General features: G+C 42.0%; 2 protein-coding genes across 2 annotated transcripts; one reads left to right on the forward strand and one right to left on the reverse strand.

Moving 5' to 3' along the window:
* Positions 1-4546: 4546 nt before the first annotated feature.
* Positions 4547-6783, reverse strand: dnajc28 (DnaJ (Hsp40) homolog, subfamily C, member 28). Its single transcript, XM_080203631.1, has one exon. It carries the CDS (start codon positions 6476-6478, stop codon positions 5402-5404), a length of 1077 nt encoding a protein of 358 aa, XP_080059757.1. The 5' UTR covers positions 6479-6783; the 3' UTR covers positions 4547-5401.
* A 4082-nt stretch (positions 6784-10865) lies between these two features.
* On the forward strand, positions 10866-50843 carry gart (phosphoribosylglycinamide formyltransferase). Its single transcript, XM_080203630.1, has 22 exons — positions 10866-10949; positions 15618-15766; positions 18139-18234; positions 20612-20786; positions 23948-24059; positions 27408-27476; positions 28549-28674; positions 31393-31480; positions 32529-32614; positions 32772-32940; positions 34800-35031; positions 35814-35908; positions 36838-36947; positions 37076-37274; positions 38824-39075; positions 40293-40445; positions 41842-42045; positions 44008-44151; positions 44689-44819; positions 47334-47475; positions 49043-49158; positions 50291-50843. The coding sequence occupies exons 2-22, from the start codon at positions 15622-15624 to the stop codon at positions 50486-50488; spliced, it is 3042 nt and encodes a 1013-aa protein (XP_080059756.1). The 5' UTR covers positions 10866-10949; positions 15618-15621; the 3' UTR covers positions 50489-50843.
* Positions 50844-51097: the final 254 nt, after the last annotated feature.

Genomic DNA, 51097 nt, shown 5'->3' on the forward strand with positions numbered 1-51097 from the left:
TCCTGTCTGGAGACAATATACATCTCTTTAACCTGTAATTAATGCTCTCTCCACTCACATTGTCTGCACCTTTAAGACTTGATTACCTTAAAGACTTGCATTCCAATCATTATTTTGTAAATTGACTTTGTGTCTTTATATGGCCTGTTTGTGAATAGAACTCCCACTCATCTGACGAAGGGGCAGCAAGCACTCTGAAAACTAGTGGCTTTTGCTACCAAATAAGCCTGTTAGACTTTAACCTGGTGTTGTGAGACTTCTTATTGTTTACCCCAGTCCAACGACGGCATCTCCACATCATGACTGCCTCATAGTGCCAGGGACCAGGTTCAATTCCCAACTTGGGTCATTGTATGGTGTCTGCACATTCTCCCCGTGTCTGCGTGGATTTCCTCCCATAGTCCGAAAGACGTGCTGGTTAGACACATTGGCCATACTAAAATCTCCCTTAGTGTACCAGAACAAGCGTAGGAGTGTGGCAACTAGGGGATTTTCACAATAATTTCATTGCAGTGTTAATGTAAGCCTACTTGTGACACTAATAAATAAACTTTTAAAAAACTGGCCACTCAAGTAGAATGAGTTTCAGTTTATTTATTATTATCAGAAATAGGCTTATATTAACACTGCAATGAAGATACTGTGAAAATCCTTTAATCCTGGTGAAGGGATACTGGCCTCTGAGAAGTTGTCTCATTACTTACCCATTTTTGTATTCTATAACTTGGCTAATAAATGAAAGGATTCCACATGCAGTTTTGTAATCATTTAAGATGTTGTAAAAATCACAAATTGCTTCACAGGAACAGTATTAGAAGTTGACGCCATGCCAAAGAATTTGGACAAGTGATCAAAAACATTGTTTAAAAAGTAGAAGGAATATCTAAAGAAAGTAGAGAAATTTAGGGACAAAATTCCAGTGCCTCAGGCTTTGGTGGTGGAAAGCACAGTCAATGAGAGCAAAATAAGTGGTCAAAGTTACATAGATCGGTGGGACAAAGCCATAGAAGGGTCTGAACAGAAAAGCTCTAAAAATTGATATCCTGATAAACAGTGAACCTATGTTAAAGAGGCTGTAGATGACTGCCTTATACATAAGCTGGATCCAGTTGGAAATAGCATAAGAAGTTTGACTATTGCTCTAAAAAGTATCATTAGATTTTAATATTATCTGTCTATCTGAAAAATAAGGAGTTTTCAAGGAATTTTATTGATGTAGATCCTTGATTTAATAATTGAGGACAAAACATTTCAAACATAAGAAACAAATAGGCTCAGTAAACATGGGTAGATTTTGACTGCATGTTGCAAGCTGGAGCAGTGGGGTGGCACGGGTTGATGCACATCACTCGACATAGTAGAAGCTAAAAGTCCTTAAAGTCAACAGACATTCAATTGTCGGCATGACAGAAGCCCAGAGTTAAACTGATACAATATTACAGGCAGAAGTTAACCATTTAGACATCACATTGTCTTACTGTTTTATTCTCAGCAAGCTAGATTGTCTGTCCAGTCTTACTCTCCTGTTCATTCCCTTATTCTTTCACGCTCCTCTCTTTCAAACAACTGTCTAGCCTCCCATTTAAATTTATGGACTCTGCTTCAACAGCTGCTTGTAGCAAAAAATTCCACATTCTAACCGCCTCAAAGGAATTTTTCCTAAGTTCTTCAATTCCTTGTGATTACAATAAGTTTATTCCCTCTGATTACTATTTCACTGATCACACATCAGTAATATGAAAAAAAAGGCCTGAACGTTTTTAGAAGCAAAAGGCTTGGCAAATCCTGAAACAGAATTGTGACATAAACCTTAGATAACCCTGATGTATGTGAAGGTTTTAATGTAGATGGGACTTTGCTAGTTCTAGGCAGAAGTCGTGAGAAGGCCAACTTCATGCCAAAGACGACATTCGGGATAGGAATGAGAGCAATGCAGTCAGGGTGTCCCTGTAGAAGGTAAATTTAAAAACAGAAGAGTCTTTGCAGGGAAGCAAAACAAGGCAGCAAAATATTTAGAGAGATATGTAGCATTACTGTAATTAATAATTTTGTAATAGAAGAAAAATTGCCTGATAAGAGAAAAAAGAGACAAATAATCTAGGTTTGTGGCAGTTCTGGGAGTGGTCTGATTGGTGGGTTTTATAAAATCTGGTGGCATGACAGAGGGCACCATGCCGTGCCTCCGCTGGAATTATCAATGTGATTCACTCCATTTTCACACCAGAACTGATACGCTGCCACACTTTGGTAAGATTGCCCCCATATATTTCCTCATTAGCTATGGGCAATCACCCGACACAAGGTGTTATAAATGCTGAATTTCCAAAAAATCTCGGATTACGCCAATGTCAGCATGCAATTTATAATCGCAGAAACCCCGAGTTATCTTGCCTGAAACGCACTGTAAAATAAACCCTAGTCCATGTTGAACAACTTATTTGTAGTTTGTACATTTCCCCAATGGAGCGTGGTCTCAATAGCTCATTGTACAACACCACCTTGAATTTGAATCATATATTAACTTTCCCACAGATGCAATATAAAAATCTGAATAAATTGACTCAGAGCAATCTCTATCTCCTCAAGCCAGAATTAGAGGAGCGCAGATATCTTGGCGGATTGTAGTGCTGCAGGAAATGTCAGAGACAGGAGAAGTAAGTCAGTTGGAAAACAAGGATGGGAATTTTAAATCAAATCAATCAAAATGTTGTTTAAACGGAAGCCAACACAGTTCAACAAGCCCAGGTGTGATAGTTTCTCATGAAAGCTCATCCACTTGAAAAGTTAATTCTGTTTCTCTCCACAGATGCTGCCCGAACTGCTGAGTTTACTTTCCAACATTTTATTCTTAGTTCTGATTTCTGACATCCTCAGTATTTTTATTTTGTATTAATGGTGGGAACTGGACTTGCTGCATGTTGTCATGGGCAGCAGAGCTTTTGATACCCTCAATTTTATAGAGGATAGAATGTGGGAGACTGCCAGGAGTGAAATGGTCTAGAATAACAAATGTATAAATGAGCGTTTTAGCAGATGAGCTGATTCAGAGGCAGAGTGGGGCAATGTTACAGAGGGTGAAATAGGTAGTCTGAGGGATAGCACAATTATGAGGTCGCCTCAACAAATATAAAGCACTTAGGGGGAGTGGGGAGAGGGTAACAAAATGGGAGGGGGAAGATGAGGATGGCATGGAGTGAGTAATAAGGATCATGGAATTATAGAGCCTCTATAGTGCAGAAGGAGGCCATTCAGTCCATTGGGTCTGCACCAACATCTTAACCAGGCACACCTCACACTTTATCCCTGCACTTTACCCCATTAATGCCTTAATCTACACACTAAGGTGATTCACTTTGGAAGTATTGGGCTAATGGAAAGACTCTTGGTAGTGTGGATGAGCAGAGAGATCTCGGTGCATAGATTCCTGAAAGTTGGCATCCAGGTTGATAGGGTTGTTAAAAAGGCGTACAATGTGTTAGCTTTTATTGGTGCAGGGACTGAGTTTCGGAGCCATGAGATCATGTTGCAGCTGTACTAAACTCTGGTGCGGCTGCACTTGGAGTATTGCGTACAGTTCTGGTTGCCTTTTTCCTCGGATGGTGATGACTAACACGAGGGGACATAGCTTTAAATTGATAAATATAGGACGGATGTCAAGAGGTAGGTTCTTTACTCAGAGGGTAGTAAGGGCGTGGAATGCCCTGCCTGCAGCAGTAGTGGACTTGCCAACTTTAAGGGCATTCAAATGGTCATTGGATAGGCATATGGATAATATTGGAATAGTTTAGGTTAGAGGGTCATTAGATTAGTTCCACTGGTCGGCGCAACTCGAGGGCCGAAGGGCCTGTACTGCACTGTAATATTCTATGTTCTAATGGGAAATTTAGCATGGCCAATCCACCTAACCTACACATCTTTAGACTGTGGAAGGAAACCAGAACACTAGGACGAAACACATATACGTGGCATGGAGAGATGAATGACAGAGATGCCACAGAGAGGTGAGTGATGGGGATGACACAGAATACGAATACACAGGAGATGGAGTGAACGATAGAATGGCATAGAAAGAGTGGGGTGCAACATGGAATGAATTGATATGAGATGGATGAAAGGTATGTGATGGGAATGGCACGAGATAGATGAAATGTAGGGGATGGGGATTTAAAAAACTCCTGTTGCAATATATTAATTGCACCTCAAATGCTTTACTGGTCTCTCTTAGTATTTCTATATTTTACTTGCAGGTAAAGTCTCCAAAGTCCCACATGACCATTGGCTGGTGGTGACTTAACCTGAGGATCACCACACCTCAGGGGGAGAGCAAGGTGGAGAAGGCAGGGCCTTCATTAATAACTTCAGCCGGTATGGGTAATGAACCCACACTATTGGCATCGTTCAGCATCATGAACCAGATATCCAGCCAACTGAGACAAACTGACCCCCAACCTTCCTTATAATTAGTTGGAGGACAGCAACAGCACAGTCCTGCCAAGGCAGCAACATTAATACATTTTTTGCAGAAAAAAAAGCCTTAGAGATGCATTCAACTTTATTAGATGACAATTTAAATAACCTGACAACAAGGGATAATGTAAAGAGATTGAATAAATGCATTTCCTGAAAACAATTTGAACCTGGGAATCTACATAAAGTACTATTTATGCAAAGACAGTATATTTAACAATGACATTCCTAGTATTCCATTTTGTGAGTTTCACAGTGTATTTTATACCACCCAATTAAGGCTTATTAAAACCATTGCTTTTAAAGAAAGTCAATGCAGACTGAAATAGGTTCCCACTTAGTAGCAGCTTGAACACTTCAACTTCCATCCACCAGTCAAAAAAAAGTGCAACAATAATTAACAACAACCTACAGCAGTTGTTTTGGCAATAGTAGATTTTACAGGCAAATTAAACAATGCCGTGAAAATCACTAAGTCATGAATAGATGGTAACCTGTTTGTCCAATAAAGTAGCTACAGAGAAACTACTTTGGTAGATTAAACAAGAACGAGCATGCATAAAATTTGAAGCTGGCTATTTATGGAGGGAATTCCAGAAGCATTTTTTCACACACAAAGGTAAAAATCTGAACTCTTTTTCCCTCCTAAAAGGCAATGGGTGCTGTGACAATTAGAGCTTCCAAAGATTCAGACTGATAGATCTCTTATTAAGTAAAAAAAGTGATACAGAGCTAGTGAAAGTAAATGGAGTTGGACTACGGTTAAGTCGTGATCCAACGACAGAGCTAATGGCAGGAATGAAGAAGCCAGCTGAGGAAGCTGAACCACCTCCTCTTGTTGCAACTTCTCTGTTTACAATGCAGTTACAATTAAAGATGTGAATAAACCTTCTGATCACAGAAGATTACCAATCTTTCACATGTTACTCGGTCCTTATTTCAGGAAGAGTTTGAGCCAAGAGAACAGACTGTTTTTTGCATGCATAGATGTGTCTTTTCCCTCGGCTGATTTTTCCACAACCTCTGAAGTGGCCCTACTTGCTTCCAAGGACACCTCATATTTCTTCAGTACGATAGCAAGTTCTTTATCTGGATTGAAATGCAGCATCTGCCTGTTCAGCAGAGGGACAATTAAATTGAAACGATCGACCGTTTTATTGAGCTGCTTAATCTCATCCTTGAACTGCTCACACTTGAGGTTCCACTGTTTCTGGTTGTAGAGGGTCAGCGATTCTCCAAGCTTCTTCCTATAGGCCACCATGTCATTTTGGAGCTTCTCTTTGGTCTGTTTTATTTCTTTCTGCCGGACAATCCATTCTGGTTGATATCCATTTTCTATGAGTATCCTGTTCAGATTGTGAGTCATGGGATCAATGTATGGATACTGGGAAAATTTTTGCAATGGTTTACCTTTGCCACTTAGGTTATCAAATTCACCTTTGGCCATCGATTCTTGGATGAGATCTTCCACCAACCGTTCCACTGCTTGGGTTATCTTAATTTTCTTGCTCTGCTGGACATCTTGCACCACCATAGTATTCTCCAGCTCCTCCTGTTGCAGTTTCTGTTTTCTGTAGTCCAGCACTTGCTCAGTGGCACGGTTCATTCTGAATTTTCTGTACTGTTTCTCGCGTTGACTTGGCGTTCCAGCGCCAATGCCCTCGAAGCTAAGGTACTGTCTGTGTTGAGGTGCCATGTGCTTCAATTGGTCTTCCTCGTCGTCCTCCGTTTCAGACTCTGCCGCCCTTTTCTCAGCTAAGTGTTTGACCACAGCCTTGTAAGCTTCTTTCACCTGCATGAACTTCACAGGGTCTGCCCCAGAACCAGTATCTGGATGGTGCAACTTGACCAGTCTGAGATAGGCTTCCTTCACCTCTTCGGCGTTGCAGCCCTCCTGCACATTGAGCAAGCGGTAACAGTCTCGGAGGCTTTTGCTCATTGCTCTGTAACCCAAAAACATTCTGGCACTTCGACTGCAGGTGCCAGCACAGCTCCTCTTAGCTATCAGCATGTTCTCGCCGTTCTATACAGCAAACATAACTACACAAGGGGACCGCTAAACTGTATGCCACCTTGCATCTTAATAACGCACACAAGCTTTAGTATTAAAAGTCCTTTTCCGGATTTACACAACAGAATTGGGCCAGCAATTAATACAATTTGTCTGTCCGATTAAATCAAAGAAAACTGTTGCTCAAACGGAAAAGCTCTAAAAATATTCAGCAGAGAGACATAATTGTGTCTGGAAAGTCGGTGACTGTAAAAGCGAACCCAGAAATCACCTTGAATCCTTCCCCCTGCAGGTAGGAGACATGTCTGTTGTGTACAGTGGATCCTGGGAACTGTAGTTTGTTCTTCAAAACGCTCAGGAAAACTCCAGGGCAGAGCGCTCTCAACTGGGTGAAACAGGCAAGTGGTGCAGTGAAGTCCAGCTGCGAGCTTTAGAATTTAAACTGTTCCAGAACATATGTTTGAAAGACAACGTCTAAGAAGGAAAATCCCATTTGACAAACGTTGGATTGCAAGGTTAGGGTTTTGTCTCGAACGGGGAGAGTGGGTTACAAAGGCGAAACAGTGTGGACTTCGGAAATTTGAAATAAAAACAGGAATTGTTAAATTATTCAGCAAGTTAGGCAGCATTCAACAGAGCTGAGAGGGGTGGAGCTGGGCAATATTGCCCAGTTTGAAATTGGAGATCTAACTTCATTGCAGTGTTAAAGAAAGCTTACTTGTGGCAATAAATAAACTTAGTAAACTAAATTAATTAAATTGGTTAGGTGCAGTGGCCATGCTAAATTTTCTCCTCAGTGTACCCAAACAGGTGCCCGAGTGTGGGGATTTTCACAGAACCTTCACTGCAGTGTTAATGTAAGTCTACTTGTAACACTAATAAATAAACTAAATTAAACTCTTGATCAAAGCAAATGACTGCGGATGTTGGAATCTGAAACCAAAGAGAAAATGCTGGAAAATCTCAGCAGGCCTGGCAGCATCTGTAAGGAGAGAAAAGAGCTGATGTTTCGAGTCCAAATTACCCTTTGTCAAAGCTTTTTTTCCTCCTCACAGGTGCTGCCAGACTTGCTGAGATTTTCCAGCATTTTCACTTTTGGTACTAAATTAAACTAAATGGCACGGAGAAGTGGTTGGAAGTTCATCGCAGGTGGCACAATGGTTAGCACTGCTGCCTCATACCACCAGGAACCCGTGTTCAATTCCGACCTTGAGCAACTGTGTTAAGTTTGTACATTCTTCACATGTGTTTCCTCCAGGTGCTCTGGTTTCCTCCCACTATCTAAAGATGCTAAGTTTTCCGTGAGTGTCCCACAATGTGTAGGTAGATGGATTAGGCATGGGAAATACGTGGGGTTAGGGAGAAGGGGAAAGAGCCTCGGTAAGACACTCTGTCAGAGAGTCAGTGCAAACTCGATGGGCTGAATGGCCTCTCCTGAACTGTACAGTTTCTGTGAAATATGACTCCAAGGTTGAGAACAGTCTGGTGACAGAGGGAGATGGAATCAGTGGTTAGGGAATTAGTTTGTTGTAAGACCACAATATCTAGTTGGAGGAAAGTTCTGCCCATCCAGAATTGAATATCAGACAGAGAAAGCAGGAAGTGGGAATGTAGAGATGGTACATGTGATACCTAATGCTGTGTTTTTGGATGCAGCTGCAAGGAGGCAGCACATCAATGAGAAATGGAGGCGGGGAGTGCCAAGGATAGATCCTTGAAGGGGACACCAGAAGTAATGGTGTAGAGGGAGAAAAATCATTACAGGTGATGCACTGACTATTGTTAAGTGAGAATGGACTGGGAGAGTACAGTCCCATCCAACTAGACAATGGTAAATAGGCATTAAAGGAAGATGGTGCAGTCAGCTGTTTCAAAGGCTGACAGATAGGTCAAGAAGCACTGGGAGGGAGATTTTGCTTTTCCACAAACACAGAAGATGTATTTGTATCTTTAGCTTGAGTTGTTAGACACTGTGGCACTGGGAGAAACCTGATTGGAGGGATTCAAACATGAAACTCTGCAAGAGATGGGCTCAGATTTGATAAATGACAACATGTTCAGGGACTAAGGAGAGAATAAATAGATTAGAGATGAAGTGTTGGCTTGCAGGAACTCTGGAGTCAAGAGTTGAGTTTTGAGAGGGGTGATGATGGATGAGATGTGTACTGTACCTCTGGAGAGAGAAGTGTTAACAGTAGTTAAGGTAGGAACAAGGAGGGAAATTGGGTGGTCAGCAGTCGAGTGGATCTCAAGGACAAGATAAACTTGGAGAGGGCATGAAGGGAGGGAGATAGGAGAAAAACTATAGAAAGAAGCAAGCTCAGAGCTAAGGTGGGAAAAATTTAGAAGGACTAGGTGAAGAATAAGATATGGTAATGGCAGCTGATTGACTAATTCCAGGTAGGGTTCTCCAAAAGTTGTTGATTTGGGCAAGATTCCTCGATTTGTCACCTTCTGGGTGGGATAACCCCTAAATGTCACAAGCCAGGGTGAGGAGGGATGATTGGCTTCATGTCTTTATTCAACTCACTCTCTGCTGGTAGCAACAAAGGTTTAATCTAACAAGGTTCCCTTGGATACCTTTTCCAGACCCAATAGTTATGTTTGAATAAGGAGCCAATGTTATCAGCCTTTCTTGATTTACAATAGAGTAACCTTATTATCTGCTAAAACGGAGTTGAGGAGAAACTTCTTCACTCAAAGGGTGGTGAATCTCTGGAATTCTCTGCCCGTTGAGGTGGTGGAGGCTGCCTCGCTAAATATTTTTAAGACGCGGGTTGATGGGTTTTTGATAAGCGAGGGGATTAAGGGTTATGGGGAGAGGGCGGGAATGTGGAACTGAGACACGACAGATCAGCCATGATCTTATTGAATGGCGGGGCAGGCTCGAAGGGCTGGATGGCCTACTCCTGCTCCTATTTCTTATGTTCTTATGAAAATGATAAAATACATGCATCCAGCATGATACAGATTAGAGATAAGAATTGAGCCTAATAGAATCACTAAGTGCAGAAGGTGGCCCTTTGGCCCATCAAGCCTGCACCAACAACAATCCTACTCAGGCCCCATCCCTGTAACCGCATGTATTTACCCTGCTAATCCTGCTGACATTAAGGGACAATTTAGTATGGCATTGATACAAATATCCACAATAGGTTGATAGTTGGCAAGTGCATTGTTTATAGACATTTTGGAGGGGGGTGGATAGAAGGGTGGAGAGGACTGATGCATTGGTAGAGTGCACAGGACCAGCAGCAAGAAAGGTGTGTTATTTGGGAAGGAGATTGGTAAGATTAGCCCCCAGTGGATGTACTGGAAGGAAAGATTTGATTTGATTTATTATCACATGCATTGGCATAGAGTGAAGAATATTGTTTCTTAAGAGATCATGAGAGTGTGGGATGGAGCAGCTGTTCACAAGGTGACACTGATGAGTGCTCTTTTGGGCACATTGGAGGAGACCAATAGGGACACAATGGAGCAACCGTAGGCATATTTAAGAAGGAATCAAGCCAGGCTTGGCAGCACAAGCGTAGCAAATTTGAGAAGGTACATGAAAAATTAATACAAAAGGGGTACCACCAGATTAATAGTCCGTACAAATTATGGTAAAATAATCATTGACAGTGATATTTTTTCCACTGCACTCAGGTACAATTAATTCCTATTCAGAAGCTGAGGTCTGATTAGACAATTGAGGCTGGTTGTCATTTCCAAGCTGCTGAAAAGCAAAAGAAAAAGTAAGTTTATTTATTACTCAGAAGTAGGTTTACATTCACACTGCAATGAAGTTACTGTGAAAATCCCCTAGTAGCCACACTCGGGCACCTGTCTGGGTACACTGAGGGAGAATTTAGCATAGCCAATATTGTCTAAACCATCCTGTGCAGGACCAGAGATGGTAAGCCGTCGGGGAATCATACAGCACTGAAAAGAGGGCCATTCGGTCCATTGCGTCTGCTCTCCCTCCTTTAGATTTGCACATTTCTCATTTTCACGCAAACATCTCAGCTACTCATCCGCCTAAACAAAAATCTGCAATTAAACTTTTCACCCCCCGCCCCCACAGGCTAAAACTCCATCACTCTCAGCTAAGCACTTTGTGGTATTACAAAGCAACATTGCCCCAGCGACATACTAGTTAAATGACTGTAGCTGAGTCTCCAGCTCTGCACTGTGGTCAGATAGGGAGCAAGCTGGAAACTACAGAACCCACAATCCCTTATGTTCATAATTGACTTTTGTTAATTAAATAGTAACTTTTTTCAGAACAACAATAACAGAACTGGTTGTGCAAACGTTACTTTTATTTCCCCAATCTTGGGTAATTCGGGTTACGATGCGAACGCGGCAACTTTAAAAAGTATCTTGGAGGCGTGTGTGGGGCGAAGCCTCGCCCCTTTTCAATTGTATTTCACTGTGCCACTGCTTGCAGTTCAGGATTTCTCCGCTCTTTTAGGCAACCATTTGTGTGAGTACTGTCTGTACATGTGCATTTTTACTTGCGTTCATTTTGCTGTCGTAGCACGTGTTTGTTTCTAAGTTTCAAAGATCAGTAGGTGAGCTTGCAAACATCCAGCCATCACTTGATTTTAGTGTATTTTAATCCTAATGCCCTGTATTGACTCGCGTATGTACAATAGTAAGAAGTAATATAGCCTGTATTTTAACAAAAAGGACTGCATACATGAGGCGGGCGCAGTTAACTTAAAACTAAGTGTGCATGCTTGCTGCTTTACGTGGCTTGGTATTACACGTTACCCTTGTTGCAGTGTTAGAATTGCTCATGGATGTATCTTACTTAGTTTGAATAATAGGAAAAATAATAAAACAATGGACAAGTCGCAGGATAAATTCACTAGATGCTACTAGGGTCACCAAGGTTGAAGGGATAATTTTAGATTTTTTTTGCTGTAAAGATTAAGGGTTATCTGATTATCATAGAATCCTTACAGTGCTGAAAGAGACCATTCGGCCCATCAAGCCTGCATTGACAACAATCCCACCCAGGCTTTATCTCTAACGCCAAGAAACAATTTAGCATAGCCATTCAAACTAACCCACACATTTTTGGAATGTAGGAGGAAATTGGAGCAGCCGGTGAAAACCCATGCAGACACGGGGAGAACTTGCAGACTCTGCACAAACACCCAAGCTGGGAACCGAGCCCAGGTTCCTGCTAACCACCGTGCTGATTATGTCTGATTTTACTTCTGCTTGTTTTGGAAAGTCTTCAAGCTACACAGTGTTAATGTTTTACCACTTAGTGACAAGAATAACATGATCGCAAAAGAGTTTGAAGGGATAGTTTAAAAAATTACATTGAGTGGTTAGGATGTGGACATTTTTGTTACAGGTTGTTGAAGTGGCATTCTTAAACTTTTTGAAAAGAGAAATTTATATTTCCAAATCTCTTCCAAAAGTATCCTGCTCAAGGCGTGAACCTTTAATTTATCACTCATTCTCTCTTACTGGTAATTTCTGAATGCTATATAATCCACTTTGACTTGCACAAATAGAACTCTCCTATCATGATTTCCAAACATCAGTTTCCTAGGAGTCAACTTGGATACCCCTCCAAAAACAAACTTCTGGCAGTCAGTTGTATTTGATGTTATCCTAAGTCCACAGCGTGGTTTTATGTACATGGGTACTGACAAACTGTACCTAACATACACACTAGTTAGCCAACATAATTTTGAATGTTACTTGTTCTCATTCTGACTTATAAGTTCATATGTATGAGGAGTGATTGACTAGGTTAGGATTGTTTTCACTGGAGTTCAGATGAATGAGGGAGGATCTCAGAAACTTATAAAATTCTAACAGGACTAGACAGAGCGGATATTCCTAGAGATAGGGGAAGTCCAGAACCAGGGGTCACAGGCTGAGGATTCAGGGTAGATCATTTAGGACAGAGGTGAGGAGACATTTCTTCACCCAAAGAGTGGTGAGCCTGTGGAATTTGTTACCACAGGAAGTAGTTGATTGTGTTCAAGATTTGCTCCTCACCTCTGTTTTCTTGCCTTCTCCACATAATTCCTCAATCCATTATCAATTAAAAATCTGTCTAATGCCTCCTTAAATTTACTCACTATCCCAACATCCATCACACTTTGGGTAGCAATTTCCACAGATTCACAACCCTTTGGGGAAGTAGTTTCTCCTCATCTCTTAAATTTGTTACCTCTAATCTGAAGACTATGGCCTCGCAAGACTACTTGCATCTAGAGAAGCATGAGGCAGACGAAGCATATGCTTACATCTGTTTTTGTTGCTTGTTTTTCCTGGAACACATCACTAGCCTAAAACCAGTGGCTGACAAGGAGTCTCTCCCACTTTTACCGCACCTTGGGCATGTTGGAAGGATTTTCAGGGTGACCAACCTTGTTGGCCATGTTATGAATGCATATTCCATGGTTAGTAAGAAGTCTGACAACACCAGGTTTAAGTACAACCGACTTATTTGATAGTAAGCTCACTAGCTTTCGAGGTTTTCCTCTTCGTCAGGTGAAGAGTTCTGGCCTCAGACAGAGCACATAACAGCACAGACAGTTTACAGATTACTGATTAGAATGTGAATCTTTACACCTAACCTGCTAGTCAAGTCTTAAAGTGGCTAACAATGAGAGTGGAAGGAACACTGATTACAGGTTAACGAGATGTGTATTGTCTCCAGACAGTACAGTAAGTGAGGTTTTGCAAACTCAGGCAAGTCATGGGGTTACAGATAGTGCGACATGAACCCAACATCCCTGTTGAGACCCTCTTTGTGTGTGCGGAACTTGGCTATCAGTCTCTGCTCAGAAACTCTACGCCTGCTCTGCTATTCAATACAATCACGGCCTCATCTCCACCTTCTTGCCCGCTCCCCATAATGTTTTATCCCACTACTAATTAAAAACCTATCTCCTCAAATTTGGTTATGCACTCTGGGGTACAGAATTCCAAATTTTGAATCCTTTGAAGTAATTTGTCCTCATTTCTATTTTAAATCTTCCACCTCTTAGCCTAAAACTATAGCCTCTCATTCTAGAATATCCAACAAGAGCTCTACAATCACCCTATCAAACCCCTTTAGCATCTTTTATACCTCAATTAGATCTCCTCTCATTCTTTAAACTCCAGCGAGTAAAGGCTGAAACTTCTCAATCTCTCTTCATAAGAAGAGTCCTTCATCCCTGGAAGGAAACTAGCAAACCTTCTGAACTGCCTGTCATGCATTTGCATCATTCCTCAAGTAAGGGGACCAAAACTGTGCACTCCAGATGTGGTCTCACCAACGCCCTACACAGTTGCAACAGCACTTTCTTATTTTTATACTCAATTAGCAATATTTGCCTTCTTTTTTAGATGCTGCACCTGCAAATTAACTTTCTGCAATTATATGTGATAAATTCACACTGATCTATATTGGATTCCATCTGCCAAATTTGGCCCACACACCTAACTATCCATATCCATTAGAGGAAACATGGCAGGAGCCACAGGACTAATCTCTTTGTCTTTAGCTCTGACAAGAGTCATTCAGACTTGAAATGTTGGCACTATTCTATCCACAGATGCAGTCATACCTACTGAGATTTTTCCACATTTTCTGTTTTTGTTGCCACAGAGTTAATCATCTTCAAAGGCCTGATTTATGACAAAAGAGTTGAGGAAAAAAAAGCTTTTCATAGAATGCTTCCTCAGAAGGAACTCTTCAAATGCAGACAATAAAAATATTACAAAACTTATTCCAATTTATAAATCAAAGGGTTTACTAAAGAAAATTCATTATTGAGAACTTGGGGTCTCACCCTGGAGCATTCCAAGCTCCCCACAATTCCAAACAGGTTTTTATTTATAGTAAGTCAGCTGGTCAGCTGACTATTACATCATTCTCTAATTGGTTCCATTGTTTACTGGGTCAGCTGACCCTTCCAACTTGTTATCATTGGTCACATTACATCCAATACAAAGTTGTCACCAGTTCCATTCTAACGTAGAAACCGTACAGTGCAAAAGGAGGCCATTTGGCCCATCATGTTTGCACCAATCACAACACCACCCAGGTCCTTTCCCTGTACCTTATTTACCCTGCTAGTCCCCCTGACACTAAGGGAGAATTTAGCATTGCCAATTCACCTAACCTGCACACTTCTGGACTGTGGGAAGAAACTGGAGCGCCTGGAGGAAACCCACGCAGACACAGGGAGAATGTGCACACTTGACACAGACAATCACCCAAGGCTGGAATGGGGGGAAATTGAATGCCTGTTGCTTGGAATAGATTACCAGATTCTAGGAATCTTGATAGAAAATGTGGGGTTTAATAAATTAAGATGGAAGAGTGATCTTCTTCATACTGTAATTATCTTGTGACTATATATTCAACTCGTGCCATACAGAGAATGTCAGGCAGAGCTCATTCTGGTGATAAGGGTTTATTAATCCATGAGTAATGGAAGTCATGAGTGTATCATGAGAGCTTTCTGCATGAGTGACTTTTGAAAGAAACTCAATGAACGTTTCCTTCTGTGTTCATCCTTTTTTAGCCTTTTAATGTTTGTTTGTTAATCGAGTGCTACTGGACTCCATGGCCTGGGATAATTAGTAAATTTGCAGATTTTTGTTTAGGTTCGTTTGATAGAAACTGTAAAAGATGGTAAAAAGTCTCTAAGTGCACCAGTCCATTATTGATAGTACCTTGTTTTATCTTGGGTTGCTTTAGAAGGTCAGATTTGAGAGCTAATGTTATTGAAGTCTGTATTTAATTAACTTGTCTGAAGTCCCTTTCTTTACTGTTTACATTTAGAATAAATGTCTCTCTTGATTTTATGTACTGTCGTGTTGAATCTTAAGCATTCTTTATTTTTCAAAATGTGGGCTAGAACTAGTCTTCATGTGTTCCAGTCAGATGTGAGCCTGATATTGGTGCTATTTGTTAATATTGTTGCAATAAAATTAAATGGGCAGTGTGACGTGAAGACTGATATCTGCCATTACATATGAAGGACTGATAATTGATGTGCCACTTTCAAAGGGCAAGCATCTCGGGTGTAACTAAGAAAGACGCCCTTTTCAGAAGTGGACCAGTGTAGTAGATGGCCCATTTGTCAACTCAAGGTGATATTAATGGACGTAATTGCATGTTTAGGATTATGGCGGAACGAGTACTTATCGTTGGTAGTGGAGGGCGTGAACATGCTCTGGCCTGGAAGTTGGCCCAGTCTCCTCTCGTTCTGCAGGTTTTGGTTGCCCCAGGGAACGCCGGAACAGCTGACAGTGGAAAAATCTCCAATTCAGGTGAGGGGTTCTTGATTCTGGTAATTTGAAATTGTAACATCTTCTTTGTTTTATGCTGGACACATGTTTTAATAATTTCAGATAGTCTCCATTATAACTAGGAGACCAAAGATGGATGATGCAAAAGTAATTCATAATAAGACTGCTATAGACAATCCTGACTAGCAAAGGGGGATGTATTAAGGAACACCAGTCATTGATTTTATTCTTTTGCATTTTCAGCAATAATGGTGCTAAATAATTTCGGGTTGCAATGACAGTGCAACTGTCAGGGTTCACCATCATTACTTCGTAAAAATTGACAGTAATTCCTGCTATCTGCACATTAGTTTAGCACAGAAATCCAGAAGTTGCTGTCAGGAATATCTTGCTGCTCTGCACAGTGCGCTGATGCAGTCTTCACATATTCAATCAGCACATGATTGGTGATTTGCCATGAACTTCAACTTTTTGCTCACGATCCTCAGCTGTAAAAATCATTGAAAATATTAAGTCCTGTTGAATGAAATGTAATTGAGTTTTTAAAAATTCTTAATTCGTGTGTGCTGTGCCTTGTCTGTTGAGCACACAAGAAACAATACTTTTCCCTGTATACTAGAAAAGTTAATACGGCAAGAAGTCTCACAACACCAGGTTAAAGTAAAACAGGTTTATTTGGTATCAAACCTGCATGTTGGACTTTATCCTGATGTTGTGAGACTTCTTACTATGTTTACCCCAGTCTAACGCCGGCATCTCCACAACATGACTACTAAAGATGTGACAACAATAAGTCAAATCAAATAAAGGCAGGCCATTTGCCCTCCAAATGCTGATACTTCATCCTGAGCTGTTTTCTTAGCAGTTTTGTCAGCCATTGCCTACTAATATTAGGCACAGGGTATAGGTCCCAAGTCTCCCTCAGCTGGAATGGGAATCGAACCCTTATTCTGAAGCACATGCTGGCTAACATTGATGCTGTGGAGCCTGCTTAAATCTTTGTGGGCTGTAGTTTTCAAGATTGAAGTAAAGTTTGTTTATTAATCACAAATGGTACATTAACACTGCAATGAAATTACTGTGAAAATCCCCTAGTCGCCACACTCCGAACACACTAAGGGAGAATTTGGCATGGCCAATGCACCTAACTAGCACATCTTTGGACTGTGGGAGGAACCTGGAGAAAACCCACGCAGACACAGGGAGAATGTGCAAACTCTACACAGGTGCAAGCTGGAGTCAAATCTGGGTTCTTGGCACTGTGAAGCAGCAGTGCTGTGGCACATGTTTTCCCTTTGCAGCCGACCACAAGTTTGGGCACTGTTTGTGTTTCCCTTATTAAGTTTAAATACTGAATCTGCTTCATATCTGCCTTCTTCCTAATGTGTTTTGAAAAAGATGGGAGGTGGGGTTGTGGGAACCGATGCTTGGTTACTGTATAATGATTTCCAATCCAGAGTCCAATCACCATGAACATGGGATGTGTTTATGACAAATACTTTCCAGATAAAGGAATTTTAGAATCTTAGTCCTGAGTTTTTAATGCATTTAGAATTTAATTATGCTGAGTCAGGGGAGTTTATCCTTGTGTGGCATAACATCAGAGAGAATCTTTTATTTCGGATTTCTAGCTTTCATTTTTTTAATATATTTAACCTGTTAGTTAGAGTTTGCAATTTTAATCTCAGGGCCAAAGGGGTTATTGCAAAACACTGACATTGTTCACCTGGCCTCGACAATGTTGCTGCATACAAACCTTTGGTTATCTGTGTAGCCCTTTTGATGTTGACTATTTAACCCTATACAGGTCAGTAAATGACCCACTTGATATAAGCAGAGCAGTTATATTTGGGGACAAAGAAATACTTTTCATAAAATCTTATTAAGGTACGGATGATGCTGAATGAATGTATGGTTGTATCAGACTAACTGAACCAATGTTGCCACACACTTTTACCCTGGAGCAAGTCACAAAGTTGCTTCTGACAAATCCCACTAAACCGGAAATGCTTGGAAAGGACAGGCAGAATTTTACAGCCCCTCCAGCTGATGGGATTTTCCAGTCCCGCCAAAGTCAATTTTGAATGGCTTGCTTGCGATATTTTACAGCTCTGACCCTACCGTGATGGCCAAAAAATTCCACTCTGAGTTTGAAAGAGTGGAAAAATATGGGTATAAAACAGAAGTAAAAATACAAACTGCTGCCCTTCTCTGACTGTTATCCTTGGATGAATTGAGCACTAATTCAGGTTTCACTACACCAGAGATCTGCTGATGGGAGGATGTGAGATTTTATTTCTAGTAAACTGTAAAGCCAAAAGGTCAAGATTGCAAAGATAATTTAATGATTTAATACATTGTGAAAACAGTTGTTTCTCTTTTTCTCCTTGCAGCTGTATCTGTCAGCAATCATACAATTCTTGCCCAATATTGCAAAGATCACAACATTGGCCTGGTGGTGGTTGGGCCAGAGGCTCCACTCGCTGCAGGTAAGCACAAGGCTCCTGAAGTTGTGCCATAGGAGAGTAGCTTTCAGTTGCTTGTTTGTTTGTAGTTTGTGCTTCCAGTATTTTAGGTGGAATCATTCACTCTTTAAAATAAATTCATTGCTCCTCTTTTGGGTTGTTTAACACAAATGCGTTGCCTTGCTCACCAGCATCTCAGCATAAATTAAGTCCCTGGATCTATTAAAACTACTGGATCTTTGTAAATAAGATAATCCAAATGACAGTTCAGGTTAATAATTCTTTTATACATTCATCCACAAACCAATGTCAATAACTTTGACTCAAGCTTTTTTTCCAAGTAACTGCAGAACTCTCTTCCATCTTCCCCGCCCTCTAAGGTGGAATTTAATGTAGGTAAATGGGGGTCCTGCCCGCCAGCTGCTGAGTGCCCCGTATCACATACTTTTGGGAAAGCCTGTCAAATTAGGCACTAGGTGGGCCTTCTCCAGGATCAAGGACCCCAGGGACTGAATTCCTGCTCTTTGAGAGCTGCCGGGCAATGGGAGACCAGCAGCTGCGCATTGCTTGGGGTGAGTGAATGCAGGAGGGGGTTACGGAGAAGGGAAGGAGCTCAGCAGCAAGGGGAGGAGGGTGGTTCTCACTGCCCTTCCACTTGTCAATGGCAGGTCCCGTGATCGGGCACTGAGTCATAGGCTCCTACCTTCAGTGCCGAAGGAGACCATTCAACCCAATGAATCTGCACTCGATTCTCTGACAGATCATCTTACCTGGGCCCTATCCCCATAACCCCACAAATTTCAGACAGTTCCCCAAGGCCGGAATTGAACCTAGGTCCCTGGCGATGTGAGGCAGCAGTGCAATCCATCACGTCACCATATGTGACAGCAAGAGACTGCCCTGGAAGCCCACAAGCAGTCACGTGGGGGTGTGCTTTCTTGCGCATAAATGGGGCAGAGGTGGGAAGGCAGCTGTTAACCGACATGATACCCTCCCACCTAATTAACTGCAACCCATGTCACTAGCAAAATCGCCTCGGGGTGTCCTAATCTCCACTGCATTGAATTGGTGCGTGGGAGTGCAGGAGTGATGCTCGTTGATTTGTCTCATTTTTAGTCCTCTTATTTTTTTTTGGAGAAATTGCTTGTTTCAGATCCAGACCTTCCAGAAATTGCTGGGAGTTTGTTGGGGTTGAAACTTATCCCACTGCCCTGATGGGGGATTATTGTGGAATGAGCAAAATTAGCTACCAATATCGGGGTGTATTCTGATCCCAGGAGGTCCAATTGGCGAGCAGGGTGGAAGGTTTGGTATGCTGGGAGAAAACAATCCTGCACCTTGTGGTCTATGGGCTGTGCTGGAAAGGCATTTCACTATTCCATGCAGCAGTTTTTGTTCCCCCGAACCACTGGGTTTGTTTACCTGGACAACTCATAGATTGGGAATAGTCATCTTGTCCACTCACAGTCCTACTTCCAAAAAACCTGGAGGTGTGCTGCTGGAAGCATTTTGAGGTTGAGTTTGAGATTTCTAAAATGTTCACATCCCAACTTCCTGACTCGCTCCCAGCCATCTGAGAACAGATGCTACACCGCCTGGCCTGTCAATCAAAGCAATACAATAGTTTTATTTAACTCCCACTGACACCTGCAGTTCTTCTCTCAAACCAAAGAATAGGGGATTTTTTAAAAAAACCCTTCAGATCATGAAAGTTAAACAGATTTTATCCACTCTTCCACAGTGCTTACATCTACTCCATTAACCGATGACTCCTCCTACAGACTAAGGCCCTTATAAGTGTATTCAGCACTGAGTTAAGTGGACCCTGCTGAGTTGGGGTTTCCCTCATGTGTGAATCACACACTTTCTCTCTCTCCCCCCTCCTGGCAAACAATGTGTCCGTTAGTAGTGGGGCAGGACTTCCCCCCCCTTCTGTTTTTGAAGGTTCATGGACTTGTGAAGATTTTGTGAAAATCCTAATCTTAATCACAAAATTGTTAATGTTCTTTCAAGGTAGTGTTCTATTTCTGACCTTTCACTCAGTGAATGACTTCCATTTTTACAAAGGCTGAGATAGGGATAATAGTCCAGGATTCCTAACAATACCCATTCAATGACAATGTGTGAATGTTGGTTGGGCTTGACTGTGATTTTCTTTTTCTTTTGCCTAGTTATAACCATCCTGTCGAATTGCACTGGGTAAATTGCTCTTTCCGAGAGCTAGCATGGACATGACGGGCTGAATAACTTCCTGTGCTATAACCATTCTTTTGATTTCCCACTCCCACCCACCTTCACCGTGCTCCAGTGCAAGTCGCTTGTCATTGGAAGAGGAAATTGGAAAGAGAAGGAGGAAACTGGAAGATAAATTTCTAAAAAGCTGTTTGTTGATGTTTTTCAGGAATTGTCGATGACTTGACAGCTGCTGGAGTGAGATGTTTTGGCCCGTCAGCCAAGGCAACACAATTGGAAGCTAGCAAGCATTTTGCCAAAGACTTCTTGGATCGAAATGATATCCCCACTGCTCGATGGAAAGCCTTTACAGACTCCAAGGAAGCATGTAATTACATCCAACAGTAAGAAGGGTGTTCATCTTCATAGTGTGCACATTAAATTGAGATTTTTCTAGTGTGCTGAAGACCTTTATATTAATGTTAATATGTCATGTGACTAAGCCTCTGCAACTTCTTGTTAGGGACAGATCAGAAACCCCATGGCATATTATGAAGTTAGACTCAAACACAACTATTTTTTATTTTGGCATTAGTGTGAGGGTAAGATATTTCACTCCAGCTGTGATTCTATTGATAAACTAGGAATCCTTTATCAAAATAAATTTTGTTCAATATACAGTTTAACTATAAAAAATGAATTAGTTTAATCTTTACCAATTGAAATACTTAAACATGACAAAGTATAATTCTTAACTGCTAATCTATCTCTATTAATTCCAATTTAAGCAATATTCCTCATAGCCTTAAACTCTCTTCAAAGTCAGTTAGCAAACAACACAGAGTTTGTGCTGTAATGTGGGCTGCCAGTCCTCAAACCTATAGAACACCTCTTGCAAAAGAGACCCATTTCTCCTAGTAGGTCCCAAACAGCAGAATCCAGAGAGTGAGAGAGAAGCAGAAATTAACTATTTTTCCTGTAATTTTAATTTCTCCCATTAGGACATCACTCTGTTTCTTGTCAATCAACTTGATGAAAAATCTACACTGAAACCCCAGGGGAAAAACCAAAAATGCATCAGATCAGAATAAAACAAACACACCTTTAGCTAAGATCAGTTATTAGTCTGCTTTCTCAGCATGTGAGTTGCCTGGTGCAGACAAATCAGCACCATGTAAAGAGAGCTGAATTCTAAACATACCTCTTACAAGAAACATGATTAAAAATACATTTCTTAACAGCACAGTATTGTCACAGTGTTTATCACATCAGCGTAAATGTTAAGATGCAAAGCTTAATATTTCAAATGGTGGTCTTGCAACTAAAACTTAATCGCCTGGAAAATTTTGAAGTACTGGAGTCAGAGGTTTACAGCATGGAAAAACACCCTTCTGCCCAACTTGTCTATGCTACTCAATTTTCCCAATTGCCTGTGTTTGGCCCATACCCCTCTATGCGTCTGTGCAGGAGCATTTTTCAAAGACTATTTATTCTGCTGGCTTTTGCTTAATTATGGCTCAGCTTTCACAAAGACGTGCAGAAACTCTGGCTAAAGATGTTTCTTTATTTTCCAAACTGGTTCAATGTATGAGGGAGAGAGAGTTGGGGGCAGTTCCAAATAACACTGAAATTACATCACTCTCGGTATTACAGTTATGCAGTTTTCAAAACTCATTTGCTCATCCCAGCTGGGTATGAGCCAATCATTATTATTATTGATTAAATTACCTTGACCAATAACATTTATTCTCTGACAGCATGGGGCTACCTGAGTTTGCAGACTTTGAAAGTCTTTCTCACAGTTACTTGACACACTTCCCACAGACTTTAACTGGTGTAATGCACATCCTATTTATTAAACTGTCTAAGACCTGTGCCATTGTCCTTGGCTAGTGAATACTGTATTCATTGGGGCTGTCTAGAGACATTGATAAAAATTGCTCTTCCCTTCACTTAGTAGCAGCGTTGTTCTGAAGAATGTGGTGCTTTTTACTTGACTATGACCTGTAATGCCTTGCAGCTTTGTGTTATGAGCCATTATATAGAATATAATGTTTTCAGAAATACATGTCTAAATTCTCTAATAATGGTTATATGTGTTTCTATGCAAACATTACCATTGTAAACTATATCCCAGGCACTTTATGACTTTTCTATACTCTATTCACTCTGTTCTAATCTAACCTGACTGTTAGCCTTTTAATCCCAAATTATTCTTGACTCCCTCTAACATAATCTTACACATGTAACTGTCTAAATGCTTTTTAAAAGACAAAACTGTATTCATCTCTGCTATTACCATTGGCAGCTTGTTCCAGATACTCACCATTCTCTGTGTAGAAAAAAAATTGCCCCTCTGGACCTTTCTGTATCTCCCCTTTCAGCTTAAACCTATCCCCTCTAGTTTTAGACCCCTCTACCTTTGGGAAAAGATGTTGACTATCTACCCTATCTATACCCCTCATTATTTTACAGACCTCTATAAGGTCACCCCTAAACCTCCTACACTCCAGGGAAAAAAGTCGCAGTCTAACCAGTCTCTCCTTATAAATCAAATCATCAAGTTCAGGTAGCATCCTAGTAAATCTTTTCTGCACTCTTTCTAGTTTAATAATATTCTTTCTTTAATAGGGTGACCAGAACTGTACAAAGTATTCCAGATATTGCTGTTTTGTACAACTTCAACAAGATGTCCCAACTCCTGTATTTAATGTTCTGACCAATGAAACCAAGTAAGCCAAATGCCTTCTTCACCACCCTGTCCACCTGTGACTCCACTTTCAAGGAGCTATGAATCTGTCCGCTAGATCTCTTTGTTCTGTGACTCTCCCCAACACCCTACAATTAATTGAGTAAATCCTGCCTTGGTTCAATCTACCAAAATGCATCATTTCACATTTATTTAAATTAAACTCCATTTGCTATTCGTCAACCCACTGGCCCAATTGACCAAGATCCCATTGCAATCCTAGGTGACCTTCTTCACTGTCCACTCTGCCACTAATCTTGATGTCATCTGCAAGCTTATTAACCATGCCTACTAAATTTGCATCCAAATCATTATATAAATGTCAGTGGTCCCAGCAACGATCCCTGAGGCACACCGCTGGTCACAGGTCTCCAGTTCTACAACTGCTTTTGTCTTCTGTCATCAAGCCAATTTTGTATCCAATTGGCTACCTCACCCTGGATCTTGTGAGATTTAACTTTGTGCAAAAATCTACCAAGCGTTACCCTGCCAAAAGCCTTTCCAAAGTCCATGTAGACAACTTGTCCTTGTGCTTTTGCCAGTCAGAAAATCCAAATACTATTTACTTACAAAATTGAAGAAAATGATTTGAGGCTCCACTACTGTTAATAAATAGGTTTGATTAAAACCCGAAGCAGAACATAAGTACACCATTAGCCCTTGTACTTTGCTCTGAATTGCTTCCTAGTGTGTGCATACACTACATGTTACGTCTTGAAACCTCTTAAACAGGGAATACCATGCATGGTGCAGAGAAGGAAAATTGCAAGGAAAACTCCATACCTGGTAATGGATTTCTTGTTGCTTTTCTTTCAGGGCTGATTTCCCCGCGCTAGTAGTAAAAGCAAGTGGCTTGGCAGCTGGGAAAGGTGTTATCGTGGCAGCTGATAAAGGAGAGGCTTGCAAAGCAGTCCATGATATAATGCAGGTATGTTACCATGGAGTTTTGTGTAAGTTTCAAAACTGTGGTTTTCAGTGAATGAAAGGAACACTCCTTCATTTTAAGTTTATTTATTAGTGTCACAAATAGGCTCACAATAACACTGCAATGAAATTACTGTAAAAATCCCTGGCACCTGTTCAGGTACACCTGAGGGAGAATTTTGCATGACCAATGCACCTAACTAGCACATCTTTTGAATGTGGAGGAAATCAGAACATCCGGAGGAAACCCACGTAGACACTGGGAGAATTTGCAGTGCCCCAAGCCAGGAATTGAATCCGGGTTCTTTGTACAGTGTTGCAGCAGTGCTAACCACTGTGCCACCTTGTTAAGGTTCCTTCCAAGGCCTCCTCTTTGAAGACCTGTGTGACAACAGTTGTATTTTTGTTCCATGTCACCTTGAGGCTAAGCAGCTGCTTCAGATCCTATTGCTTCCAGTAACTTGCTAAACAAGAGTGTGAGGGGGAGAAATGTGTTCACTGTGCACAATCCTGCATCGATTCACAAGGGCAGGTGGCGCCATGGGCCAAGGAGCAATCTCAGTGCTATCAATGAGGATAGTTCAGGCTATGAAAAAGGAACTGGGGACAAGAATACATTGTGAGGAACCACACACACTACTGAAGACTGTGAAAGTGGCAACAGAAAAGGCCACTGGAAATTAAAATTGTAGAGTATAAATGATTTGTGAAAGGTAAAAAGGGAAAATTGGGAGTGGAGTGGCTGTGAACTTAATAGGGAAAACATATGGCTGTAGAAAAAGGTGGAAAGCGAGACAAAAATTTAATTCATACAGATGGAGGTCAAGATGATTAACGACCAATCACACTAAGTATAATTTACATGTTATCTAATGGTGGAAGAGATATGCAAACAAATTAAGGAAATGAGTTTAAAATAATAATAAACTTAGGTGATTTCAACAATCTTTATTAATTGGCCAGAGTGGTAGGAAAAGGCTTTAGGGAATAGAGTTCCTGCACAGTGTGTACAGGACTCCTTTTTAACCTGGTATATAGAAAGCACGATAAGAGAAGAATCATTATTGTATCCAGTTATGGGGAATGAACTAGGGCACATTAAAATGTACATGTAGGGGAACATCTGGGCAATAATGACCAAAATATTATACATTTTTTAGTTTAATTGGGACGGACATGTGTATAATGTAGACCAGGGCAGCAGATTGGAGAAAAGCCAATTTTGAGTGTTGCGAATAGAGCTTTGGAAAGTAAAATGGAAAACAATAGCAGTGAACGATGATGTAGAACAACAATGCAAAATATTGAAAATGGTGTTGAACAAAATGCAGGGAAAATAGATTCTGTTTAAAAAAAATTTAAAAAGCTAAACAGTAATGAGTTACTTTGGATGAATAAAGACATAAGGAACACACGGGGGGATAAAAAAAAGACATTCACTAAGTACATTGGCAGCAAGTTAGAGAATGACGAGGCAGAATATGAAGAAATTAGAAAATAACTTTTTTCTAATGGGGGCAAAGAGGATGTATCAAACTAAATTACCTAGGAGCATAAAACAAAATGGTAAATATTTTGCAGGCACATAGGAAGCAGAAAGTCATGATGGCAATGGAGTTACAATTTACTTTTATTCATTCGTGGGACATGGGCGTTGCTGGCTGGCCAGCATTTATTACCCATCCTTAATAGATAGAACATAATGGAAAGAACCATCTTGGCAACAATAGAAAAGTGGCAGAAATATTAACAAATAATCAGGGTGGCACTCCCGATAGCACTGTTGCCGCACAGCGCCAGGAACCCGGGTTCGATTCCCAGCTTAGGTCACTGTCTGCCTGTGTGGTGTTTCACATTCTCCTGTGCCTGCGTGGGTTTCCTCCGGGTGCTCCAGTTTCTTCCCACAGTCTGAAAAACATGCTGGTTAGATGCATTGACCTGAACAGGTGCCGGAATATGGCACTAGGAGAATTTCACAATAACTTAATTGCGGTGTTAATGTAAGCCTTACTTGTGATTAATAAATAAACTTTACTTTTCCATGTTTACAAGGGAAGTGGGGCAGGTGAGCATGACATCAAGTGAAGAGATTAGAAATTAGATAACTGTATTTGAAATAATTGAAATATTACATAAATAAATCTTGTCAAATATGCAGTCTGCCGCTCAAAAGTAAATGTTGGGCAGGATTCTACGGCCGCACTCGCCTCAAAACTGGAGAATTCTGCCTGAGATCAATGGACCTTTGCATGGTCCACCTCCCGCTACAATTCCCCTGGCAGGCACGAAGATAAAAATAGTGGCATGAGTTTCTACAAGGTTATGTTCGTTTGCCAAAAATTGGACAAAACAGTAGATGCAATCGAGCAGACGTTGTGTTTAATGTAAATTGAGTTTCTGTCATGTTTGACACGGTTTAGAAAGCACCGTATTGGAAGCTTGCCCCATTCACAAAGCTGAACATTCTCCTGATTGAATTCCAAACCATGGTGATTGTCTGCCACTAATTGTGCAATTTGGGGAACCTTCAAAGAAGCTCTGAAAATTCTGCTTTGTAGATGCTTGTTCACCAATTGGCATTTTTTAAAAACATTTTTAAAAAGATGCTTTATTTATAAACTGGCTGCTGTACACCTATGATTCTGCATTGGCTTTTTTGCAAGTCATCTTCAGTTGTTTGAAGTCAGGCCACTCTTGGTACAGACCCTGATTAAAAATAATTCCATTATTTTGAGGAGATAGGGGTGGGGGGAGGGCCGGCCAGGGGAGGTCTGGGAGGCTAGCAATCAGCCGGTAGGCCAGCGATGGGGGTTTGTGAGGCTGGCCTGCGATCGGGCTGACCAGCGATCTGGAGGCTGACAATGGGGGCCACTGCGCGTGTGTCGATCTCCACGCTGATAGATCGGCACAGTGGCCCACTCAGTGTTTACGCTGTTGGCTTCTCGGTGGGAATAGGACCCAGCTACAGATTTCCAAAGTGAATCCTGTTAGGGTTCTCTGTGATGCACTGAAGTGTTGGAGATTTGTTCTGAAATTCACGCTAAATAAACCAGCGGGATTTACTCCCGTTTTCCTGTACGTCAAGAACTTTGAAGTTGTTTAGCAGAATCCTGGCCCTTATCGTCAACGAAAGAAATGTTTTGTTGGGGGTGCTTTTTGTACTAATTTTGCTCTGCTCTTTGAAGATTATGTCTTTTTTTGGGTATAGTTCCAAATATCTAAACCTAAATTTTTCATTATCAATTTGGTAGTTCAAATGTAGTTTTAACAATTAATCTGCTTAGACCTTTTTCAACTAGTATGCGGTATACTGAACTTTATTAACTTGTATTTGTATTTCCTTTCTGAAAAGGAAAGGGCCTTTGGTTCTGCTGGTGAAACTGTGATTGTGGAGGAGCTTCTTGAAGGAGAGGAAGTTTCTGTAAGTAAGGCTTGTGCCTTTTGCCAGCCTACTTATAAATTGAAGTTTTTGTTTATGTTTTTCATTGCCAAGTTCATCCAATTGTGCATCCAGAGTAGATTCAATGTGGGTTATATACCATGAGTAGCTCGGATAAAAGTTACACCTGGACCTGGAAGATCTGATCCCAGGAAGTCATTCAATCATTAATAAAGTTTTAACTTGCATATCTGGTTTACCAAACTGATTCCTGGGATGGCAGGGCAGATGTTTGAGGAGAGATTGAGTCATTTAGCATTGTATTCACTGGAGTTCAGAGGTTTGAGGGGTGAATCTCATAGAAACCTATAAAATTCTAACAGGACTTGACAGGATAGATACACAACGGATGTCCCCGATGATAAGGGTGCCAAGAACAGAGGTCGCTGTTGCGTTTTATAATAGAGACAGAGATAAGGAGAAATATCTTCACTCAGAGAGTGGTCAGCCTGTGGAATTTGTTACCAGAGAAAATAGTTGAGGCCAAAACATTGTATGTTTTCAAGAAGCAGTTAGATACAACACTTGGGGCGAGAGGGGTGGGGTCAGAGGATATGGGGGGGAAGATGGATTTGGGCAGAATGGTGGAGCAAGCTCAAAGGGCCAAATGGCCTCGTTGCTCCTATATCTAGCTTCTATATCAGCCCATCACTTTAGACAGAGCTCCAATGTGCTGCACCACAGAATGATGGGAAATTAGGTTGTACCAGCGTTTTGTGCAATGAATTGCTGTACTGTGACATGACATTACAGAGAGTTCCAGAGCGGAGACCATTAATTTCCCCTCCAGTTGCCTTGTATTGAGAGCAGTTGCCATGGGCGTATTGTCCAGTGGTGGTGTGATATTCTCAATTGATTTCTGCTCAATCAGATCGCAAGTATCTCTTTGCATCCCTGTTTACTGTTTTCAGTGCTTTCCCGGCACGTGATTTCAATTGGCTAGGACATCAGGAATCAAGTTTGTTTTTCCTGAATAGCTTGAATCTTGTTCTGAAGTAACTCAAGTGGGCGACCAATTCTATTATTAAAGTGTAATTCTGATAATGTTGTGCAGTGCCTGTGTTTCAGTGACGGTGTCTCAGTTGCCTGCATGCCACCAGCTCAAGATCACAAACGCTTACTGGATGGGGACCAGGGACCGAATACAGGTGGAATGGGAGCTTATTGTCCTACCCCTCAGGTAAAATAGTATTTGAAGATTAATCTTTGTGATTTTTACAGAAGAATTTTGATAGTTTGGTTATCCCTGGTGGAATTGCAACATACTGTTTTGGGCAGTACTTCAACTATCTTTGTTGATCCTGTCTACACTTCCTGCTGCCTCAAGAAAGCAGCCAGCATAATTAAGGACCCCACACACCCCAGACGTTCTCTCTTCCACCTTCTTCCGTCGGGGAAAAGATACAGAAGTACCAACCAACTCAAGAACGGCATCGTCCCTGTTGCTACCAGACTTTTGAATGAACTACCTTATATCGAATTGATCTTTCTCTACACTCTATGATTGTAACGCTACATTCTGCACTCTCTCATTTCCTTCTCCCCTATGTACTCTATGAATGATATGCTTTGTATTGTGCACAAGAAACAATACTTTTTGCTGTATCCCAGTGGAATTTGCGAATATGACTCGTCAGTCAAATTTAAATGAGTTAAAACAGCCAGTGTCCCTTACCTGCAATGGCCACGTTGCCATTCCACACTCTGAGCAGTTGAGAGAAACTCCCAGAAGGGCAACAGGAATCTTCTCTGAAAATGTAGAGGCATTGGATGATGCCATCAGGACTGTGCTGCAATTTTTAACTGGAGGCTTGTATTAACAATATTGGGTTTCCTTGCTTGGCCAGCTAAGTGTTCCTCTGGGACCCTATTAAGATACCTTGAGCCTGCCCCACTTCAGACTCCCCTCGCTTTACCATTGTATCATTCAGTATACACTGCTTCTGTCCCAACCCCCAGCCGTAGCTTCCTCCAAGCAACCCAGAATCACTTAGCTGAGTGCTGGGACCATTCTTCCAGATCCCTGGCAGCGAACATCCTGTGGAGATGCCAGCGTTGAACTGGGGTAAACACAATAAGAAGTCTCACAACACAAAACTTTAACCTGGTGTTGTGAGACTTCTTACAGCGAACATCCTGCCAGCTAGAATCTTGCACCCTGACACTTTACCAGCTACTTGTGCAGTGGATGGACAGGCCTGATGCAGGTGAAGTGGTTAAAATCTCCTAGGTCTCCTGGGTGTGGCCATCTGCCTCAGACCCACCATATAAATAAGCTCTTGGACTTCATTGATTCCTGACTTTCTGAATGCCGCCCAATCCTTCATGCAAACTAGCCTCCCATCCACTGAATCTGTCTACTCTTCCTGCTGCCTTGGGAAAGCAGCCAGCATAATCAAGGACCTCACACACCCCAGACACTCTCCTACCTTCTTCTGTTGGGAACAAGATACATACCCTGAGGTTACATACCCACCCAACTTGAATGGCTTCTTCTTGTTGCCATCAGACTTTTGAATGGACCCACCTTATATTACGTTATTCTTTCTCTACACCGTATAATTGTAACACTACATTCTGCACCCTCTGTCTCCTTCTTCCCCATGTACTCTATGAACTTCGTGCGCAAGAAATAATACTTTTCACTGTATCCCAATAAATGTGACAATAATACCTCAAATCATTGATTGTGAGTGAGATGTTCTAGGATTGTATACAAAACTTGTTGCGATGATTTCCACTCTAACTTATTCTTTGTTGGGAGCTCACTTTTGGGATTTATTTTGTCATCATTGTCATCTATAACATAGTCTGTTAAAATCCAGTCTTGGAATCATTATGATTACTCAAATAATTTCTTTCACTTAAGTAATTCCTTTGGCTTAATTTCTTTCACTTAATCTTATCAATTAAAGAAAAGGTGCAGTATTGTTACTTTAAAGAACTCCCCCAAACTCTGTTGGTAGCACTCTCACCTCTGAGTTGAATGGTTCTGGGGTTCAAATCCAGCTCTAAGGACTTGAGCACAAGCATTTAGGCTGACGTTCCAGCATAATTCTGAGGGAGTGCTACACTGTTGGAGGAGCCAGATTCTGATGCGTTGTTCTCTCAGTCTGAACTGGTCATTAATACATTGCTGTTTATGTGTGTTTGCAATGGGCACTTTAGCTGCCTTAAAACTTCAAAATTAATTTTTGATTGTAAAGTGCTTTCAGCTGTTTGGTGGTTATGAAAAGCGCTATATAAATGCAAAATTTCCTTCTTCAAACAGGCTTGTATTTGCCAGTTGTTCACCAATCTTCCTTGGAGAGGTGGTGATAATGAGCAATTACCATCTGTCGCTAATTATAGAGTCCCTACGGTGCAGATGAAGGCCATTCAGCCCATCAAACCTGCACCGACAATAATCCTACCCAGCCCCTATCACCATAAACTCTGTGTATTTACTGTATTAATCCCCCTGACACTAGGGGACAATTTCGCATGGTCAGTCGACCTCAGCCACACATCTTTGAAGGTGTGGCAGGGAGCCGAAAGCTTAACCAATTTCTGTCCACCGCAGCCAGTTTGGATACATAGTATATGAATGCAAATTATATTTTATATATTTTTATATTTATTTATTTGTCACAAGTAGGCTTACATTAACACTGCAATGAAGTTACTGTGAAAATCCCCTATTTTCAAATCCCACCATGGCAGATAGTGAAAATTATTCCATTCTTGCAAGTGTCAGTGTCACTGCAAATGCATTCTTTCAGATAATTCAAATGAACAACATCCAGGTTATGGAACTTCATGGATTTGCATCTGAGTCATTGCTCAGATAATGACTGGCCTGCCAGTTGTTTTCAGCCTGGGTTGGATTTTCTTTTATATTTTGGTTGTGGCTTTTTAGGTTTCCAAAAACCTCCTTCAAATGATCAAGGAAAACATTCTTCAGAAAACGATTGATGGCATGAGACAAGAAGGAACCCCTTATGTTGGTGAGTGTTGCTTTATTTTGTAGGCCAATGTTGTAGGTTGGAGCCTCAGAGCTTCAGAGTGAACCCCCCAGAGTGCTGTTACTGGAACATTGAATAAAGGCCCAGCCCTTTGTAAAGTTGAACCGGAGGGATCCAAGATCGTTTTACACATGGGCTGAGTGAGTTAGCTGAGACAGTGCTTCAAGTAGTTGCATTGTGGTATTGTCGCTGTGTAGAGCAATGTCCTGCGTTCATTCCCATCATGGCAGATGGTGAAAATTGAATTCAATAGACATCAGGGATTAAAAACCATGAAACCATGACCATGAAAATATTGTTGATTGTCCATCTGGTTCACGAATGCCCTTCAGGGAAGGAAATCTTCCATGCTTACCTGGTCTGGCTCATGTGATTCCATATCCACAGCAATGTGGTCGACTCTTGAATGCCCTCAGGGATGGGCAAAAAATGCTCGCCCAACCAGCAATGCCCACATCCCATGAAATTAATTTTAAAAACTCTCCAAGTTAGGTAGGAGAAAGTCAGCAAAAAATGCCTATGCCCTAATATTGTGGTGACTCCCACAAGAAAGTTGATGTAGTAGGGCACAGGAACGACACTCATGATCAAGGGTGACACTGATGGTGATGACACATGCACTGTAACCTGTCACCTTCATGAGAATTGAGAAAATGAGAGTGTATGTTGCTAACTTTGAATTATTTTAATGACTTCAGCTCTGGATGCTCTTCATAGCATGGATGTTTTTCCAGGTAATGGGGGGGAAAAACAGCAATCTAATGATTGTGGAACTGAACCTGTATGCTGTACATCTGTAGGCCTTTTACTATTTTTTAGATGGCCTTACTTCAATAACAGGATATTTACTTTTGTCCTTCTTATTGTACAAATGTAGTGTACAAACATTCAACACAGTTCCATCCTTCAATCAGTATTCACATTTGTGCCATTAATAGAGAAGTTCATGAGGTGATCAGACACTGAAATACCATTGAAATGAGAGAGAGAGCTGTATGAAGCAAACCACGTGTTCTCCCTTTCCTCACAGGAATACTGTATGCAGGGTTGATGCTCACCCGAGATGGACCTAAAGTGTTGGAGTTTAATTGTCGCTTTGGTGATCCAGAATGTCAGGTAGTATGACTGTGGTCCTGTAGTCTGTCTGAGGTACATGCTTTGATCTGTGCTAATGCACAAATCTACATTACCTAATGTGTCTTCATATTGATTATTTTTCCCTTTTATTCTTATAAGCTGAGAAATCTCATTTTGATCCTTGGCTGTGTTTCAGGTCATTCTTCCCTTACTAAACAGTGACTTGTATGAAGTTGTGCAAGCAACTGTGGATGGCAAGCTTTCTCGAGCCATGCCATCCTGGCTGGAAAACAGTGCAGCTGTGACGGTGGTTATGGCCAGTGGTGGATACCCAGGCAGCTACCCCAAGGGCCATGTGATCACAGGTAGAATCTGCTGTACAGAAAAGCTGTATTAAGGCTGGTGAGATGTTACTCGCCATTTTAATGAAGTTGCAGTTCTTTTGTATCAGCTGTGAATCACAGAGGTATATCTGTAAATAATATTGGAGGGGGTGGTTGGGAGACTTGGGCAAAACTACATGTCTTTTGTGGTCTGCAGGTATTTAATTTGCTGCGACATTTGTAGGTTTAAGATGGGTGTGTTAGGACCTAGAAATTAAACTTTCTGCTACTTAAAGTCACAGTCACGATGGCACTGGAGGCTGCCATTTGTCTGTCTGGTAGTACTGTCTTCCTGAACAGCAACTCAGTTATATAGATTTTTTTATTTATGAATGAAGAATCCACAGCCAATCCCTTAGTGCTCAATATCACAAAGGTTAAAGGGAATAACATAAACTGAAGTATGTGATCCCAAACTTCTTCCCACCCCTGCCCTCTTCCCGTCAAGATTTTGACGGTTATGAGGGATACAGTTCCACAAATGTCCACTGGGCTTTTGTTCAAGTTGCCGTTATTCATGGAGTAGCCTTGGTGGTGATTTAGCAACTGAATAAACACTCCAGTCAGCAGAGGATGGGGTGGGAAGGAGAGGAGGTTGAAGGAAATTTGTTTTAAAAGGCTTTGGATAGTGACCGCAAAGTATCAGCGTGCCGTAATCAAGGCAATGATCAATTAAAGCTGTACAGATGAGGAAAGTTGGAAATGTGTGCTGACCCTGGCTCTGTGCTTTTGAATTAAGAAGATTAATGTTGTCTCAGATTTTTATCCCCTGCTGCAAGTGAGGTATATCTACATTGGACAGGCTTGTGATATTCCTTGATCTGATAGCTTACTGACACTTGGGGCAGAAAATTACAAAGGGGCAAATGGATTGCCCCTCCAGAGGCAAGGTCAGTGTGGAGTTGATCCACAGCCTTCCCATAATGTGCTATGGGAAGGCTGAATTGGGGCAATGTGGGACTTCCGCTCCTCGATGTGGAGCCAGTCCCACCTCAATCTTGTTGGCTGGCAGTGCCGGAAGTACACCAGTGGGCACTGTTAGGACTGCAAGCAGAATGAAGAAGGGCCATGGATCCCAGAGCAAAGTAAGTGGAGCACAGGGGAATTTGGGCGGTTTAAGGAGGGGGATGGTGGAAGCTGGAGTGGTGTGTGTTACAGAACATGTGGGTAGGAAGAAAAGGGGGAGGTGCTATATCTTAGACGGGCTGCCCTGCAATGCATAAATGCCCCCGCTTCCACCAAAGATACTGCCTCCTTCCCATCCTTGGAAAAGGTTTTTTCTTTCAAAAGGTGGCCTGCCTACACCTGCCCGCCTGTCCTCACTTCTGTTTTTTGGACTGGGCAGCATAATATTGGGGTCAGCTGTCTTGTTGATCCCTATTTATTTAAATATGATGGGAGAAGGGCTGCCAATTTTGGCACCCACTTATCACCCCTCCCTCATTGAGGGGTGCATGGGAAAGTGGTGGGTAGGCACTCACCCTATTTTGCGCCCCCGATGTAAACATTCCCCCAGCAGGGGCATGTAAAATGCAGCCCTTGGTCTCCAGAGTGCCGCACCGAAGAATAGACATTTGAGTCAGATATTGGAGCACCTCTGGTGCTCTTTGCACCTCAGTAAACAGCCACTGTGTTCAGAAGTGGAAGGAAGAGATACTGTTGTGAAGAGGGGAGATGAAAGCCTACAGATTGTAGGAGAAGGCAGGACTGGGATGGAGGTGTGAAATGTTGAGCCTTTGTTTTAACATGAGGATGCCAGAGGGTAGGGTGGAATGCTTGCGCACAAGAACGACTCAATGAACGGCATTTTACTTTGAGCTAAAAAGGACATTATTTTGCAGGTTTGTCACTTGCGAAGGACATGGGTCTACAAGTGTTCCACGCAGGAACTGCACTGAAGGATAAGAATGTTGTGACGAATGGTGGTCGAGTACTTACAGTAACTGCTGTCAATAAAGACTTGGTCAGGGCGGTGAGAGAAGCCAATAAAGGGACGGAAATTATTCAGTTCCAAGATGCTGTTTACAGAAAGGACATTGCACATCGAGCCATTGCATTCATTAAACAGCCCAGGTTTGTGTCTAAACACAAGTCAACTTTATTGTGACACATGAGCTGTAGCTCAGCATGGGGTTAGGAGACAATGCAGTCTATCAAATTTTAAAAATTATCTACTGTTGTGCTCAGTTTCCACATACTCCTTTCCTGCCAGCACTGTGGATGTACCTACACCACATGGGCTGCAGAGGCGCAGAAAGGTGCCATGCCACCACCTTTTTTTTAGGGGAATTGGGGGGGGGTGGGCAATAAATGCTGGCCTAGCCGACAATGCTGCAGAACCCATGAAAGAAGGATAAAAGCTGCGTTTATCTAATATTTTACTGCAGTGTTATGGGTTCAGAGTAACAAAAGGTTATTTAATGCAATTAAAAGTTTATTTGTTAGTCACAAGTAAGGCTTACGTTAACACTGCAATGAAGTTACTGTGAAATTAAAGTAGATATATTAAAAATACTGATCGAAACTCCATCGATGCCTTTATTGGGAAATTCGTTCTTCTATATTGTGCACTAACCTGGGTGCGTGCATGTGCATTGGACAGGATGCACTCTGGGTCAAGTATTGAGATGGCCATGGGAAGAAGGCTGTGACTGTTCAATATTGTCTAGTTTTCCTTTCTTAGGGCTCTTGAGCACCCTGCTCAGCAGTCATGTGATGAGCTGCAGTGAAAAATGCTTGATATTAAGATTTTAAACAGCTTTTAAGATTAACTTGGATTGTACTTTCGAAAGACATGTTCTTTTTCCTCTGTCTGCTGAATTTGTATCCTCCTCTTCACCACCCCCTCCCTGCAGAGGACTGACTTACAAAGACAGTGGAGTTGATATTGCGGCTGGGAATGCTTTGGTCCGTGCAATCAAACCACTTGCAGCAGCTACCTCCAGACCAGGTAGGCAGGTATTCTGTTTTGCTATTTGTTCAGGGGGTGTGGGCATTGCTGGGCCAGCATTTCCATTTAGCATGAACACTGTAGCACACTCATCCATAATGAGTAGTTTGCATGGCCATTTCAGAGGGCAAATTCCACCTGGACAAATTAATGGGAATCTTTGGACATGACAAACAAGTAACCTGATTTCAAACTCAACCCAATAGCTATTGGGTTTCAACATTCCCAGGAAAGAGTTGTCTGCCCTCAACATATTCACAACCGGCTACAGCCCCTGCTTGGTTAACCTCCACAGATGGGGCGTTAGTGCCAGCCCCTGGTGTGGTGTGGGAGAGAGCAAATAATGCACCACATCATAGAAGGGTGTCCAATCTACAGAGTCAGCAGCGGTCTATCTGTATTCAACACAGCAGGACTGCAGGGAACTGCTGGGCTTAAGGACATTGCATTTGCTAAATAAATAATAAATTGAAGCTGAGTATTTAAAATGGAATTAGATGAGTACAATTAATTATTTATTATTATTAGTGTTGCAAGTAGGCTTACATTAATACTGCAATTAAGTTGCTATGAAAATCCCCTAGTCGCCATACTCCGATACCTGCTCGGGTACACTGAGGGAGAATTTGGCATGGCCAGTGCGCCTAACCAGCGCATCTTTCGAACTGTGAGAAAAGAACAGTGCACCAGAAGGAAACCCATGCAGATGCGAGGAGAACGTGCAGACTTCAGTGACCCAAACCAGGAATCGAATCCACCTCCTCTGGCTTTGTGAGGCAGCAGTGCTAACCATTGTGCCACTGCTCACAATTACTTTGACAAAACAAAATTAAATATGGAATTAGCTCTGCATGGGCATAGTGGGTTAAATGGTCTCCTCCTCCACAATCTCTCTGATTCTAAGAAATTGTTTTTTCTTTAATTCCCAGGCTGTAATGCTGATCTTGGAGGTTTTGCAGGCACTTTTGACCTAAAGGCAGCTGGATACACTAACCCAATCCTGGTCTCAGGAACTGATGGAGTTGGAACCAAACTTAAGGTGTTATTAACATGTATTTTAACCACAATTGGAATAAAATAGTGACATGGATACATACTACAGTGTTATTAATCTTCTGTTTCTTTTGCATCCCCTTTCTATTCTAACCCTTTTTTGACTGTGGATAGATTGCCCAGATGTGCAATAAACATGATACTTTGGGTCAAGACTTGGTAGCGATGTGCGTAAACGATATTCTGGCTCAAGGGGCCGAGCCACTTTTCTTCCTCGACTACTTTTCCTGTGGTAAACTGGATGTGGGTGTGGCACAGACTGTGATTGCTGGTATTGCAGAGGCTTGTAGAATGGCTGGATGTGCGCTGTTAGGTAAGGCATTAATACTGTGGCATTAATACTGTTTTCAGTGACGCTGCCTGAAATAAACATACACTCAGAACTATTTTCGAAGGCAATGTGTTATGATTCCAATGAAGGAAGCTCAAGTATTAGATCTGGTTTGGTTAAGTAATCTGATTGTTGGGGTATATTTAGGGGTCACTGGTCGTAACATAATTGTGAAATGATAAACGGGCAGTCTTTGTTCAATGGATGGTTGAGTTACCTCAGGCCTAAGAAGGTCGCAGGTTCAAGCGCCTCTTTAGAGTCTTTTAAACACATGATCTGGGCTGACACCTTACTGCAATACTGAGGAATTGGCGCACTTCCAGGCAGTGTTAAATCAGATTCTGCCTGCCCTTTCACATGGACATAAAAGATCTCATGACTTTATCAAAAATCAGTGGCGGAATTCCTGGCCTACATTCATCCTTCAGTAAAGTAGCTGAACTGGCGATCTAGCTCATCACTGTGGGACCTTACAGTGTGCAAATTGACTCCAGGTTTCTGAGAAAGGACAAGGGAGATTAGATTAGAGCTTCCTTAGTCACTCTTTTCTGTCATGTGCTACATTTTTGATGCAAAGTGTATTTTTTTTTGGGAGGGTTACTATTCCACAGGTAGCTGTCTTCCCAGTGAAAACCTTGTTATGCAATCTGAGCATATTCCGGATGAGAGGGACAAAATTGGGTATGGGTGTTGGGAAGAATTGAACTCTTCCTAAACCCCTCCATCTGTCTATCCCTGTCCTCCCCAGGACTTACCTTAAAGCCCAGCTGTTTAATCAAGCTTTTTGTCACCTAATTTAGTGTCACCTTATGTAGCTCAGTGTTTGGTAATGTTGCTGTGAAGCTCCCTGGAATGTATTACTAAATATATGTCCTTTCTTTATACTCCATTTACCAGTCTCCTACCATTGTGTTTTTCTCTTGTTTAGCTGTTGTAACCTTTTGTAACCAGAGAAGCTATTTAAAGTTTTATTTATTAGTGTCACAAGTAAGCTTACATTAACATTGCAATGAAGTTACTGTGAAAATCCCCTAGTCGCCACACTCCGGAGCCTGTTCAGATACGCTGAGGGAGAATTTAGCACGGCCAGTGCACTTAACGAGCACATCTTTCAGACTGTGGGAGGAAACCGGAGCACCCGGAGGTAACCCACGCAGATATGGGAAGAATGTGTGAATTCCACACAGACAGTGACCCAAGCTGGGAATTGAACCCAGGTCTCTGATGTTGTGAGGCAGCAGTGCTAACCACTATGCCACTTTCTGTGATAGTAAATTCCACAACTGAACCAGCTTCTGAGTAAACACAATTTCCTCTCATTTCCCTATTGCATTTGTTAGTAACTATCTTGTATAAATAGCACCGAGGTTTCGATTCTCCCGCAACTGGGAACGTGCTCCCCACATCCACCTTGTCCAACCTATTTAGCAGACTGGTATTTTGTTCCTGTGCAGTGTTACTGAGTTCTCTTACCGTTATTATGACCATTTTAGTTATTGCCTCTCTCGTCTACCTATTTGTTTTCTTTTAGGGGGAGAGACTGCTGAAATGCCAGGCGTGTATTCCCCGGGACTGTACGATTTGGCTGGATTTGCAGTGGGAGCGGTGGAATGTGACCAGATGCTCCCACAGCTGGAGCACATCACCGCAGGTGACGCCATCATTGGCGTTGCTTCATCTGGTCTCCATAGTAACGGCTTTAGCCTTGTCCGAACTATTTTGGAGAAGTCCTCTATACAGTGCTCCTCGCCAGCGCCATCCAGCTATGGTGCACAGACGCTTGGTAAGATTCAAAACAAAATGTGGATGATGAGGCCTTCGTTACAAGATCTTGAACCTGAACTGATTTTTTTTTTACATCAGGGAATCTCATTATATGGGCCTTGGTTCTGTGTTGCCCCATGTGAGGTTTTAGCCAGGCCCTGCGGTTCTCCCAAAGGTTATTCTCCTTTATTGAAAATTAAATAAATATTGCCATCTAGAAATAAGCAGAAGGTTGAGGTTAGTGCACAACCGTAACACCTGAAGAAGTCACTCATTGGGCTATGACTGCATCCAAAAATTAAGCAACACATTCAGTGGACAGTATCCCAATGTATCTGCACTGGGACTTCAGTTTGTGCATCAAGTTTCTTAAAGGGGGTGGGCTTGAAATTTCTCAGGGCTGTTGGGTGCTTGGTCAATGTGTATACTTGAGGCTTAGACAGACTAAGTCTCCGGGTCAATTGAAGGATACAGGCTTGGGTAGGAAAGTGAAATTGCATTCAGGGATTGGCAATGATCATATTGAATGACGAAGTACACTTGAGGGGCCAAGTGGCCTACTCCAGTTCCTTTTTTTTGTGTTCTTGGCTGTTGAATATGGAATGTCAAATTAAAAAAAAATTATATGAAGCATTGTTACAATTTCCCTTGACATCGTAGAACCCTACAGTGTAGAAGGAGGCCATTAGGCCCATTGAGCCTGCATTGACCACAATCTCATCGAGGCCGTATCCCTATAACCTATGCATTTACCCTAGCTAATCTCCCTGACACTAGGAGGCAATTTAGCATGGCCAATCCACCTAACCCACACATCTTTGGACTGTGGGAGAAAACTGGAGCACCCGGAGGAAACACAGAAACAGAGAGAATGTGCAAACTCCACACAGTGAGCCAGGAATTAAACCCTGGTCTCTGGCGCTGTGAGACAGCAGTGCTAACCACTGTGTTGCCCCAATACATACCAGCCCCAATACATACCAGCTGCAGATTATTTCCTTTATTCTCTAATATCAGAATTCTTTGGGCTGTCTCTTTTAGAATGTAAAGTAACCTTGCGTTAACAGGGTTTTAAGTCATTCAGAATTGGTAAGCAGTGGAATGCTCCCAATGTTCAAAATCTGAGTTTTATAGCCAGTTCTTCTGTGCGAGAAAATAAAAGTGCAGGTGACTCAGCTCCTTTAGGGCATTTGAAAACGGAATTTAGGTTGTAAAAATCTTATACCTTCTTTGCAGGAGATGTGCTGTTGACGCCAACTAGAATTTATGCTAAGGCTTTGCTGCCAATTCTGCACCAGGGATATGTGAAGGCCTATGCTCACATCACTGGAGGTGGACTACTAGAAAACATTCCCAGAGTTCTTCCTGAAAAGCTTGGTGTTACATTAGGTGAGAGCTTGTTTCATATGCTACATAGCAGAAAGAGTTTGTTTAGCCCGTCGATTACTGTGCCTTTCTCATTAGCCACGACAGCACTTTTTTTCAATTCCGATTCTCTAACTTTCATGTTTGCATGTCCTTTTAATAGCCTTTCCTTCCAATGAAATACATTTTAACTGTTTTATTAGAGTTCTTTGAGGAAGTAAGAAGTAATGTGGATACAGTGAAGCCTATGGATGTGCTGTACTGAGATTTCAGAAGGCAGTTGACAAGGGGCCACATTAGAGCTTACTGCAGACAATAAGAGCCCATGGTGCAGGGGAATATATATTAGCATAGACAGAGGAGCAAAAGGGAATCAGAGTAGGCATAAAGGGGTCTTTTTGTGGTTGGCACAATATAACGACCGGTGTGCCTCAGGGATGGTGCTGGGGCCACAGCTATTTATAATTTACATCAGTGAGTTGGATGAAGGGATCAAATGTATAATTGACACAAAAATAGACCGGGAAGTAAGTTGTGAAGAGGATTTGGGAGTTTGCAAAAGGACATAGTGAGTGGGCAGAAATTTAGCAGATGGCATATAATGTAGAAAAATGTGAACTTGTCCACTTTGGCAGAAAGAATAGAAAGGAAGCATATTATTTAAATATTTATGACAGAAATGAGAAAAGGGTTATGAATCTTTGGAATTATCTCCCTGAGACAGCGGTGAAAGCAGTGAGTCTTTTTAAGGCAAAGGTAGGTCGATTCTTGACTATTTTTAAAATCATTCATGGGATGTGGTGTTGCTGGCTGGGCCAGCATTTATAGCCCATCCCTAATTGCCCCTTGAATTCTGTATGGCTCAGAGTCAAACATGTTGCTGTGGATCTGCAGTTACATATAGGCCAGACCAGGCTCGGATAGCAGATTTCTTCCCTAAAGTGCTTTAGTGACTCAATAGGTTTATAATGACAGTTGACAATGGTTTAATGGTCTTTTAATTCCAGAAATTTATATTGAATTATAATTGCACCATCTGCTAATATGGGTTTTGAACCCAAGTCCCCAGAGTATTACCTTGGGTCTCTGAATTATGAGTACAGTGCCAATGTGATTGCGCTACTTCCTCCCCCTAACAAGAGAGTTGAAGATTCCCAGGGCTAGGCAGAATGTAGAGTTGAGGCCATGGTCAGATCAGCCATGATTTTATTGAGTTTTGGAGTCCTTCCCAGACTTCTGATCCCTACCCATTCCCCCCAGCCACTGATCACTCCACCCAACCCATTGTTATTGTCATTAAACCATAACTTTGTAATTAATAAGACATTGACAAAGGGAATCTGTAACAAAATTGTGAACTTTGGAGAACTTCAACTTTTTCTCCTGTACTTACAATGCTACTTCTGTTGCCATTTAAAAGATGCATCATGTTGGAAGATTCCTGAAATCTTTTCGTGGTTGCAAAGACATGGTGCCCTTTCTGAAGAGGAGATGGCTCGCACCTTTAACTGTGGACTTGGGGCTGTGCTGATTGTGGCTAACGAGAGAGCTGAAACTGTACTGCAAAGTGTAAAGCAGCATTATGAAGCATGGACCATTGGAAAAGTTGTGCCACATAAAACAGGTTACTTATTTAACATTAGTTGTGTATACATGGGAACTGGGAAGACTGTCAAGAATATTGTTTATCAGAGCTTCTGTTTCCAATTATCAAGTTATATTGTAAAACTTCCTGCACGTGTGACAGTAATTCTTAACAATCAAACTATTATGGATGCTGGAAATATGAAAGAAGAACTGAAACTCTTGAAATACCTGGCAGGTCATGCAGCATCTAGAGAGAGAGAGAGAGAGAGTAGTTAGTGTTTCAGAACCTTTGAGATACTTAAAGTGGAACTTTAAGTCTGTAAGAGAATGTTGCCTATTTGGAACTGAAACAGTGATAAGTTAGAAAATGCCGTTGTTTTCTTACATTTTTAAATATTGTTCAACTTTTAATAGTTAAGCTGTTTTCTTTGTTAGAAATATAATTAAACTGTTATGAATAAAGTTTATTTTGATAAAGGATCCCTCATTTGTCAGGTTTTACGCAAGTATCACAGTGAAAGAGGGGAAGAAGGAAAGAAATAAAGATGGATAAGTGTCGAAGACAGGAATGATTAAATGGCAAAAGGTGATAGTTCAGACAAAGAAGTGTCTGGATTAGGTGTAAATAGCAATAGCAGAAACATCATCTGTTACCTGGAAAAATGGAGTCAGTGGCTGCGATAGGAAATTATTGAAGTCTTCTGTTGAATCCAGAAGGCTGTATTAAAGGCTGACTGTTGAGCATTACTAATATTTTTTGCCAATTGTTGGAATTTTTTTTAAACTGAGTTCACTAAGTGGAGTTTAGCAGTTGGAAGTTTAACAATTGGAAGCTATTAAGCTGTTCAGATGGTGAAATGGCTGAATGCATTATGTGGTATGGGTCTGAGGCACAGAAACTACAAGAGTCTCTCAGTTGACCTCTTGCCTGTTCTAAATTAAAACATTTCATTCAGGTAGAAGTGGACATCAAGGGGAGTTGGATAGGAATTGGTGAGAGTTGAATTTGATGGTTGAGGTAAGGAGAACAAGTTCCTACTCTTGATCACTTCCTGTAATCTCTGCTGGCTGGGCAGCTAGATATCTAACTCCTACGAAGTTTCAGTTATGAACTCTGTGCGTCTGGGATAGGAGGGAAATTAATCAGCCAGTGATTCTGCTTCTGAAGACTGTCCAGTGATTCCTACTGGCAAATATGAACATGAATGTGTCAAGTGAGACAGGGTTGTGTACGGCTGGGATATTTGCTGATGGTTAGTATGCAAGTCACACACACACACACGCACCAGGAGTTGAGGTTAAAGTTTATTTATTAGTCACAAGTAAGGTTTCCATTAACACTGCAGTGAAGTTACTGTGAAATTGCCCAAGCCACCACACTTCGGTGCCTGTTCAGGTTACTAACCAGCATGTCTTTTAGACTGTGGGAGGAAACCGGAGCACCCGGAGGAAACCCACATCGACACAGGGAGAACATGCAAACTTCACACAGACAGTGACCCAAGCCAGAAATCGCACCTGGGTCCCTGGTGCTGCGAGGCAGCAGTGCTAACCATTGTGCCACCAGAGGAGAAAGCATAGCTTTGCATTTACTGTTGGTGTCTTATCCTTTTTAATTGTATTGAAGTGCTGGTTAAAATTAGTTTAGGAGAAGATTTTTCATGCAGTACTCTTTCTTGTTCTCGTGCTATTCTTGGTCCATTTTTCTAACTGCTGAAGTGATGATGGATGGAGGAAGAAAACCTGTCTGTTTTGAGGAACATTATTCAATGGAAACTAAATTCTGGCCTATTGTTTTCTATTAGAATGAAAAATGTAACTGAGAATTAGCTGCCATTTTGACCTTTAACCATATGCTGTAAAATACTTTGAGTTGATGGCTCCCCATTTTGATACCAGAAGGAATTATGTACAATTCACAATCAAACTCCACCGACTGATTTTTTTTTTGAAGCTATTTTAAAATATTTTATACTGTCCTCCTTCTGTCCACTTTCAGGCACTGAAAGGGTTGTGATTAACAATCTCATGAAGACATTACATTTAAACCAGCAATCCGATCAATGTGCAATCGGTGATGGTTTGCCACAGGATTGTGCGCAGTCTCGGAAAATGAGAGTGGGTGTCCTCATCTCAGGAACAGGTGGGTTTCCTCCCATGTCGGGCAGAGATAGCTGCATCAATGGGTGAACGTTTTACTCAGTCGACTCCTGGGTAAGCTGAAAGAAAGGCTTTTGGGCTGCTTAGTTTTTTGCCCCAGCTCCAGCCAGAACTGCACCTCTTCAATCTGGCATCTGCTATGGCTGTTTATTGAGGCAGAAGTTTGGATACATTTCCTTAATGTGATGCTGCTTTTACATTGTCAATAGTTTAAAAAAAACTCTCCTTTTCTGTGCTCTGAAAGCCCTCATGGAGCAAAGAGAAGGAGATCTTCAGAACATGGGACCACAGTCCAAAATGAATTGTTGAGTGGTTTTGAAGTTGACTTTGATGGTTTTGGGTTGGATCTCTCATAGTCTACAGAGGTTTGGAATCTGCTTTTCATCTGTTGCTATTTCTTCAGATCGCGAGTAGCCCACATCTTACTCACTGGTCATCAGGCATTTTCTAGGATGCTATGTTTCTCTGAAGACGTGTTGCTACTTGTTTACTTTTTTATAAATCTCCTTTTCTTTTTAAGGGACAAACCTTCAGGCCATTATAGAACACACAAAGGATCCTGCCAGTTGTGTAGAAATAGCAATTGTCATCTCCAACAAAACTGGCGTGGAGGGGCTGAAGAAGGCAACCCGAGCTGGCATTCCTACAAGGGTGAGGGCACTATAGCTACTGACAAGCTGACCAAATACTAAATAAAAAGTCACATGTGAGTAAAACCCAGGGTGCAAGAAAAAGTGAAGGCCCCTAACAATGTATTGTTTAATGTGTTCCCAGTAGTTCCAGCATTTAAATGCTAGAAATCCATTAAACCCAGGTTACACTTTTGTACACATATTAACATTTGAAGAACAATACATGTTGTTTGGAGGTTTTAAATTGGTTCTGGGGGTTTATCTTTGGGTTGTTGCCACATTGAAGCAAAAGAGATCAATGTAAAATTTACATAGTGATTTTGCTGATTTTACGATGTGTTGGTTCCACATTTCAGCGATATCATTCATTAGAGATCCAGGGAGATGGGTCTTGGTATTTTTGTATTTCCTCTCATCTCTTCCCTGTCCCCGTTCCATCTAAGAAGGAAGAAAATCACAGGGCTACATATACCTGAAATGAATTGTAGAATGCGATGCAAAGTGTAAAATATTTATGTACTGCAAAAACCACAGTAAATGCTTGAAATTAATGTTTATTTATAAGTGTCACAAGTGGGCTTGTGAAGTTACTGTGAAAATCCTCAAGTCGCCACACTCTGGTGCCTGATCGGGTACACTGAGGGGGATTTTAGCATAGCCAATGCACCTAACCCGCACGTCTTTCAGACTGTGAGAGGAAACTGGAACACCCAGAGGAAACCCACGTAGACACAGGAAGAATGTGCAGATTCCACACAATTAGTGACCCAAGCCAGGAATCGAACTTTGGTCCCTGGCACTGTGAGGCAGCAGTGCTAACCGCTGTGCCGCCCAAGCATTTATCAGTATTGAGAGACTTGGAAATACTATGATAGAATGATTATGGCACAGAAGGAGGTCATTGAGCCCATCGTATCCAGTGACAAACTCAAGGGACCTCCACATTCATCCCCGCTATACATACCCAACACCCAATCCACATAGTCTTCATAAGCTAAGGTTTTAAATGTATTTTTAATTTATTTTAAATGTTATTATCGAGCCTGACATGGAACTTGCAGGGCCTGATAGCATCTCCCATCCCACCAGGAGTACTTAACTCTGGCGGGGTTTAGAGTAACTCCCCACGTTCGGGGAAGTAGTGAGAGACCCAGCTGGAGTGAAGGGGGGGAATGGCGGGGGGCAATAGGGACCCTCTCAGTGGGTTGGGTGGTGGGGGTGTGGTACGTGGGCACCATGGCAGCGCCAGCCTGTGCCCCTGGCACTGCCCAAGGGGCACTTCCCACTGGGCATTGGGCAATGCCGGGGGGCAGGACCTATTGTGGGTGGGGCCCAGCTTGATCGGATGGGGATGGGGGGGGTTGGTCTACTATGGTGGGGGTGGGGAGATCGACACTGCTGGGGAAGGGGGGTTGCTGGACATTGGAGCACACCGGTGGGGGGGGTTCAGGGTTGGCCCAGGAATTGTAATGGGGGCCACAATCGGGCCATGGGGTGGGGGGGGAAGCTCGAGGGGCAGCACTGCAGGGGTCCTAGGCTGGCCACTGATCGAGCTTGCCAGTAAACGGGGAGACTGATAGATCAGGGCCATTGCGCGTGCAGAGAGTTCTGGAGCAATTAGGCCCCGCCCCCACTAGTTTTTAATGAGATTCGCGATTTTGATCTCTGCATTGCACAAAGTGGGGAGATTGGGGTCTGAAGCTGCACTGAGGAAACAGTCATGATCGAGATTAGTTTTCTCACCAATTCAGCATTTTTGGGAGAATTGCCCCCATGGGTTATAGCTGGCTGATACATAGTTTTGTCGTCAAATTTGACTTCAGAAGGAAACTTAGAAACCCTACAATGTAATAGGAGGCCATTTGGCCCATTGAGTTTGCACCGACAACAATCCCAGCAGGCCGTATCACTGAAACCCCACGTTTTTACCCTGTTAATCTCTCTGACATACATATCCCGGGACACTAAGTGGCAATTTAGCATAGCCAACCAACCTAACCTGCATATCTTTGGACTATTTAGCATGGCCAATCAATCTAACTTGGTGCAAAAATTATTTTTTAAGCTGTCTTTTTTTTTAAAATAGATTGGAGAAGTTGGGGATAAGAAGGCCATGAGAAAATTTGATACAAATCTTGAAAATCCTGAGGTTGTCGGGGCAGAGTAGACAGGGGGAAACTGACCCTGCCAAGATCAGAAAGGACTGAGAACCAGGGGGGACAGAATTAAAGTAATTGGCAAAAAAGCAATACAAGGGTAAACTTTTTCCGCATGGCGACTGGCTCGGGTGTGGAATGCGCTGGCTGTGATTGTGGCGGAGGCAGGTTCAAAAGGGAATTGGAAGAAATGATCTGCAGAGTTACATGGAGAAGAGAGGATGACACTAGGTGAAATGCTCATTTGGAGAGCCAGTGTACACATGAGGGGCTGAATAGCCTCTTTCTGCACTGTAACGATGTTGCGATTCAATCAATTTCTTTCATCATTCATGTACTGTGCCTGATTGAGTCCTTTTACATTTAAAAATCTGTAGGTCATTGATCATAAATTATATGGAAGTCGCTCTGAGTTTGACAGCACTGTTGACCAGGTGCTTCAAGAATTTGCTGTTGAGTTGGTCTGCCTAGCGGGATTTATGAGAATCCTCTCTGGTCCCTTCGTCAAGAAATGGAACGGTAAATATCAGTATTTCCCCCTCCACCACCTCACAGTTGATCAGAACAGCCTGTTAGTAGCCCTACTCCTGGGGTAAAAATTTGTTTCTGACATGCTTTGAATCTGAGTACTGAGCACAAAGAAGTATCAATGTTTATACAGCATCAGATTTGCTTCTTTAGCTGTACAATTGTCGTGACCTTAGTCGTGAGACCATTCTTACTGAGTGCACTCCAGTGGATCATCTCCTGCCAATAAGTCACTCTCTGTTAGGATTGAACTTAAAATCAGTAGATCCACTGGAACTGTCACTGTTTTCAATAGCATGGTGAGAAGAGCTGCAAAAATTATGTACAATTATCCCTTATTAAAGACTGACAAGGAGCCAATATTGGTTTTGTGTGTATGTTTTCACCTGATTTAATAATCTGTTTTTTTAAAAACTTTAACTGAATTATTCCTTGCCTGTGTTTGTAGGTCTTATGAGGAAAGGTTGAGAGAGCTGGGGCTTTTCTCTTTAGAGCGGAGGAGGATGAGAGGTGACTTGATAGAGGTTTATAAGATGATGAGGGGGATAGATAGAGTGGACGTGCAGAGCCTATTTCCTTGGGTGGATGTAGCTGTTACTAGGGGGCAAAACTATAAGGTTCATGGTGGGAGATATAGGAGGAATGTCTGGGGTAGATTCTTCACTCAGAGAGTGGTTGGGGTGTGGAATAGACTGCCTGCTGTGATAGTGGAGTCGGACACTTTAGGAACTTTCAAGCGGCTATTGGATAGGCACACGGAGCACACCAGAATTATAGGGAGTGGGATAGCATGATCTTGGGATTGGACGTAGCTCAGCACAACATTGAGGGCCGAAGGGCCTGTACTGTGCTGTAATGTTCTATGTTTGCTGCCAACACCCTGTGCATGCAGTTATCCTGTTTCTGAGACACCATTACTTTTATTTATCAGACAGTGATTTGAAAATCCAAAGGTTAGGGGTATGGACAGGGTGAGCAGGGAGAAGCTGTTCCCCTTGGTTGAGGAGTCAATCACGAGGGGGCATAGTTTTAGGGTGAAGGGCAGGAGATTCAGAGGGGATTCGAGAAAAAAACCTTTTCACTCAAGGGATTTTGGGAATCTGGAATGCACTGCCTGGGAAATGCAACCCTTAAAAATATTTGGATGAGCACTTGAAATATAACATTCAAGGATATGGGATATGTATGCTTTGTTTGTATAGCTCACAAGAAACATTACTTTTCACTGTATACCAATACATGTGACAATAATAAATCAAACCAGTGCAGGAAATTAGGATTAGCGAGCCTTTGGTGATAGATATTGTCCTTGCAGAATTGATGGGCCGAAGGGCCTTTTCTACCCTGCATGACTTTATATCCAGCACTGTTTCCTAGAAATGACACAATTGGTTTTCTGCGCATGCGTGGACAAATGTGCATGCCCAGCTGGATATCAGCCATCTTATGTGGCCATCTTGTATTGGCAGGAAACAGCATGCTATTCAATACCTTCAGTCCAGCTTTACTTTTTAACCCAAATTAATTCTGCGTTCTCTAACTGTAAATTGTCTTCTAGGTAAACTATTGAATATTCATCCATCGCTGCTGCCCTCTTTCAAAGGCGTTAATGCCCACAAACAGGTGCTGCAGTCTGGAGTACGGGTTACAGGCTGCTCTGTGCATTTTGTAGCTGTAAGTATTCCCCCATTAGTTTTCAGTTTCTTGTTTCACTCACATTCCATTTCTCTCTCTCCCTCCCCCTCCCTCCAGTTTTCTTCTCAAATTCCTCAGCGCCACAGTGCTTTCTTCAGCTGAGGCTTGAACTTTGATGTGGAAGATCAGTCACGTTAGCATCGGCCACTGATCCTGTGTCCTGAATGTCAATGTTCCAGGGCTGGACATGATCAATTGGGTATTTATTCCTGGTGATTTTGCACTCATCTACTTTCCCCAACTATCAGTAAAAGTATAGCAAGAAAGAAAGACTTGCATTTATCTAGCACCTTGCACTTTGAAAGGACATCCCAAGGTGCCTTGTAGCCCATTAAGCACTTTTAAAGTGTAATCGCAGAGTTACTGTGAAAATCCTCCACTCACCACACTCTGCTAACCTGTTCGGGTACACTGAGGGAGAATTTAACGTGGCCGAAGCACCTAACCAGCATGTTTTTTGGACTGTACGAGGAAACCGGAGGAAGCCCATGCAGACACGGGGAGAACGTGTAGGCTCTGCACAGTGACCCAAGCCAGGAATCGAACCTGTGAGGCTGCAATGTTAACCAGTGTGCCACTGTGCCAAGTCTGATTTATCTGGCTTCCCCTTAAATGCATCCATTCATGTGACCTCCACATTCTTCCCACTCTGAGTAAAGCCCTTTGTCCTGAGTTCCCTATTTCAGTGGCTGATAAACAATTTACCTTTTATGACCTGCAGTTTTCTGAAGTGGAAACATCCCCATGTCTATATCCTATCGTACCCTTTGATAACACTTCTGTTCCTCTTTTTTGGACTTGTCTTGTTAACCCTTGAATGCCTCTACGCATTCGTGTATACATCTGCAAACCAGCTAGAAAGGGACCCTAGATGAACCCTCTAGACCCAGGAGGATGCAAGACAAATGAGACCTGGTTGGTGATATGCACGAGAGAAATTGAAAACCAAACGTTGACTAAAATGAGTTAAGATTTCTCCCATTGGTGGCACTAAGTGCAATAGTAAGCTACCCTCAGTATGAGTCTGCTTTAATACATGGTTAATGGAAAATTACATGATATTGTCCAACTTTTTCTTCTAATTTTTCTGTTATTCTTTTGGCCGTTTCAGGAAGAGATTGATGCTGGGGCAATTATCGTACAGAAGGTTGTACCCGTGCTGGTGGGGGATTCCGAAGAGACCCTCTCGGAAAGGGTGAAAGAAGCTGAACATGTTGCTTACCCTGCTGCTCTCCATCTGGTGGCCAGTGGAGCAGTACGATTAGGAGAAGATGGCAAAATCTGCTGGAGAGAGCAGAGTTGTAATTGAAGCCGCGCGACATGGGCTCTTCCTGACTTCTTCCCAAAAAAAAACGTTTTAGAGGGAGAAAGACGAGGGTTTAAAATCATTACCGAATTGGAATCCCTTTTGATTTGCTTGTTCTCTCTCTCTCTCTCTCTTTCGGCACATTCCACAGCCGTATCCATATCTCTCCAACCGGAGGAGCAAATGCCGGTGACTCCCCGTGTGCTTAATACGTGTCCTCATTCCAATTCCATGTTACTTGAAATAGATCATTTTAACTTTTTCAAACAAAATGATGTTTTCACAGAAAATACCAGGAAATTGCAGAAAATAAAAATAATTGTACACTCATTTTCACTTTTTATGGTAATAAAACTACTACAAAACTGAGTCCTATGTTGATGTTGAATAATTCTCCACATTTATGAATTCAGAAAGCACTAGTTTACATTGCTTGCCGGAAGAAAAAGAAGGCAGAATGTTTACGGATGTATCTCTAGCCAGTCGAAGACGTTAAATTTTGATTACAACACCTAACCTTTGCATAATTCTCTATGCCGTTACTTTTAAAGATAGCAAGGCCGGTGACATCCTGTCTAACTGTCAGAAGTCTTAACAACTTTGGATGAAGTG

This window comes from Carcharhinus amblyrhynchos, chromosome 15, assembly GCF_965287045.1.
Source record: "Carcharhinus amblyrhynchos chromosome 15, sCarAmb.v2.hapA, whole genome shotgun sequence".
NCBI classification, from domain to species: Eukaryota; Metazoa; Chordata; class Chondrichthyes; order Carcharhiniformes; family Carcharhinidae; genus Carcharhinus; species Carcharhinus amblyrhynchos.

What these genes read in the sequence shown, in the direction of transcription:
- dnajc28 (XM_080203631.1), bottom strand. Translation starts at nt 6,478, where the DNA reads ATGCTGATAGCTAAGAGGAGCTGTGCTGGCACCTGCAGTCGAAGTGCC.
- gart (XM_080203630.1), top strand. Translation starts at nt 15,622, where the DNA reads ATGGCGGAACGAGTACTTATCGTTGGTAGTGGAGGGCGTGAACATGCT. An exon ending in AGAAGGAACCCCTTATGTTG is followed by an intron (nt 31,481 to 32,528) that starts GTGAGTGTTGCT and finishes CTTTCCTCACAG; the next exon opens with GAATACTGTATGCAGGGTTG. An exon ending in CAAGGGCCATGTGATCACAG is followed by an intron (nt 32,941 to 34,799) that starts GTAGAATCTGCT and finishes ATTATTTTGCAG; the next exon opens with GTTTGTCACTTGCGAAGGAC.